Genomic DNA, 72,089 nt, shown 5'->3' on the forward strand with positions numbered 1-72,089 from the left:
ATGCTATAATAGAAGTTGTCCAGAGTAATATACCAGGCTAGATCCTATTTGAACTGGACTATAAGCACCCCATACAATTTTTGGACTATTTGAGACTCTTCTGTATGGCACAGTTTGTGTCCTGTGGCACTGTGAGCATGAGAATCACATCTGGGCATACCCATCTCACATAGGGCATGGTTCTCAGAAAGGAAAAAAAGCTGGTTGCTTGATTTCTTGAATTAATATCAGCCCCTGTTAATTATTCTGGGCCACAATTCAGTCCAATATTTTTGTCATTATGGTGGTCATTATGAACATGGCTGTAAACGCCGCCCCACCGGCGGTGGCGCTAACTACCGCAACAAGCTGGTGGTCCGGATCGCCAAATAATGAAGCACATGAGAAACAAGTAGCGGTCCATCCACACACCGCCATCATTGTAGTGCCGACGAGGACGGTTAGGCCGTCTACAGGCCGGCGAAAAGGAACTACCCGCTCACCAAATAATGAAGCACAAGCCCACCGTCAGTTGCGGGGCGGGAACCACCACCATGCAAAGCTTAGTGGAAATGAACAAAATAAAAGGAAAAACTCACCGTAGGCACACACAACACGCCGACGCAGACATGGAGAGAGCTGGAAATGATGCCAGTGCAGTTCCTTGCCATATACTCCATGACCATGACTGCCGACGAAGACGACAACGGTAAGTACCGCAACCTACTACACATGGGAAGAAAGGGCACAGCTAAGCACCCACCCCACCCACCCTGCAACGCACTCCCAACCCCTCCCACCATCCCACACCATATGCGCCAGAACAAGATGTACTTACCCGACACAAGGCAACAAAGACCTGCACCAAAGTACACACATGTGCACACCACCAGTGAAACGCTGAAACCACGTCACCATAATGTGCCAACAGCACTACTGGGCACTGCAATTTATTCAGAGTAAAACACGTACTGTCCAAATAAGGCCATTGGCCAGTCCATTAGAAAATCCCAGAAGGGCCAACATAGGCTGGACTTGACTCCCGCATGTGCACAGGGTACTCCACCTGAATGGGGCATCAATGGGGCAGCCAGGCACCTCAGGGAACGGGGAGGGGGTGGCGGGATAGGGACTTACATCTGGAAGAGGGGGCCTTGGGCTTAGGTTTGGGAGGTGGAGGGGGTTTGGGCTTGCCCTTGGAATGTGGGGGAGTGGGCTTGGACCGGGGGGGGCAGAGGGACCTGGGGCAACAACTGGGCTTCTTCCTCCCTGTGGAGGGAGCACAGGAATGAGAAGGACGGACTGTGGTGGACTTGGACATGGAAGAAGTGGACTGGACAAGGAGATGGGCATGTTTAGGGACGAGATGGGGTGGGCCAGTAGGTACAAACAGGGCAACACAGGAGAGGAAAAGCTTCTTAGGGGCAGCTGGGGGGGATTTGGAGGAAGGTCTGGGAGTGGAGGTGGAGGGAGTGCTTGTACCAGGTGTAGGTGTGCCAGACGTGGATGCAGGTGCCTGTAAAGTATGCCACTGCACCCTCGCCAGATGATGCGGATGTACACAAAGGACACAAGAGCACAGGGGTAGAGAGACAAAACATGGGAGAACTCTGTAAATACCGGAATGAATGTACATCCCTGGCTCACACACCCTCCCATCCAGGTCACACACCTACATGCAGCACCTACAACAATAGTCATGACTGTGCCCCTGATTAGTGGCCACCACCCCAGAATACACCCTATTACCCACAGGAACCACAGACCTGATAAACTGTGTGGACTACACACATGGGAGACCATGCCCAGGGAATGCACTCACCAGTCAATGAGCCCACAAGCCATCCAAGATTACAGAAAGGGGGCCCCCCCATGGGCCAATTGGGACCGCCCAAACATGCCCTCACACCATCCCCAGGTCTTTACCATACCACAGCACCCAAACACATCCATCAAAGAGTATTACAACAGTGTTGGTACTCAACCCCTTGTGGCTGCTGTGCTGCCTTCAAGTGCCCATCCAAATCTGGATAGGCCACCACCAGAATGCGGGCCATTAGAGGGGTCAGGGACCGACGGGCACCCCTTCCTCGTTGGGAAGCCTTCCCCAGCTGGGCCTCTCCGGTCTTCCTGGCCCAGCGCCTCAGGTCCTCCCACCCCTTCCTGCAGTGGGTGCTCCACCAGTTGTAGACCCCCAGGGTCCACACTTCCTTGGCAATGGTTTGCCAGAGTCCCCTCTTCTTATGAGCGCTGACCTGCATGGGACACACAAAGCAGAAAAACAGACGTCAGTATGTGTTCTCCTAATACAGATGACATGCCGTCCCCTAGGGAACGGACATTTTAGAAAGCCATGTTATCAACACACATGCAGTGCATACCAGACAGTCTGCAGCTGGGCAGTCACAAATCGGACACACATGCATACAGGCTTCCGCCACAATCACACACATCCAAGGATGACAGCCGACAACTCACCTGCTCCTCTGGTCGCCCATACAACTTGGCATACAGGGGTAGGACCCCATCCACCAGCTTCTCCAGTTCCTCCGTGGTGAAGGGCAGGGCCTGTTCCCCTGTGACTCGTGCCATCTCAGGGACCAGAGTCAGGTCACAGCCGCACACGCAGTAGAGTACTGCCCTGCACTGGAACCAGGAGTCAAGTGGCAAGGGTCTGACGACATGGTGTACGTTCCGCGGCAGTGTGCACCGTCACCGGCGGCGGCAATCATGATAGGCCCAGGTTCCCCATTGACAACCATGTGATCGAATGATTGGGTGCACAGCGGTGAACACCGCCTTCCAAAGTGATGACTACCGCCAGCGGAATCATGTCACTTGCACTCCCTCAGACCTGGATGGCAGGAGGCTGCCATCTTGTAACCACCACATTATTATAGCCTGGCCAAGGGCCCCATTCAGGGCTTCCCAGTGTTCGACCTTAGTCGCTTGCTGAGTTTCTGTTCTTCTTATGCGTCCATCTTTGGAAATATGTCCACACTGGTATGCCATTACAACAGAATTGACTCTGCACAAATTTGCCTGACTGTGTACTTAATACTTAAAGTATGTGTGTGTGTGTAACCTATGTGCCGCTCATTAATTGATACAGTAACATCATGTGTTGCAGGTGTATGTGTGCCCTTCATATGTGTTCTTTCCTCCCCCATAGGTACAGACCCATGTGTCGAGGGAGGGCCCCATCTCTGTACAGACCTCTGGTTGATTTGGAAACCATGGGTGAACATCACATCATTGTCACCTACAGACTCAATCGTGCTACAATCCATGACCACAGTGCTTTACTGGATCCTGTAGTGAGACCGGCTAATCGGAATCAGCATGCCATCCCTACTGAAGTGCAAGTGCTATTGGTACTCCATTTGTTGGCTACCGGCTCATTTCAGTGGGCATGGGTGCAGGGGTCTCACAGCCAATGTTTAGCCTCATCCTGTCAGAATTGCTGGATGCATTCGTCTAACACCTGCAGACATATGTCCAGTTCCCCCAAAAGCCTGAACTGCCTGCCATCAAGTCTGGATTTTATGCCTTTGCTAACATCCCACATGTGATAGGTGCCATTGATGGAACCCACATAGCTCTCATACCCCCAAGAGTGAATGAACAGGTGTACAAGAATCAAAAGAACTTCCACTCCATGAATATACAATTGGTGTGTACTGCTGACCAGTACATATCACATGTAAATGCCAGGTTTCCAGGCTCAGTCCATGATTCCTTTGTCCTGAGAAATGGCAGTGTACCATACTTGATGGGACAACTACACGGGGACAGAGGATGGCTCATAGGTGAGTGTGTATGACAATGGTTCTGTACATAGGTGACAGCCATCCAATATGTATGTGCAGTCAGTTCATTATGGTCCTGTTTACGTCCACTATTGCAGGGGATTCTGGCTACCCCAACTTGCAATGGCTCCTGACACCAGTGAGGAATCCCAGGACAGAAGCAGAGAAGAATTATAATGAGGTAACTGTGCACAGGGGGCATGATGGGGGCCTGTTTGTGGGATTGTGGACATGCAGGGTAACTGGATGTGGGTGTTGTGGCCTGGGTGGGGATGGGGTCCTGGTGGTAGTGAGAGGTATAATGCATGCATTATAGGTGGGATGACTGTTAAGGTATTGTAATGGACTTACCCGAGTCCAGTCCTCCTGACTCCAGTGAGGCCCTCCGGGTCCAGGACAGCAGGTACCTTCTCCTCTCAGTCGGTGTAGTCAGGGGTATAGGTGGGGGACCGCCACCATTCTTCTGTACTGCGATGTTGTGCCTGAATGCCATTGACCTCACCTTCCCGCGCAGATCGTTCCATCTCTTCCGGATGTCCTCCCTTGTGTGTGGATAGTTTCCCACTGTGTTTACCTTGTTGACAATCATCTGCCATAGCTCCATCTTCCTGGTGATGGGTGTCGGCTCTGCCTGTGCCCCGAATAGTTGTGGCTCGTCCTTGAGTATTTCATCCACCATGGTCCTTAGCTCCCCATCTGTGAAGCAGGGGTGCTTAGGGGGTGCCATGGTGTGTGTTGTGGTGGTGTGTTGTGGGTGTATTGGTGAGGGTGCTGTTGTGTGGTTATGTGTGTGGTCTATGAGGGTGTTTGGGGTTTGTGTGTGTTTTGGTGGTGTATTTGTGCATGTGAATTTTGTTATGTTGTGTTCAGTGTATGCGTTTTGTGTTGTCAGTCTCATTCATGCTATTGACGATGCAAATGATTGTGGGGTGTGTATCAGGTGTGTGGGTTTCAAAGTTGCCAATGTGTGCATTTGTTGTTGTTGGGTCCCGTTGCTGGCCGTGGCGGTCCGTACCATCAATGGTAGTTCCGAATCCACTATCTACCTCCCTGATTTGTGCATCATTACTTGGTGGATTTGACTGCATGGCAGTGGTGGGGTGTACTGCCTTTCCACCGTTGTAGGCTCTGACGGTGGGTGGAGGTTGCAGGATTTTTAGAGGTTTGTCTTTTTGGCATCATATTTCTGTGGTGTCCAGTCTTCCGCCACTGGCAGTCTTCTGTTAACCGTCGCCACGGCGGTCGGCGGTCATTGCCGCCAAGTTCATAATGAGGGCCTATGTCTCCTGAGACAAAAACCATCCATATGCAAACCAGCCTTCCTCCTCCTCCAAAATGAGTCAAGCACAAGCTGCTTAGTCTGGTCACCCCTGAATGGGAATGCAAGCAACCCCAGACCAGTTTCGACTTACTTGGGCCTTGGCATTACAGTGCAGCTTGAGTTATCCAGCACTGCGTGCACAGGATCTACTTTTTGGAAACCTGTTGCACACATGGCATTGAACTGAGGAAAACAAGAAGTGTTGGGAGGATTGCTTTAATTAATCTCAACCACTGATAATTAGTCTGGGGTGCAATCCACATAGTCATTCTTTGTCCCACTATGCAAGCTCATACAGCCATCCAGAAATCAACTTTGGTCATGCTCCAATAAAGTCCTGAGTAAAATGCCAGGCCAGATCCTCTTTGAACAGGACTACAAGCACCCCATACTATTTTTGGGCTATTCAAAACTTTTATGTAGGGCATATTTGCAGTGCTGCAGCACAGTGAGCATGAGACCCACACCTGGGCATACCCATGTCACAAAGGGCATTGTACTCTGAAAGGCAAAATAGGTGATGGCTGGATTTCTTGATATCAGCGACTGGCTATTACCCTGGGCCAAAATCCAGTCCATTGTATTTGCCACTATGCCATCTCAGACAAAAACCAGCCCCACAAAAAGTTCAGTACAAGCTGCTTGGTCAAGTCTCCTCTAAATGGGAATGCAAGATCAATTTCAAATTGCTTGGGTCTTGATATTAAGGTGCAGCTTGAATTCTCCTGAAGTGTGTGCCCAGGACCCTCAGGGCAACCGGTCGCACATATGGCATTGCACTAAGGAAAACAAAAAAAGTAGGGGTGGATTCCTTAAATTAATCCCAGCGTCTGATAATTACTCTGGGGCAAAATCCAGTCCATACTTGACACACTATGGGGGTCATTCTGACCCCCGCGGGCGGCAGAAGCCGCCCGCCTGGCGGGAACTGCCAGAAGACCGTACCGCGGTCAAAAGACCGCGGCGGTCATTCTGACTTTCCCGCTGGGCTGGCGGGCGACTGCCAAAAGGCCGCCCGCCCGCCCGCCCAGCGGGAAAGCCCCAGCAACGAGGAAGCCGGCTCCGAATGGAGCCGGCGGAGTTGCTGGTGTGCGACGGGTGCAGTTGCACCCGTCGCGATTTTCAGTGTCTGCGAAGCAGACACTGAAAATCTTAATGGGGCCCTGTTAGGGGGCCCCTGCAGTGCCCCTGCCAGTGGCATGGGCACTGCAGGGGCCCCCAGGGGCCCCACGACACCCGTTCCCGCCATCCTGTTTCTGGCGGAGAAAACCACCAGAAACAGGATGGCCGGGAAGGGGGTCGGAATCCGCATGGCGGCGCTGCTGGGGCAGCGGGAAACCAGCGGGAAACCGGCGGTTTCCCTTTTCTGACCGCAGCTTTACCGCCGCGGTCAGAATGGCCCCAGAAGTACCGCCAGCCTGTTGGCGGTTCTTCCGCGGTCGTTGGCCCTGGCGGTCCATGACCGCCAGGGTCAGAATGACCCCCTATGTCTCCACATCCTCTCCTGGGTCAGAGAAATGAAAAAACTGGAGGATTCTGAAAAGTGTGGCCTAATTACGACACCCAGCAGGCAGTGTCTTGATATTATTTTCCTGTGTATTTGTGTCTTGAGGTGGTTTTCACCAAATAAGTAATGATTGGGACTAGAGACGTTGATGAAATGGGGTAAAATGGGAGGAGATGAGTACCTCTGTCTACCCAGAGGGCTGGTAGGCTACCTACCAGCCTCTAAATTAGGTTACATGGATTTGAAAAATATGTTTTCACAGGGTACCCTTCACTTTTGGTGTTGGAGTGGGGGGTGAATTGAAAGGGGAGAGTACTGAAGAGGAAGGTGCAGTACTCATATCTACTGTTCAATATAATGGCTAACACGAAATTACTATCGTCATGTAGGAATGGGGTATATTTCCTTAGAATTCCTGTCTAATTGTTATAGAACTTGCTTGCCAATCTGTTTGACTACAGTAAATGATCCGTACACCATAATGCCATGCTTTCTTGACGAGTGCCTTTGGGTGCTGATATGTCCCAAAAGGTGAAGGGGCATAGCCCCTAGCACTGCCTTAATGCTGCCTTAGCAAAATTTATATGATGCTAAGTCAGGGTCAAGGTGGCCATTCCCCCGCCCCATATTTACAAAGTGGTGCATTGCATGCATTGCGCCACTTTGCAACCCCTTGCGCCACATTTTGCCTGTGTCAGGAATAAAGTATGCAAGGGGGGCATTCCCCCACAGGGAGACCCGAAAAATGTTGCAGTGAAATTTATACAATTTGGAGTGGGAGAATAGGGAATGGCCACCTTAACGCTGCCTTAGCGTCATAAAATTATGACTCTAAATTATAGGATGACTCAACAACCAGATCCCAGTTTTGGTAGAGTATCAAGCCCTCCTAATCAAATTATGGCATAAAGAATTGGGCCTACTCAGACTCCCATAATGCAGCCTCCACAGTTTGCTGCAATGCATCAGTCCCCTGAAATGAAGGGCTGGCCTTCGGGAAATTTAACAAGAGCTGGGTAAATACTTTAATTTGATGTTAATACTTTTCAAATACTTATCTGCTATTGTTTTTAGTCTGTCCCTCTTTTAATGTGTAACTTAGTTAACCATAAACCACGTAGTTTATAATGTTTCTCTTTTTGAGTGAATTGAGCTTGGAAATTTCACCACGCATAATGCGGTGAATTTCCCTTGCTGATTCTCCTTGCTCTATTTTTTTTGGTTTCATTGTTATTTTTCATTTGTAAAGAATGCATAATTCAAAAACAATACTTAATACAAATACAGGCCCTTGAGCTGACCTCCTTAAGCAGTTGCATGATGTAAGTGTCATTCAAGTGTTTATTAGTCAAAAGGACAGCATGCATAATAGACAATTGATCAGCTCCCTTCAGCTACTGCTTTTGTCTCAGTATCATTCTCGTTTTAGATAAGCTTATAAGACATTCATATTAGCATTTGCTGTATCTGAGTGCATATCCAGAAAACTGATATCCAAATGGATATGGATAATGGTCTCTTACGAAGATTGTTTTATCATGCATGTATGTGTTGACTACTTTGCAATCTTATCTGTGACTCCATGGCTCTATTGATCCGCTCTGTCAAGTGACTGGTCTTTAGCGAGGACTTAAGATTGGCAATCAAAAGCTTGTGAATTCCCCCACCTGCTGTTGTTGTAGGAGGGCTCCTGAGACCATTAGCACTTTCACCAGTATCACTATCCTAAGTAGGTGTCACACCTCCAGTGCACTTCACTTCTCATTTGTCTTCTTTACCTTATTTACATTCCAGTGGCTTTCTGATTCTTTAGAAGGGAGAACCACTGGATTATCTCCTTGATGCTGGTGTTTTTTGTATGATACCCTTGTAAAAGCCATTTGACATCAGGCTGTAACTACTTGATGACACCAAGAGGTCCCTGCCATTTCTGAGTATAAGAGCAATGTTAGGACCCAATAGTCACTCAAACGCTCCTGTGGGTACGTTTTTTCAGTCCCCCCAGATATCTTCAAGAGTTTCTGGAAAAGTGGTAAGCCTTCTGGTTGGGTTCTAAGATTCCATCTCTACCTCTAGGGATGATTCCACCTAAGTAGGGGTCACCAACTTACGTAAAGGTTTAGCCAACATCATTCAGTGATCTTCAACTATCCATGTGCATTTCCCTCATTCAACTTTCCTTGGCCAGCACCCATTCCTAAATACCCTCAACCACCCGTGAAGCAATGGTCGGGCTTCCATCAGCCTTCAAGTGGCTATACATTTTTTGCTAATAAAAATCCCATGGATACAAAATGTTAACTTATCTTTTTATTCTTGGAGCAGAGGAGGGGTCAAGCCCCAGACTATGAGACAGTGAACCTATGGACTATCACTGACACTGCTAATATATGTGATTTGGAAATAGAAGAATTGCAGAGAGTTGTTATAGTGCAAATTACCTGCATTGGGTGGTGTAGGAAAGTACCATCTTTCTTGGCATGTTACCCCCATTTTTACCTGTATGTCAGTATGTTTTTGCCTGTCTCACTGGGATCCTGCTGGTCAGGACCCCAGTGCTCATAGTTTGTGTCCTAATGTGTGTGGTGTGAATAGTGCTTAACTGTGTCACTGAGACTCTGCTAATCAGAACCTCAGTACTTATGCTCTCTCTGCTTTTAAATTTGTCACTAGAGGCTAGTGACTTATTTTACCAATTTCAATTGGCCCCTTATAAGTCCTTAGTATATCGTATCTAGGTACCCTGGGCATTGGGGTTCCAGGAGATCCTTATGGGCTGCAGCATTTCTTTTGCTACCCATAAGGAGCTCAGACAAACCCTTTCACAGGACTGCCACAGGACTGCAGCATGAGTGAAATAGTGCAGTGCCAGTGAAATAGTGCACACATTATTTCACAACCATCTTCACTGCACTTAAGTAACTTATAAGTCACCTATATGTCTAACATTCATTTACTGAAGGTTAGGTGCAAAGTTACTAAGTGTGAGGGCACCCTTGCACTAGCAAAGTTGCCCCCACACATTCCAGGGCCAATTCCCGGGACTTTGTGAGTGCGGGGACGCCATTACACATGTGCACTACATATAGGTCAATACCTGTCTGTTGCTTCACAATGGTAACTTCGAATATGGCCAAGTGCGGTGTCTAAGATCATGAAATTGTCCCCGCATTCCAAATCTGGCATTGGGGAGCCAATTCCATGCATCCTGGGGACTCCACCATGGACCCTCAGTACTGCCAAATCAGCTCTCTGAGGCTTGCACTGCAGCTACAGCTGCTGCCACCTCACAGACAGAGTCCTGCCCTCCTGGGGCCTGAGTAGCTCATTCCCAGGAAGGCAGAACAAAGCATTTCCTTTGGGAGGAGGGTGTTAAACCCTCTCCTTTTGGAAATAGGCGTAACAGGCTGAGGAGGGGTAGCCTCCCCCAGCCTCTGGAAATGCTTTGAAGGGCATAGATGGTGCCCTCCTTGCATAAGCCAGTCTACACCAGTTTAGGGACCCCCAGTTCCTGTTCTGACGCAAAACTGGACAAAGGAAAGGGGAGTGACCACTCCCCTGTCCATCACCACCTGAGGGGTGGTGACCAGAGCTCCTCCAGTGTGTCCAAGACATCAGCCTTCTTGTTTTCCAAGGTATGGGGACACTCTGGAGGCCTCTGAGTGGCCAGTGCCAGCAGGTGATGTCAGAGACCCCTCCTGATAGGTCCATACCTGATAAGGAAGCTAATCCCCCTCTCAGGGCTATTTAGCGTCTCTCCTGTGGGTTTCTCTTCAGATTCTACTTGCAAGTTTCCAACAGGAATCCTCTGCAACTACTACTTCAACCTCTGACCTCAGATCGACCGCAGACTGCTCCAGGAACTGCTGTAACAGCAATAAGGTATCCAGAAGGGCTACTTTTCCTCTGCAACTTCAGCTCCTGCCAGCAACTGCAACAGTTTCTACTGTGTGCATGCTCTGGGGACTCCCTGTCTTCACCCTGTAACAGAAGAACCAAAGAAATCTCCTATAGAGTGACGGAGTCACTTCCCTGCTCTTGGAGGCACCTTCTAAGTCGATGACCTGTTCTCTTGGACTCCTCTCTTGGCGACAAGCAGGCTCCTTGGAACGCAGGTGGTGGACCCCTTTGACATAGACTATCCTAAGGTCCTGCTGTCCCAATTTAGAGGAGGTAAGAACTTGCCTTCTCCATGTACAACAGAACCCCTGTGCACCCCGTCTTCTTCCCATCCTGAGGCCTCTGTGCACTATTTGCAAAATTCCTTCATGCACAGCCTGGCCCAGGTCCCCAGCACTCTATCCTGTGACGCTCAACTTGCTGAGTTGACCTCCGGCTGCGTGGGACCCTCCTTTGTAGTGCTGCACCAACTGCATTTTGCACCTTTTTTGTTCCTGTGTCCTGGGACTCCTGTGTGTGCTGTGTGTTCAACTGAGGGTGCTCTGAAGTGCTGAGAGCCCCCTCTTCCTCCTCACGCAGAGTTGAGGCCCCCAGGTCCCTCCTGGGTCCAGACAGCACCACTTTGATGCAAAACACAACTTTGCCGGAACCAAGGCTTGTTGGAGGAACCCAATGCCAAAACTCACCTGCATCCAACATCTCTTTGTGGGACATCCATTGCATCATGCAGGAACCTGCTGACATCTTCCTTGGGTGCAATTCTGCAGTCTTTGTCCAACCGGGGACTCTTCTTTTGCACCCTCTTCTAGGTTGGCAGTGGCTCCTGTCCTTCCTGGAATTTCTTTCGACTTCTGGACTTAGTCTCTTTCCTTTGCAGGTCTTCAGGTCCAGGAATACACCATTTGTTGGTTGCAGTCTTGCTTGGTTCTAGCAATAACTCTAGTCACGACTTGAAGTGTGTCCTAGGGAAACCTGCAGTTCTTTACTCCTACTTTCCTGGGCTCTGGAGTAAGGTAATTTACTTACCTTTGCTGTATTCTTACTCTCCCAGCTATTCTCTACACACTACACTTGTCTAGGAGGAAAGTCGTGATTCGCATTCCACTTTCTTAGTATATGGTTTGTGTTGCCCCTAGACCTATTTTCTCCCATTGCATTCTATAGTTTTTCCTAAAGTTTGTACTATCCTATATCATTTTGGTATCTAGTGTATATATTGTGTATAATACTTACCTCCAGAAGGAGTATTGCCTCTAAGATATTTTTAGCATTGTGTCACCCAAATAAACTAACTTTATTTTTGGTAACACTGAGTATTGTCTTTACTTGTGTAACTATAAGTGGTATTGCAGGAGCGTTGCATGTCTCCTAGTTCAGCCTAAGCTGCTCTGCTATAGCTACCTCTATCAGCCTAAGCTGCTAGAACACTACATTTCACTAATAAGGGATAACTAGACCTTGTATAAGGTGTACGTACCCAAGGTACCCACTACAAACCAGGCCAGCCTCCAACATTGGTGGTGCAGCGGTGGGATAAGAACTTGTAATTGCTTTACCACTGTGTTACTAGTGCTTTTCACAAGAAAAGCTTGCTCCAATACTTAGAGCTATACTTAATTGTACCTAGAAGTAGTTTCTAACTTTCTAAAAAGTTCTTTAAACTTTGCAAAGTTTTTGAAAAGTTTCTTCTTTTCTCTAAAACGTTACATCTGCTAGTCTACTAACTTTTTACTCACTTTCCTAATCTCTTTTTCTTTCAACATGTCTTCTGTAGAAGCTACCCCTAGAGTTGTGAAAACAACATATGAGAATCTTAACTTTAAATGTTTGAGGGGTCTCTCCATTGAAATGGGTTTAGGGATTGGGAATAACCCCAACAAGGAATTCCTTTTAAATCTTCTCCTGAAGGATGACCAGGGACTTAGCACTGGTCAAGATCAGCCAGTCCGGGAAGTTGAGGAAGATTCCAACCAGGCAGGCTCAGAGGAACACACTGATAATCCTCGGGAGAGTCCTTCCACTGATTTTTCTGTCAACAAACCCCCTAGTGTCACGTACTGCGCTGGACTTCTCACCTCTGGATTTCGGATTGGCGAATACACCAAGGTGCAAAACTGCACTAAGGCAGTTTTGCCCCAAAAAGTTTTGCACCGGCTTGCACCATTTTTTAGCACCAGCTGGGCACCGTATTTATGGAATGGTGCAAGCCGGTGCAAAGGGTAGGCTAGCTTAAAAAAAAATGACATTAGGCAGTTTTGAGTCAAAATAAATGATTCTGACCAGATTAGCCTCATTTTTTGACGCTAAGGGGCATATTTATACTCTGTTTGCACTGAATTAGCGTAATTTTTGTTTTACTCTAATTCAGTGCAAAACTTACTCCATATTTATACTTTGGTGCTAGACCCGTCTAGCACCAAATTTATGGAGTTAAAGTCATTTTTTGGAAGTGGAAACCTACCTTGCCTTAATGAGATGCAAGGTAGGCGTTCCCGTGCAAAAAAATGACTCTATGGCCTTAACACCATATTTATACTCTCATGTAAAAATGGTGCAAGGGAGGGAGGAGGGGTCAAAAAATGGGGCAAAGCTTGCTTTGCCCCATTTTTTAAGACCTGGGTCAGGGCAGGCGTTAGGGGACCTGTGGCCCCACCATGGAATAAGCTCAGAGGTGCCCTCCCTAGGCCCTAGGGGCACCCCAACCCACACTAGAGGGACTGCGAGGATGGGGAACCCCATCCCAGGTAAGTACAGGTAAGTGCATTTTATTTTTGAAAGTGCCATAGGGGGCCCTGAAATGGGCCCCCATACATGGCACAGGGTGCAATGGCCAGGGGACCCCTGTCCTCTGTGCTGGCCACTGGGGTGGTTGGCATGACTCCTGCCTTTTCTAAGGCAGGAGTCATGTGGCATGGTAGGTTTAGCACCATAAAATGACGCTAATCTGGTTAGAGTCATTTTTTTTACTTTAACCTGCCTAAGGCCGTTTTTTGGTGCTAAACCCTCTTCTTCTATACAGCCAGCCCCACCCGACTAAAGTCATTTTTTTAAACTCTAGCCTACCCTTTGCACCGGCTTGCACCATTCCATAAATATGGTGCCTGGCTGGTGCACAGAAATGGTGCAAGCCGGTGCTAAACTTTTTGGTGCAAAACTGAGTTAGTGCAGTTTTGCAGCAAAAAGTATAAATAAGGGCCAATATTTTGTAAGTTTGCGCCACTTTTGCATCATAAAATGGCGGTAATGCGGAGCAAAAAAAGTTTAAATCAGGGCCTTGGTGCTAGATGGGTCTAGCACCAAAGTATAAATATGGAGTTAGTTTTGCACCGAATTAGAGTAAAAAAAAATGACACTAATTCGGTGCAAACAGAGTATAAATATGCCGCAGAGTATAAATATGCCCCTAAATATGGCGTTAAGGCCATAGAGTCATTTTTTGCACTGGAACGCCTACCTTGCATCTCATTAAGGCAAAGTAGGTCTCCACTTTCAAAAAATGACTTTAACTCCATAAATTTGGTGCTAGAGGGGTCTAGCACCAAAGTATAAATATGGAGTTAGTTTTGCACCGAATTAGAGTTAAAAAAAATGACACTAATTCGGTGCAAACAGAGTATAAATATGCCCCCAAGTCTTCTACAGGTCCTGGATGTTCCCAGATAAGGACGACCCATTCTAGTAGCCACGGTGCCGCTTGACAGGCTACGCCAAAGCAGACCGTATCCTCCAGAAGGAGTCCCAGAGGGAAAAAACCCCAACACTGGGGAAAAAACCTCTAACAGGAACTCCTGAAGGAAAAAAAAAAAAACAGGACTTGACGACAGGAAACAAAAATAGGCAATATCCAGGGTACAAGGCAGGAAAAAAGGAACAGGCAAAAATATCCAAGGCAAAAGCAGGAACAAAGAACAGGCAAAAATCTCCCAAGGTAAAAGCAGGAACAAAGAACAGGAGCGAACAGCACAACCAGAAGGAAGTGTTTGCAACGCAAGTAGGAACAAGACTGACTGACCTATATACTGAAAAAAGGGAAGTGACATCACAGGAAAGGGAAGTAACACCATCTTGGATTGGGAAAAGCCCATAGACCAGTATAGGAAAAAGGAAGTAGTATAAAAGAAAAACAGAGCATGCTGGGACAAAAACACGAAGAAGACAAGATGGACACAACATGGATAGAGACAGGCAAAAGGCCCAACAAAAAACCCACCACCAACAATAAAAGAAGAAAAAAGGCTACAAGTAAGTGTAGCGCGACCAGGAGCTAAATATATGCTTCCCAGAAAGCATAGTCAAAAAACTCGGAGAACGGCGCTCCGAATATCGGTAGCGTGTTCCACCCGCGAGGACAGAAAGAGACGCCGCGTCAGAGCGCGGTGTTACACCTAGTGTAACTGGGAGTGGGAAGAGTTCACACACTAGTAGGGATCTCTTCACACCTAGAGGTCAGGTCACTATGTTGGCTCAAGTTAGGGAACGATCAGCCTCTGCAAATTCCAATGTTACTTCTGTTTCAGAAGCATCCCACACTTCTAACCCAGAGGAACAGTCCCTAGATAGGGAACTCAGAAAGCTGAGGTTAGAAGAGGCCAGACTGAGGCTACAGCAGCAACAGTTGGCCTTAGACAGGGAATCCCTGGCTGTGGAAAAGGAAAGGCAGGGGTTGGGGATAGTTCTCCATGGTGGCAGCAGCAGTTTCAGGAATTCTAATGTTAGGAAACCCTCATTTGATTCCAGAAATCTGCATAAAGTTGTCCCTCCTTACAAGGATGGAGATGACATATACAAGTGGTTTGCTGTACTTGAGAGGGCATGTAAAGTTCAGATGATCCCTCAAGCTCAGTGGGCTGCTATCCTGTGGCTATCTTTCACTGGCAAGGGGAGAGACAGACTCCTTATTGGCAAGGATGAGAATGCAGGTAACTACCATATTCTCAAAACTGCACTCTTAGATGGTCTGGGCTTAACTACTGATCAATACAGGATAAAATTCAGAGAGAGCAGAAAGGAGTCATCATAGGTTTGGACAGATTGTATAGACTGTTCAGTGAAGGCACTAGGAGGCTGGTTAAATGGCATTAAGGTGACCGACTATGAAAGCCTGTATAAGTTAATTCTGAGAGAGTATATCTTGAATAATTGTGTGTCTGATTTGTTGCATTAATATCTTGAGGACTCAGATCAGACCTCTCCCCAAGAATTAGGAAAGAAGCGTGACAAGTGGGTCAGAACAAGAGTCAGCAGAAAAGCTCATACAGGGGGTGACAAAGACAGCAAGAAGAAGGATGGTAAATCTCATGACAGGGTTGGGACAAAGATAAAAAATCTTCTGAGTCTTCATCAGGTCCACAAAAATCCTCTGGGGTGGTGGGCACAAATCCTCTTCTCACAATCAGAAAAAGCCACGGTGTTATTTTTGTAAAGCCAAAGATCATTGGGCAAGTGATCCCACTTGTCCAAAAAGAAACACCAATCCTCCCACCACCTCAACCTCCCTGCTTCCACTAGTGCCCCTAGTAATAGCAGTGGGGGTGGGAAGAGCACTACTAATAGCCAGTCAAAGGGTGTAGCTGGGCTCACCTTTGGTAATATAGTGGGGGTTGGTCTACTTTGGGAGACCACTGAGGCTGTTTTAGTCTCTGATGGTGGCATTGACCTTGCCACCTTAGTTGCTTGCCCCCTTAATATGGGTAAGTACAAGCAACTACCCCTAATAAATGGTGTTCAGGTTGAGGCCTACAGGGACACAGGTTCCAGTGTCACTATGGTGATGGAGAAACTGGTTGCCCCTGAGCAACACCTACTTGGTCCTCAGTACCAAGTGACAGACGCTCATAACAACACTGTTAGCCACCCCATGGCTGTTGTGAATCTCAAATAGGGGGTGTTATTGGTCCAAAGAAAGTTGTGGTTGCCCCTGAAACACCTGTAGAATGTCTTTTAGGAAATGATTTGGAGACTTCAGCTTGGACAGAGGTGGAGTTGGAGGCCCACGCAGCAATGCTGGGCATTCCTAAGCATATCTTTGCTCTTACTAGGGCTCAGGCCAAGAAGCAAAGAGGACAGCGAACTTGGATCCTGGAATAATGCACTGAGTGCTCCCAAAAACTAGGGGTAGAAAGGGCAAACCCTTGTCCATTATCCCTCCCTCTCCAGATGATTCCCCTTTTGATGAGGAGGAGTCTTCTCCCTGTGTAGAACCTACACCAGAGGAGCTTGAAGCTGATACAGCTGAGCTTTTGGGTGCAGGGGGGCCTGCCAGGGAGGAACTGATTGTGGCACAGCAGACCTGTCCCACACTAGAGGGTCTCAGACAGCAAGCTGCCAAACAGCAGAATGGGGATGTCAATGACAGCCACAGAGTTTACTAGGAGAATCATGTCCTCTATACTGAAGCAAGGGACCCTAAACCTGGTGCCACCAGGAGACTGGTCAACCCCCTCGAGTATAGGGAATTCCTCCTAACTCTAGCTCATGACATTCCCTTGGCTGGGCATTTAGGCCAGAGTAAAACATGGGATAGACTTGTTCCATATTTTCACTGGCCCCATATATCAGAAGACACAAAGGAGTTTTGTCGCTCTTGTGTCACCTGCCAAGCCAGTGGCAAGACTGATGGTACCCCAAAGGCCCCCTTAGTCCCACTGCCAGTGGTTGGGGTGCCCTTTGTTGATATTGTTAGCTCCCTTGACCCGCCCAATAGGTTCTGGCAATAGATTCATCCTTGTAGTAGTGGACCATGCCACAAGATATCCAGAAACTATCAGTTTAAGGACCACTTCAGCAGCTGCAGTGGCAAAGGCCCTCCTTGGAATCTTTTCCAGGGTGGGTTTACCTAAGGAAGTTGTATCAGACAGAGGTAGTAACTTCATGTCTGCATACCTCAAGGCAATGTGGAAGGAGTGTGGTGTTACCTACAAGTTCACCACCCCTTATCATCCACAAACAAATGGATTGGTTGAGAGGTTTAATAAAACTCTCAAATGCATGATCATGGGACTCTCTGAAAAACTCTGAAGGAGATGGGATGTCCTCTTGACATGCCTCCTTTTCACCTACAGGGAGGTCCCCCAAAAAGGAGCCACTTTGAGCTCTTCTTTGGTCACCCTGTTAGGGGTCCCCTTGCTCTTGATAAGTAGGGTTGGGAACAACCTTTAAAACCTCCAAAACAAGACATTGTGGACTATGTACTTGGCCTAAGATCTAGAATGGCTGAGTACATGAAAAAGGCCACAAAAAACCTTCAGGCCAGCCAAGAGCTCCAAGACCAGAGGGCTGTCCTGACAGAGTACCACTGAGGACAGAGGGTGTGGGCATTGGAGCCTGTGGCCCCAAGAGCACTCCAGGAAAAATGGAGTGGACGCCATCTCATTGTGGAAAAGAAAGGTGAGGTCTAGTGGACCTGGGCACTGCCAGAAGCCCCCTTAGGGTGCTTCATGTCAATCGCCTTAAACCTTACTATGACAGGGCTCACTTAACCCTGCTCATGGCCACAGATGAGGGGCAGGAGGAAGAGAGTGACCCTCTCCCTGACCTCTTCTCCAACACTGAAGCTGATGGCTTAGTGGAAGGAGTACTTCTTGCAGACTGCCTCACTGCTGAGCAGAGGGAGGACTGCAACAATCTCTTAGGACAGTTTTCTGACCTTTTCTCTCTCATACCTGGTACAACTACCTGGTGTGAACATTCTACTGATACTGGAGACAGTTTACATGTCAAAAGTGAAATATACAGGCAGCCTGACAATGTCAGAGAATGCATTAAAACAGAGGTACAGAAAATGTTGGATCTAGGAGTTATTGAGCCCTCTGATAGCCCCTGGGCCAGCCCAGTGGTGCTTGTCCCCAAACCGCATAGCAAAGAAGGAAAGAGAGAGAAATGAAGCTTTGTGTGGACTATAGAGGTCTTAATACTGTAACCAAAAATGTTCATCCTATACCCAGGGCAGATGAGCTAATAGATAAATTGGCTTCTGCCAAGTATAGAAGCACGTTTGATTTGACTGCAGAGTATTGGCAGATCAAACTGTCAGAGGATGCTAAAGCAAAAACTGCATTTTCTACCATAGGAGGGCATTATCATTTCACTACTATGCCCTTTGGTTTGAAAAATGCACCTGCCACTTTCCAGAGGCTGGTGAATACAGTCCTACAAGGTTTTGAAGCTTTCAGTGCAGCATACTTAGATGATATTGCTGTATTTAGTTCCAACTGGGATGACCACCTGGTTCACCTATGGAACGTTTTGGAGGCCTAACTATCAAGGCTTTAAAGTGCCAGATAGGGCTGGGGGAAGTGGTTTATCTGGGCCACCTGGTAGGTGGAGAACAGATTGAACCACTACAGGGGAAGATTCAGACCATTATGGACTGAGCTCTCCCTACTACACAGCACCAGGTCAGAGTCTTCTTAGGTCTCACTGGGTATTACAGGAGGTTCATTAAGAACTATGGCTCCATTGTTGCCCCTCCTAATGGCCTCACCTCTAAGAAAATGCCTAAAAAGGTATTGTGGACAGCTAGCTGTCAGAAAGATTTTGGGAAACTTAAGCAAGCTATGTGCTCTGCACTTATTTTGAAAAGCCAAAACTACTCCCAAAAATTAATTGTCCAAACAAATGCTTCTGAAAAATAGGGGTAGAGGTAGGGGCAGTACTATCACAACTTAACTCATAGGGCCAGGGTCAACCTTTTGCATTTATCAGCAGAAGTTTGACCCCTAGAGAAAAGCGTTGGTCTGCCATAGAGAGGGAGGCCTTTGCTGTGGTCTGGGCCCTGAAGAAGCTGAGACCCTACTTGTTTGGGATTCACTTCATTGTTGGCAGTGCTGGTGGTGGTGCCGGCAGTGGTGGGGGGAGGCTCCAGCCCATCCCCTGCAGCCTCAGACGGCTGAACCGCCATGGTTGGTGGTGGGGACTCAGAATCAGTCCCAGCACCAGGCCTCCTGTCCTTCCTGCCTCCTGGTGCAAGACCCTTGCCCTTCCCTTTGTCAGCTGGTGGTGCCTCCTTGCCCTTCCATTTGGCAGCTGGTGGTGCCTCCTTGCCCTTCCCTTTGGCAGCTGGTGATGAAAGGTCTTGATGTTATTAAAGAAAGAGAGGAGAACATTCTGCATTCTTTCCTTGCTTTAATTATAACAGAAGCCAAAATATTACAACAAAATACTACCCATGAACTCTTAAGAAGCACCTTCAGCGTCAAGTCACAATGATCATCAATCATTAAACATTCACCTAACTCATGCAGTATCTTGACTGGGAGCAACAAATCCTCTTTTCTTGTGGATGCTGTTTAAAAAATAATAGAATACAGGAACATTAACTCTGAGCTTGAACCACCATTGCATCATTTGTTTTGATGCTTTGACTGTCAGGGCGCGGCCACTTACCTGAAAACCAGGCTGTTTGTAGGGCCGATGACTGTTTGCCCAACATCCTGAGGCACCTCTCGGTGCTGCTGATTACACCTGGAGCCCCGTCAGGTGCCCCAAAAAGGAAGGGGATTTAGAAAAAGAGAAAAAGAAACACTGCACTCCTTTTGATCATGTCCTGCCGGGTGCGGCTCTTCGGGTTATGGAGGACTGTCAGTGGAGTCCCTGGAAGATGCCTTTCTGTGATGAGTTACAGTATTGGTGAAGCTATGTGCTATTAAGAGACTATTTCACAACATTCAATAATTCATGCATGGGTCTCTTTAAACACCATTCAAAAAGGCATGCACTGATCTCATTAAATTCATCTAATTTGGTTATCACTGCACATTCACCTGGTAATATCAGCAACTTGGCCCCTCTCTCTTCTCACGTAATAATATATACAAAAGGTGATGAAATCTGAATGTTTTTAAACAAATTAGGAAGTTCTGCAAGTCTCTTTCATGGATCTGCATTTTCACATTAGGTTTTCTATGGTAAAACTACAACATAAAATGAGTTGCAATACCAAAAGCAAAAAACTCACATATAGAGTATTCCTTGCACTGAATTGCATTATCAATATTAACATAAAACGAATTGCAATACCAAAAGCAAGTAAACTCACACATAAACTAATCTTATCACTGAATTGTGTAATCACTATTAGTACAAAAATAAACAAGTGGACGATAGTGAAGTTCTGTCTCAGTTCTCAGTTACAAAACGAAAGTTGTCAAGGCCCCCACGCTAAATCTGTTATTCAACCCTCATCAAGACCCCACTCATAAATCATGTTTGTCCCCTTATAAGAGGCCTTTCAAAGTCTCAAGAAGGCTAGAGCGCAATCAGTCTCAGTTATCAGCTTTCACCAAAAAACAAAGCAACCATAATAAAATTCTACACAGGTTCCAGACAGCATGACCTTTCTTCGCTAAGGCCCTCATTACAACCCTAGCGGTTGGTGATAAAGCGGTGGTAATACCGCCAACAGGCCGGTGATAACAAAAATGGAATTATGACCACGGCGGAAACCGCTCAGACAGATAGCCACTTTAACACACTGACCGCCATGACGGTATCAACAAGCACCATGGTGGTAACCCCCAACAGCCAGGCGGAAGACAATGTACCACCCACACTATTACGACAGGGCTATCTGCCACCTTATCTGGGGTGGTACCAACAACATCAAAAGCACGGCAGAAACAGAACACAGACGTCAAAGGACTCACCTCTGGAGACTCAGGGAACAACCATGACTCCATGGAGCCTGAGTTGCACATATTTCCCATGCTCGTCTACCTTTTCCTGCATTATGAACACCAATGCCGGCGAAGACGACCACGGTGAGTACTGCCACCTAGCACACAAGTGGGGGGGAAGGGAGTGACACACACATGCAACACCCCCACCCCCAACACCACACACACAACCAGATGCAGTAATATTACATATCCACCCCATACCCCTCAGGGATAATGCAAGGACAAAATGATTTGAAGAAAGTGAATGTAATACGATAAAATACCATGAATAAGTGCATCAAAATACAAATGTTTATACATATTTGCAAATGTAGGGATACTGCCCAGTCCTCAATGTCCATGGGCAACAGGGCCACATCACATAGGCCAAGGCCCTACCTCCCTCCTGCAACAACACAGAGAGAACACTGCAGGGGTATCAGGTCAAAAATACACAGGCACCTCAGGGGGAAGGGGAATGGGGGGCACCTCAGCCGGAAGATGGTACAACACCACTGTTCGTGGAGGGGCTACATGCCCTGTGCGCTGTCCTGAGGAGTGTAAGGCCACAGTCTCTCAAGTGGGTGGTTTGCCCACTGCTTGGTCCTTGGGAGTGCAAGGCCACAGTCTCTCAAGGGGGTGGTTTGCCCACTGCTTGGTCCTCGGGAGTGCAAGGCCACAGTCTCTCAAGTGGATGGCTTCTCCACTGGTTCTAGAGGGGGCCTTGTGCCTAGTGTGCTTCATCCTGGGAAGGATGGGGTGAGTGGATGGCTTCTTCCACTGCCCAGTGTGCTTCAGCCTGGGAAGGATGGGGTGAGTGGATGGCTTCTTCCACTGGTTCTGGAGGGGGCCTTGTGCCCAGTGTGCTTCATCCTGGGAAGGATGGGGTGAGTGGATGGCTTCTTCCACTGGTTCTGGAGGGGGCATTGTGCCCTGTGATGCAGATGAGTTTCTCACCTGGGTGTCAGACCCACAGTATTTGCAGTGGCCAGGATGCACAACAGCCCACGGATGCAGGACTACACACTGTCTGCCGGCGGTGACAGCTGCTCAGTGGTGGCAGTGGCAAAGCTGGTGTCGGTGCTAGCAGTGGTGGGGTGAGGCTCCAGCCCATCCCCTGCAGCCTCGCACAGCTGCCCACTGGGACTGCTGCTGCTGGCATCGGTGCCCGTGGCGATGCTGGTGGCGGTGATGGCAGTGGTGCTGGTGGCAGTGCTGGCAGTGGTGGAGGGAGGCTCCAACCCTTCCCCTGCAGCCTCAGATGGTTGCCTACTGGGGCTGCTGCTGCTGGCAGTGGTGCTGGTGGCGGTGCTGGCAGTGGTGAGGGGAGACTCCAGCCCTTCCCCTGCAGTCTCGGACGGCTGCCCAATGGGCAGCAGCTGGTGGTGCTTCCTTGCTCTTCACCGTAAAGGACTTGGGGGTAGGGGTAGGGAAGAGGTCAACGGTGGAGAGGAAAAGCTTCTTAGGGACATTGGGGCAGGGCAGAGGGTGAACGTTTGGGAGTGGAGGAAGAGGGAGTGGTTGTAGGAGGTGCCTGTCTACTGTGTTTGGGTGCAGGTGCATGGGCTGGATGCTGTTGTGAGGTGGATGGCTGTTGGGTGTCTGAGTGCTTGCGTTTGTGTACTTTGGGAGGAGGGGGCATAGACACAGTGGGAGAGGACACAGGGGATTTGTGCAAGGATGTGGGGGTGGTGTCTGCTAGTGAGGGGTGTGCAGTTATGGCGATGGAGGTAGTGGATGAGTATGTAGTGCATGCAGGTGTGCGTGGAGACGCTACTGGGAGGGAGGTGGATTACGAGGAGGAGGGGGACACAGTGGAGGCAGTGGATGTTGGTATATCTGCGTCTGGATGGTGTTTGTGTGAGTGCCTGTGGGATGATGTGTGGTGCTTGTGTTTGCCTGAGCCACACATGTGTGTTGTCCTGGGTGCATGCTGGTCTGCCTGTGGCTTGGGATTGGTTGGGGTTGAGGGGAATGGGACTGGGTAGAGGAAGTTGGAGGAGGTAGGCTAGAAACAGGGACAATGGCTGCCATCAGGGAGGAGGCCAGAGCCTGGATTGATCTCTGTTGGGCCGCCATGCCACAGTGAATGCCCTCCAGGAATGCATTTGTCTGTTGCAAATGGACTGCCACCGCCTGGATGGCATTCACAATGGTTGACTGCCCAACAGAGATGATCGCAGGAGGTCAATAGCATCCTCACTCAGGACAGCAGGGCTAACTGGGGCAGGGCCTGAGATGCCTGGGGCGGAGGAGATGCCCACCCTCCAGGGCGAGCAGGCACGGGAAACCTGCTGAGGGGCTGCTGGGAGGGCGGTGCTGGTACGGGGTGGCGCCTGTACCTGTAGTTGGGGTGGGCACAGAGGTGTCCTTCACCACTAGGGAGCTTCCATCGGAGGAGGTATCACTGTCAGAACTCTCCCCTCCTGTCTCTGTCGTGGTGCTTCCCTCGCCCTCCGTCCCACTTGTGCCCTCACCATCAGTGGGTTCGGCCTCCTGGGCCCTGTGGGATGCAGCTCTCCCCATCGCCGGTGCCTCTGCTCCTCCGCCGGATGATGCTAATGTACATAAGGACAGGGTGACAAAACAAAAAGGGGGGGAGAGACAAAGGATACCCTAGGTCAATGGCGGCAACAACACCACTGTTGGCGTACACAGCACACACACACACACACACACACACAGGGAACAGCCCTACGCACTAGGCAATGCACCAACAGTCACAATGCTAGTCACCAGCCCATGGACAGGGATACCTAATGCCTATTGCAGCATACCTGAAACCCACAGACACCTGCCCATTAGTGGAGTCTACTAGCTTGGTTGGAGGAGGTTGACATCAGAACCAGCCCAACATGGGCCCTACCCTGCAATGTCCGGCCTGGCCTAGGGGCACCCAAGGGCCCACATCCCCCACCCGGATGCCACCCCACCACGCGTAAGTAGTATATTGGGGCACTGTGCTCACCCCCTTGTGGTTGCTGTGGTGCCCCCAAGTGCCCATCCAGCTCCAGATAGGCCACCGCCAATATACAGACCATCAGGGGGGTCAGGGTTCGACGGGCAGCTGGGCCTCTACCGCCTTCCGTGCCCAGCATCTCAGGTCCTTGCACCATTTCTGACAGTGGGTGCTCAGCCTGCTGTAGATCCCCAGGGTCCACACGTACTTGGCGATGGCACGCCGTATACTCTTTTTTTGATGGGTGCCAACCTGCAGAGAAATACACAGAGGAAACGGTGTCAGTCAGACTGTCCTTCCTGTTACACTCATGGCCCACCATAGCCCTCAATCCCATTACGCACAGACATTGCCTACCATACATGCAGCACACTGCCCAGGGCCCTTCCACCAACCCCCCCACATGAGGCCCTCACACACAGCACTCCATTCATTCATGCCCCATGCATCGTGCTCACAGTGTACTCACCTTTTGGTCTGGAGGCCCATACAGCATTCGGTACTGGGGTAGGACCCCATCCACCAGTCTCTCCAACTCTGCAGCGGTGAAGGCAGGGGCCCTTTCCCCAGTGACATGATGCATGGTCGGTTCCAGACACAGGTCACAGCAGCACTTGCAGTGTAGGTCCTCTCCTGTTGAAGATCAGGTAGCAAGTGAGTGAACAAATAGAAAATGGTGGTCACGTCTGCGGCGATGCATACTGTCACTGCTGGCACACATCACTATTGGCCACTGTAACCCATAGGGCCCAATGGTATCCAATGAGGAGTTGCACGACGGTTCTTGACCGCCTCCTACAACGGCGCATAACATCAGCGGAATTACCTCATTTCCACATGTCCCTCCATACAGGACAGGCAGATGCCATTTCACGGGGCAGGCCATAGCACCTAACTGCGTCACAGTACACATAGGCACCACTTGGGCCTATCCAACAGCATACTGTTACAGTCACAACATGCAATGCAGTGTAGTGTTTGGAAATATGGAATACTGACCAGCTGCTCTCCGTTTGCCCCCTAGATTGCAACTGCTGCGGATGAATAGGAGATGGAGACATCCCCCTGTGTACATGCCCCTGGTGGACTTGGCAACAATGGAGTACAGGCACATCATCCTCACCTATAGACTGGACCGGGCCACAATCACAGAGCTGTGTGACTAATTGGAGCCTGACCAGACATCTGCTATCCGTCAGCCCACCGGGATCCCCCCTCTTGTGCAAGTGCTCTCAGTGCTCCATTTCCTGGCAAGTGGCTCCTTCCAAGTGACAGTGGGCTTGGCAGCAGGAATGTCTCAGCTAATTTTCTCAATAGTGCTGACCAGAGTGTTGTCTGCCCTGATTAAACACATGGGCAGCTATATCGTTTTCCCCCAAGTGGAGGATTTGGCCATAGTGAAAGCTGATTTCTATGCAATGGGACATATCCCCAACATTATTGGGGCAATAGATGGTACACATATTGCATTTGCCCCCCCCCCAGAAAAATGAACAGGTGTTCAGAAATCGAAAGAGTTTTCACTCCATGAATGTGCAGATAATGTGCCTGGCGGACCAGTACATCTCCCATGTCAATGCAAAGTATCCTGGGTCTGTGCATGATGTCTTTATACTGAGGAATAGCAGCATCCCATATGTGATGGCTCAGCTCCAGATGACCGGGTATGACTAATAGGTGAACCTTGGTTCCCACCCAGTAGGTGTTTGGTGTTGGCCCTAAGGGTTAGTGTGTGTCTAACAGTTGTCGACATTTGCAGGTGACTCTGGTTACCCCAACCTCTCATGGCTACTCACCCCTGTGAGGAATCCCAGGACAAGGGCAGAGGAACGTTACAATGAGGCACAGGGGCGAACAAGAAGAATAATAGAAACAACATTCGGCCTCCTGGAGGCCAGGTTTCGTTGCCTCCATCCAACAGATGGATCCCTGTACTACTCACAGAAGAAGGTGTGCCAGATCATCGTGTCATGCTGTATGTTGCACAACCTTGCCTTATGTCGCCAGGTGCCTTTTCTGCAGGAGGATGAGGCAGGAGATGGGCGTGTGACAGCAGTGGACCCTGTGGACAGTGAAGATGAGGAGGCAGAGGATGAGGATGGGGACCACAGAAGTGCAAGATTCTGACAATACTTCCAATGACACTCAGGTAAGACACTGTAATTTCACTTTACATTGACAGTTTTGTGTTTGACATTGTCACTGGCAGGCTGATTTTCCCACTTCTATGGCCACTTACTGTACCCTTTGACAGCTCTATTTTCAGATGTTTGTGCCTCACTATCACTCCTGGTGTGTTGACTGCAGCCAACTACAGGTCATTCCTATGTATACAGTACTGTACAGTTGTATTGCAGTGTTTAAAGCGTGTTAAACAAATACATAGTTCAATCATTTGACAGACTCCATACTTATTCAAATGGTGTTTAGTAAGTGCTAATAAGTAGAGGGGGATGTGCAATGGGCTAGGGTGATGGTGGAGGAATGTCCAGGATAGAGTCCAGTCTATTTGTATCACAGATGCATTGTCCAAGGGGGCATAGGAAGTGGAGCAATGGCAGTTCAAGGTGGACAGGGTGACAGAATGGGACACAAGGATGACAATCAGGAGAGTCTTATTTCCTGGTGGGGTCATGGCAATAGTCTCTGGCTTCTGCCTGGATCTCAGGGACTGTTTGTGGGGTGGTTCTCCTTCTGCAGGGGATGAGGTGCTGGTGGCCTGGTGTTCCTATTGCAGGGCCTTCTGTCCACTAGCGGCAGCGGAGGTGGAAGGCTGTTCATCGGTTTGGCTAGTGTCAGGGGCCCGGTGGTGTGCCATGGCCTCCCTCATGGTGTTGGCCATGTCTGCCAGCACCCCTGCAATGGTGACCAGGGTGGTGTTGATGTCCTTCAAGTACTCCCTGATCCCTAGGTACTGTCCCTCCTGCAGCTGCTGGGTCTCCAGTATCTGGCTCATTGTCTCCTGGGAATGGTGGTATGCTCCCAGGATGTTGGTGAGTGCCTCCTGGAGGGTCGGTTACCTGGGCCTGTCCTCCCCCTGTCGCACAGCAGTCCTCCCAGCTTCCCTGTTGTCCTGTGCCTCTGTCCCCTGAACTGTGTGCCCACTGACTCCAGGTCCCTGATCGTCCTGTGTTTGTGGGGTGGCCTGGGCTTCCTGTAGTGGTGGACACATTGCAGATTGACGTGTCCTGGGGACAGAGGTATGGGCCTGCTGGGTGGGTCCTGTGCTGGTGTTTCCTGGGGGGGGAGATTCTGTGGTGGCATGGGACTGTGCCAGGGTTACTGACTGTCCGGAGATCCCTGATGGGTCAGGTTGGTCATCCAGATCCAGGCGTCCAGAGCTGCTGTCATCAATGTGGGCCTCTTCTGGGGGTGGACTTGATGTTGCTGGCACCTCCTCTCCGGTGACGTTGGGTGGGGGACCTGTGGGGCTGTAAATGCAGTGTTATTGTTTCTGTGTGTGTCATCTTGTACCTGGGTGTGTTGTCCTGTATATTTGTTATTGCCCTGTCAGCTTTGCCTTGTGTGAGTAGTTATTTTGTGGGCTAGGTGATTCTATCTAGTGTGCATGCTTTAGTGATGGGTGTCCATGCAGGTCTGTGATGGGGGTCCGTGCATTGGTGTTGCATGAAGGGCTTTGTATTGGGAGGGGTGGGTTGTGATGGTGGGGTATGTGTGAGGTGGTGAAGTGATGGGAGTGAGGGTGAGGGTAGCGGTTTGGGATGGCATGCAGGTAGGGGGGATGATAGTAATAGAGATTTGACTTACCAGAGTCCAGTCCTCCTCCTACTCCTGCCAGGCCCTCAGGATGCATGATTGCCAAGACTTGCTCCTCCCATGTTGTTAGTTGTGGGGGAGGAGGTGGGGGTCCACCGCCAGTCCACTGTACAGCTATTTGGTATCTTGCTGCTGTGGAACACACCCTTGTTCTGGGGTGTTGTCCCACAACGTTGACCCTGTCCGTGATTCTCCGTCGTAGCTCCATCTTCCTAGCAATGGATGTCTGCTGCACCTGTGACTCGGATAGCTGTGGCTCTACCTGGATGATTTCCTCCACCATGACCCTTAGTTCCTCCTCTGAGAACCTGGGGTGTTGTTGTGGTGCCATGGGTGTAGTGTGAGTGGTGTGGGTGAGGGTGTGTGGGGTGCTGTGTTGGGGTGTGTGATGTAAGGTGCATGTATGGTGTATGGGTGATGGTGGTGTGTGGCTGTGGTTTTGTCTGTGGTATTGCTATCTCTCTTGTGGCAATTGTTTGTATTGGTAAAGGGATGTGTGTAATGTGGGTGTGTGCTTTATAGTGGTGTGGGTGTGTGGGTGTGGTGTGTATATGTGTGTCAGGTGTGTGTTATTCAAATTGTCCAATGTGGTGTTGTTTTGTTAGGTTGTGTGCATTTTGAGCGCGGCGGTATGTACCGCCAATGGTTTAGGGCCACTGAATGTCTGCCACGGTGATTCGTGGGTCATAATGCTGTGGGCGTAGTTCTGTTAGTGTACTGGTGTGGGTTTTGCTACCGCCAGTCTATCACTGACCTTTGGGCTGGCGGACTTGTGTGTGTGGCTGTATAGTAACAGATTGCTATGTGTTGGTCATAATATGGATAGCGGTAATCCGCTGCGGCAGCGGTATGTTGATGGCAGTGGGCACGGCAGTAAGAGGTACTTACCCCCAGTGTCATAATGAGAGCCTAAATGTAGAAAAAATTACATTAATAGACAGAGGACTTTGTCCTTGCTCACTGTGTGTTAGTCTGGCCTTTAGGACCCACGTCAGGAATGAGCAGGCAAGAGATGGAGCATTGTCCACATTCTGGGTGGCTGGAGACAAATCTCCCAGAACTGATGCCCCAGACTCCTCACTCATCTCATATGGGAGTAGTCAAGATTCAGAGTTGATGTTGCAGATGAAATGTAGAGAAGGGAGTGTCACTCTAGATGAGGTTGCATAGTATCAAGGTCAACTCAAGAATCTGTGGGTATTCAGGATCCCCCATTACAGGGCCCCTAGGTAGGATCCAGGATGACTAATCCTGTTTTTGCCTAGGTCTATCAGCCTGATGATAATTACATAAAATTGCTCCTTATATCAATAACTGCGAAGTCCTCATATAAGTTAGCTCTGAACCATTTTTCAGAGATGTGTTACCTTCTTCTGCAGTGCATCTGCACCTTATTTCAAGCTTGGTCTTTGGACTTCTGTGAGTAAATCCGCCATACTACAGTACAGTACAAAAGAAAACAGGGCTAGTTATGGTTTGAGTGTGTATTTAGTATTTGTAATGAAGAAAAGATGTAAACATAGATCATTAATGCGTCTGGTGACAATGAAACCAAATAGTAGAAAAGAAACTGCTGATCAAGTTCTTGCACAAAAATAGCAGTGTAAGCTTATTACACAGATAAAGTCAATTTACCTATAGACACACAAGTTTTAAACTTGTATGCGAAATTTGTTCAAATTTTGTTTTCTTTACATCAATATTTTATTTTGCAATGGATAGCACAATTGCAAATGTCTATATAGCTTCTGCTCACTATTCTGAGAAATGTGGTGGGGTTGCATTGTTCCAAGCCCTGCCTATAAGTATTCTGTAGTTCCAATAAAGACTGATACTTCAATTTGCAATTTCTTGTCCCTTGTTGTGGTTGAGTCCGCTGTTCCAAATAATGAGACACACAGTGATTTTATTAAATAATTCTGTATTATATTCCTGCAGAAAGTAAAACGTTTCTAGAGGTGGTCAAGGGTAACGGGCAAGAGGAAAAAACAAGGCAGCAGTCATTTTCCATCTATGAACCCAGGATTAGGAAAAACATCCCCGTATCCATCAGGACTGCCTCAGTGATAATCTAATTGAGAAAATAGTGTTTTTTGGAATTTAGGAAGAGGCACCTCTTTAAAGAACACCATATCACAGAGCATTAACCATCCATAAACCAGCTACTTCTCCAATTATTTATTAACTTTGTAGTTGATTTTGACCCTGTGCAACATATCACTAACTTTTGGATAGATCAGAGTTATAGAAACACCACATACATATATACATACATAGATACATACATACATACAAATGTGCACTCAAATACTGGAAGTAGGAACAATTGCATCTTTTACTAGATCAGATTAATATTTTGAATTGAAACTTTCAAAATTCATATCTTCGTTCCTACTTATTGGACTTTTGTCACTTGGGTGGCATTTTATTTATTGCAATTTTCTAAATCGGTTTGGGATGTTTCTTGTTGTTGTTTTTTTCACTTTATTACGCATAAATACGTTCTACATTGCCTCTAGGTTTAGCCTGACTGCTTTGTGCCAAGCTACCAGATGGTTAAGCACAGGTTTATTTAGTGAAGTTTGAGGACCACCCTAACAAGGATTGTAATTATTATTTGAGGTTGGTTCTCACACCCCTCAACTAATACTCCAATTTCTAAATATTAATATATTCTATTCTGTTCTATTCAATTCTATTTTATTACAGAACTTAGCCTATTTTATTTCGTTGAAACATTTTCACAGTGGTAAATCGGTTAAGTCTTAGGCCCTCATTCCAACCCTGGCGGTCTCTGACCGCCAGGGTGGAGGGCAGCGGAAGCACGGCCAACAGGCTGGCGGTGCTTCCTGGGCTATTCTGACCGTGGCGGTAAAGCCGCGGTCAGAAAAGGGGAACCAGCGGTTTCCCGACGGTTTTCCCCTGTCCCAGGGAATCCTCCATGGCGGCGCTGCTTGCAGCGCCGCCATGGGGATTCCGACCCCCTTCCTGCCAGCCTGTTTCTGGCGGTTTTCACCGCCAGAACCAGGATGGCGGGAACGGGTTTCGTGGGGCCCCTGGGGGCCCCTGCACTGCCCTGCCAATGGCATGGGCAGTGCAGGGGCCCCCTAACAGGGCCCCATACAGATTTTCACTGTCTGCTTTGCAGACAGTGAAAATCGCGACGGGTGCCACTGCACCCGTCGCACCCCTGCAACTCCGCCGGCTCCATTCGGAGCCGGCTTCCTCGTTGCAGGGGCTTTCCCGCTGGGCCGGCGGGCGACCTTTTGGCGGTCGCCCGCCGGCCCAGCGGGAAAGTTGGAATGGCCGTCGCGGTCTTTTGACCGCGGGGCGGTCATTCGGCGGGACCGCATGGCGGGCGGCGACCGCCGTCCGCTGCGGTCAGAATGACCGCCTTAGTCTCTGAATCGGACAGAAAGAATTACCAGACAATGTGGTGTTGTATTTCTCAGACTCTTCATACAAAGTTAAATAATATTTCCTAACACTTCTTGAAACTCTGGTGGCATAGTAAAGGTTGTTTGGTATTGTTTGATACATTTGATACTCTTTATAACGTTTTTCACCCGTTTTTTCAAGCTAACACTTTCAGTCTTCACTAAATTCATGGTTTTGGTCTTATTGTGAGAATATTTCTGGCAATGCTCTTTATTATGATCACGTGGTGAAGGCTGATTGAACAGTTTTCATTGTTTACACTCATCTTTTGTATTGCTCAGGGTTCTTTTCTCTTTTCAACAGAGTTTACATAGTCATTGATGAGATAATGGATCTCTTTGTGGACTTCTGCGAGTCTACTGGATCACCTGCACAGTCCAACATAATATTGCGATTCAGAATTATCTATAGCCACCATACTACAGTACACTCCAAAAGAAAACAGGGCCAGTTATGGTTTCAGTGCGTATTTAGTATTTCCTATTCCTAGGAAATAAATGTCTAACATTTCTGCTTTGGTATGTTTGAATGCATCCCAGACTGTAAAGATATGCATCCCAGGTTCTTGGACACTTTATTCATCATTGTTTTATTTTAGGATGCAAATTCTGGATTTTGGAGTAAGAAACAGTTTAGTTACTGGATCCTATTTGTTTTTGATAAAGCACATTTGGTATTTGCAGGTGTTAACACTGGGTAGTAAGACTAATGTCTAGTGACGTCTGAACGTTGCTGTTGAGTAAGCTTTTGGGTACTAATATATAATAAGGTCAGGGAGATGATTTAAATTTGGCATAATTTGGCATAATAAAATGAATGACCAGGTACTGGTGTTTTTCCCTAAAACTATCTACTCATTGAAGATTTGCAATTACATTTTATAGAGTTGTTTGGAGTTTGTTTCAGGAGCCACATCTTCATTTGGGTGTCCTATTTACTGGGGCAAAAATGGAATTTCACTCTATACAGATTGATCTAATTTATAACTTTATGTCTATTTTATCCTGTTTCAACTCTTTCTTTCAGCAATTTGCCATAAAAGCACATAAAAGAATACAATACAACAATATAATAAAACCATTAAAAAATCTCAATAAAATCAAAATGGTACAGTTATAGCAGCATCGGTGTTAAAGTGCATGCATAGTCCATAATGCAACCAAGTGCATTAAACACATTAAAAGGTACACACTCAGCAAATTTAAAAAACAAGCATGAAATGGATATGTGGTTGTCTCAATCAGCCAATCATCACCACTTCAAAAAATAAACATAAACTGCAGAAAGTGCTATCTCAGTGTTCAGGCATCACTGTATCAAGGAAATGCCATTTTGCCTGCATCCCCACATACAAAACAGAAATCAAGAGATGGCAAAAACAATTGACTGTGCTGTGTTGATTCTTAACATACTAGAGGTTAACCTGAAATCCCTAGCCACCATGTTGTGGCATAGTTGTAAAATCCACTTCCTCCTGTGGGTGTGATAATAAGGGAAAAAAAGAAAAAGTGATCAATGCAATTTTTTGGCCTGGACAGAAGGGGCAAAGGACATTTCTTGATCTGCAGGAGAATGTTTCCATTTGGCAGTAGCCATGCGGCATCTGGAATTTAACATACAGGGTTTTTGCAAGCGGGAGCTCAATCACGTCCATATGTTCTTCCAAAGAGTAGACATCTTTAAACTCCATAAAAGTACAGGTCAGAGAGTCCACCTTCCCTGCTCTGTTTAGCCCACTATCCATGTGTCTTCAATAGATCCCTTTAAGTAGAGAATTTGGAGCTCTACATGCAGTTTCCGGATTAGTCCAGAGATTCTCGCACCCTTACTTCAACAGGTAGAATTTATTTTTTCCAAACCATGGGATCCCCATGAAGCTTTAGGAATTCCTCAAGCCCAATCCTTTAGGGTGCTAAACCTGCAGAAGCCCAGATCCTCATCAGGAATATAAGTCCTAGCCTACGGGGGAGGGGTCCAACCTGGGGGGATAAGTGGGGTACTAGCGGAGAGATTAGTGAGGAGTCATAGAACAATTCTCCCCCAGCTCCATAGCACTAACATTCTTGTGTGCCCAGAGTTACCCACCATATGAATCACCCTGAGTGCTTGTAGATTATACATTCGGTGGGGCGGGGATAGCGGACAAAAGCTAGAGCACCACAAGGCCCTCAGGATGCCTCCTGTATAGTACTTTAGCTTAAATGTGCACTTTTGGAACTGGGCTGTCTAGTCAAAGTGCTCTGTGAGAGTGTAATCTAGATATTTAGTTGTTTGAACTCTCTCCAGAGGGACTCCATTGAGAGCTGGCTGTGGATGGGTTGAATGGCAGGGATTCAAGACCATATACTTTGTTTTGTTCAATCTGAACTCCAGCCTTCTCTGCATGCAGAAGTCACCAAACTGATCTAACAGATTTGGGGATCAGTAAGGTGTCATCCACAAACAGGAGTACTGGGACCTTTCTTTTGGCCAAACACAGTGCATTGTGCTTGCACAGATCAAGATGAGCCAACAGATCATTGATATAAAGTAGGAACAGGGTCGGGCTAATACGTACCCTGGCCTTACTCCCAAAGTGACTGGATTGGAATCAGTCTATTCCCCAAGGAAGTCACAATTGACCTCGGTGTAGTTCTTCAGATGAAGCCTAATGGTGGCATCTACAAGATGTTTAGGGCTCCCAGGTCAGTCAAGACCTTGCTCAGTGCCTCCCTATGGACAAAATAGAAGGCCGAACAAAGGTTGACAAAAACTACAAAAAGCCAACCACCCCTATAGTAACCTATTTCTAACAGATTAGTTACAATCAGAAAACTTGGTCAGTGGGACTAATCCCTGCCCTGAACCCAGCATGTAGAGGGGTCAGCAGATATGCGTCCTCAATCCAGTCATACATACTGCTCAAGAGAATCCAGCTAAAGAGCTTCTTCAAGCTGTCAATGAGGCTGATTGGCCAGTTGTTAGATGGACCTTGAGCCTTTCTTAAAAATCGGAATGATCTCAACCCCGGCAATGTAGGTGGCATTGGTAACCCATCCAAAATACTATTAAAGTAGAGGGCAAAATACAGGCTCCAGATAACCTTGTTGGCTTTAAACAGGTCACTTGGTACCTTGTCCAGCACTGGCACTTTCCCTGGAGTAATCCAATCTATTGCATCATCAACTTTAATGACGGTAATATGGCAAGTTACAATGTCAGCCTATTTTGGTGAGAGCCTCCCTGCAAAATGCTGTTCACCCAGCTATTCTCTTTTGTTCTGATGGGGCAACCAGATCACATTTGGAACAAGGCTCTACTCCAGCCACAAAGTGCCCACTAGATGCACATACAACAACTTCTAAGGCTTATGATCATTCTGATTTGCATATCTGATGACCCCTCCCTCCCAGTCGCACGCAAAATGCCCTTAGAATTGATTAACCCAGGCAGCAGTATTAATGTTGCAAGCCAATGGAGCTGCAGGTTCCAGACCCTTGCCAGCCAGGATTTGCCAAAAGAAATGATGGTCCTTCTCACCCACATTTAATAATAGGGTTTCTCATTTGGCCATTTCATACTCTCACTTAGGGCCTAGACCCATCTTTAAGAGCAGCCACCAGGGCATGCCTTGTCATCCTACATACCTTAGTAGAATATATGACGAAACAACGACTGCAAAAACAACTACTGCCTTAACAACGAGGTCGGAACACCGACCTCGTTGCTACTACTAATGATTTTACCACGAATGCCTTAACAACGATATTTCGTTGTAAAGGCATTCCTGATAAAATCATTAGCAATAGGCACCATTCACCCTACATCCCTCACCCCACCCCCCCAACCCCACCCTAAAAACCCCTGACCCCCCACCCACTCCCCAAAACCAAAAACGCCCCACCCCCCAAACCCACCCCAAAACCGAAAACCCCGTGACCCCCCACCCACTCCCCAAAACCAAAAACGCCCCACCCCCCAACCCCACCCTAAAACCTAAAACCCCCTGACCCCCCGCCCACTCCCCAAAACCAAAAACACCCCACCCCCCCAACCCCACACCAAAACCTAAAACCCCCTGACCCCCCACCCACTCCCCAAAACCAAAAACGCCCCACCCCCCCAACCCCACCCCAAAACCTAAAACCCCCTGACCCCCCACCCACTCCCCAAAACCAAAAACGCCCCACCCCCCCAACCCCACCCCAAAACCTAAAACCCCCTGACCCCCACCCACTCCCCAAAACCAAAAACGCCCCACCCCCCAACCCCACCCTAAAACCTAGAACCCCCTGACCCCCCACCCACTCCCCAAAACCAAAAATGCCCCACCCCCCCAACCCCACCCCAAAACCTAAAACCCCCTGACCCCCCACCCCCTCCCCAAAACCTAAACCCACCACTTACCTTCGCCAAGTCCCTTCTTTGTACCTTAACCATGCATGTTCGTTGTTCAGAACATACGTAGTTAAGGCACAAAAAACCGAAGTCGTGGTTAAAAAAAGCATTGTTGCGCTTTCGTTAACCACGACCTTCGTAAAAAAAAAGTCGTAAAAAAGGATGTTTCCCACCTTAGTATACCATGATGGACTACTTTGGCCCTTTTAGGGAGAGACCTGGACTCCACCAAAAACATATTTTTTAATGAACAGAACAAACAATTGTGAATGAAGTTGCAATCCGTCCTTGAGCTGACTGGAAGTGAATTCCTTCCCAAAGCCAGCACGATGTCCAGGGAAGTGGCAAGTTCCTCATCTATCTGCTTCTGGATGGTCGGGGTGCCAACTATCATGCTCCATTTCAGCCTACGGCACTTAGTAGAAGTTAAATGCCTTCTATTGAATAGTTCATTGTTATCTTGTGAAAGATTGGTACCCATTGAACTCAGAGTGAAGTCCAGGGCATTATGATCGCTGTCCTGCAGCAAGATCACCTACATATCTGCAACTTGGGGCCACAGCCTGATATCGATCAATACATAATTAATTTGACTAGAACTTCCCTGCCAAATAAAACTATCCCTCCCCTCCCTGTCCGATGGTGTTCTCCCATTGCAGACCCTCAATCCATTGTTGGGTACAAGCATTTATTTGCAGAGCAGCAGTGAACCATTTTCTGATTAGTGGGAATGAGAGTGCAGGAGCTGCCAACACCTTGTCCTCTTTTCCACTAAGAATGCCAGTGTCGATACCAAGTGGTTCATAATTACAGTTAAAATCAAATGCCATGATTTTGAGGGAACCCGCAGGAAGAGATGGTAAATGGGCATTAATTAAATTGACAACAGCTAAATTGGCCTTATAGCCATAATGTCTGCAGTACACTTTATACAGATATAATGAAACCCCAGAAAAAAATTGCACAATGACACACAATAGGTCAGAAGAGTTATTTATTTATTAAGTTCATTCGGACTAGAAATCTAGTCCATTTAAGATAGTAATAACAATCATACTTGAAAAAAGAATGTGATAAAAACATAATAACAATATAAAACCAATAGACGTCAAAACATTGTAACAATAAGAACAACAGGACAAAGCATTTCATCATATATATAAATACAATAAAATAAAACATAAATAGATATAATAAGAAAAGGGGACAGAGCTAAAAACTAAAATGTAGAACTTTTTGTCTGGAGGACCAGTGTGCACAGCCAGAAGACAAAAAAGACAGAAAATAGTCTAATTGGACTAAAAGGAAACATTATCAGAGTACCAATCAAAAAAAAACAACAGAAAAACTATATGGGAAGGCTATATAAGCTTGTGCAGTCTTGGTAGTCATCAAAAAGGCAACAAATTCGTAATGGAAATTTCCTACTAAAAGCAATACAAAAAGGATAAAAAGAGAAGATTAAAATCCTTCTAGAGACTAGTATAGAAATGACTCAGGAGCCTTTGGGTGCAATGAACTTGCGACGGATGTACCAGGCCTCCGATAAGTATTTGGTAACTGGAATGGCAACCCTGGGAGAAAAATCATGTGTACAGATTCTAATGGCAGTTACTCTATCCTGAAATAACATGTTTTTACAGAGGGGGGTAATCCACCTCTTTCTTGGTGTCTTGTACAAAGGGCAGAAGAATAATACATGCTCTGATGTTTCTTTACAATGTTGACAGAAAATACACCTATCATTTGTAGCGATGTTAGAAGACCAATGGGCCGTGAAACCATTGGTAGGCAATGTACCATATCTTAACTGCAGGTATAGAGTGCGTGCATACGGGGGGATATGGAGGTTCAGGAAATTCTCAGCCCAGGGTTCATGCTTAATTTGAAGAAAATCCATTGTTAACCTACCCGCCCTCTTTTGGTGCAGGGAATCTTCGTTAACTTTCTCCCAATATCTGCTCGTAACAAATCTCCTAGCCTTATCAGGGATTTGATCCGGGTGGTTCCAATAATGGGAAAGACCCATTTTTTCCCAGGCAGTTTTCATCTCTTTCAGCCAAGGGATTCTCTCCAATGCCTTGGGAGCGGCTATCAACTCTCTTATAGCCAGCCTATATGGTTCTAGTTCAGCAGATTTCCATAGACGAATCCAGTAGGTAAGGGGTCTTAAGGCCGCTATGGTTTTAATGCCATTTAAGCCAAGGTCAAGCCTTAAAGGGGTCATTGGAGTGCCCGTACCTAGCCTGGACACCTGCCTAAGGAAAATATTTTCCTTAGTTTGCAGAATGTCCAGGTTTTTATGGGACCCCCAAAGTTCCGCTCCATATAGGGCTGCTGCTCTAATTTGAACATTATAAATCTTCGCAAGAATGTTCAGAGGGGGGCTCGGAGCCTTTCTAGATCTGCGGACTAAGGCCCCACCTCTTTGGCTTATGATCAGAGCCCCTTTGTCAATTGCTGCCTTCCATTTGCCTGATGTAGATAATCTGAAACCCAAATAATCAAACTCTTCAACTTTCTCCAATGGGGACGAATTCATCTTAATATTAGTACGCAATCGTTTTTTAGAGGTAGTGAATATCATAAATTTAGTTTTCTTAATGTTTACATCTAAACCATAATCACTACAATAAGCACAGAACTGGTTAATCAGGTGTTGAATTCCCATTGGCGATTTTGATAGTAGGATCGTATCATCTGCATATAGCAGGCAGGGGATTTTTTCCCCACCAGAAGAGTTAAGATCAGCTACTTTGGAAGTACAAGCCAGTGTTGTTTCTAATCCAAGTGACAGGCCGCCCGGGCCGACCTTTCCCAGATGAAAGCACTGGAAGGTCAAAACTAGCAAACTTAGGGGCTGACTTGAGAGTCATTTTTTCAATGCTAAGGTGGCACTAAAGTGGGTTTTTGCATGCTCCATATTTACAAAGTGGCGCAGTGAATGCATTGCACCACTTTGTAAACCCTTATGCCATATTATGCCTGCTCCAGGCATAATGTATGCAAAGGTGGCGTTCCCACATCAGAGGGCCTGAAAAAATGGTGCAAGGAAATCTAAGACATTTCCTTGCACCATTTTTTTCTGCATGTTTAACGTCTGCTCAGTGAAGGCATTAAAGGGGGGCATGCCATTGAATACAATGGACCACTATGTACTCTGCAGTAGTGCCAACATTTTGGCGCTACTCCTGCAGAGTTCATCAAAAGCTTCAGGAATTCTGATGCTATTGCCACCTACCCTGCGCCATGGTGCACCGTATTTTAAATACGTTGCACACATGGTGGCAGTAGTGGGGTGCTAAGGGGTACGTGGAAAGTCGCACTGCACTGGGTGCAGCGCCATTTTTCTTAAAGCAGCCTCTTAGTTTGAAATTGTGAAGCAACACCCAAGGTCTCCTGAAAAATACAAATTATGAATTGGTCCGCAAAGTAACCGCAGTCCAGGCAAGCAAATTTATTTGAAATACCATAAAAACAAGCATAGTGTGAGCTATGGCAATGGGCAAGTGATTACCACTATCAGACAAGCTGGGAACATTGTTAGCAGGTAGATCAAGGCCAACAGCAGTTAAGGGCTGCACCACATTGCCATCATTGGAAAAACTATGAACATCGGCAATTGCACATCGGGGAATGATTCCTATTTCCAGAACATCAACCAACCCATTCCATTCAGCCTAGGTGAATCCAAAGCAGGTGGGAGTCAATTATTAGCATCCAAGTCTGACAATGGTGAGTACTTATTACTGGTGGGTACCGATGGGACCCCTGGGGCATTCATTCGAAAGCCTTGGCACCTTCTCCCCATCAACGGTCTAAAAGGGCTGGGACTATAGACATAACTGAGAGGAACAATACTAACAGCTGCTCCTTGATCACCAAGCATGTGATCTGGTCAAATAAGACAAAGAGACATGCTCAGGTGCCTACAGTTGATTACCACACAATTCCCTTTGATGTTTTTTGCTGTTTGACCATTCGACCCAATTCTCCTAAACCATAAAAAATCATTGTACTAAAAAAAATGAGAAATCAGAATTCCATGAGAGCCTGTGGCAAACATTGTTTTTGAGGTCCCGGTCCATATTAGGAGGGAGTTGCATTACTCCATCCAGGGCTGCCTCATACGGACAGCAGTCAGATGGCACATTCAGACATAACTGAGGTTGTGGGGTACAATGCTTGAGTTTTGACTTCACTTGGACATCACTTGAGAGCAAAGGCCCTCCCCCTAGAACTATAGAGGGCACAGAAACAATAGTAGCAGGTTTTCCAGCAGGCAATAATGACTGTTGTCCATCACTTCTATTAATGTTGTTGCAGCTGGTGTCATTGTTCAAGGAGACTTGGACAAATGACTGCACAGGAGCCAATGAAGCCAGTGAATTTAGCTTGAAGGATAGTTCACAAATAACCCCTTCCAGAGCACACATTCTATTCACGAGGAGAGTGACTGAGAATGTCACAATGGCTTTGACTTGGTCCAAGGTGCTTTCTCAATCAAGTTTTTATACCCCACCTCTTCTGCTGTCACTAGAAGTTGATGACGACTCTGCCTGCAAAGGACCCAGGCCTGGTAGATTAAATGCACTGATTGGTGGATAGGTGACAATTCCCTGCTTCATGGTAGGGCCTGGAACAGGCCCTTGCTTTGTTTTCCTTTTTTTCCTTGCTGCTGGTTCACAAGGGCTAGTGCTCACAGTCATATCCGTGGGGGACACTCTGGCCTTTTCCGTTGACAGTGCTTTGAGAGCTGCCTCAGATGTTGGTGGGTTGGATCGACCAGCAGGGCCCACCTAAGGGGAAACTGGCTGGGAAAATACCCCACTCAATGGAAGAGAACATGGTCCCCCTCTCAAGTCCATAGACAAGTCCTTCTCCATAAAGTTTATTTCCTTGGCAAGTATAATTACTGCTCGTGCCAGGAATGAGTCCAGTGTTGAACCACTTTGATGGTTAACAGTGACATTGACATTGTCCTTCCCCTCAACCAACTTGCGCTTGCTCATGGGCCTTGACTATTTATTAACAATAGAGACAGTTCCAGCAAACAAAGTAGAGACGATGAAAGGAACTCACCAAAAATGTTGGAAGGCAGTGACCAAAGTGACCAAAAGCTAAAAGGGGAGGCCCAGTCTCTTTGAGGGGATGACAGGCAAAGATGGGCCTGGTCTTAGCACGGGTGCATGCCCAGGCATGTCCCATGCTGTGGGGAGTGGGTCGTGCTTATGTGAGCATTGGGATGTCCCCCACCCCTCTTCGGCGCGATGTGAATGGTGGATATAGTCACACCCCAACAGGTTTGTAAAGGCTTGTACAGTTACAAAACGAAGGCAGAAAGAGCTACGAAGACCACTGTGCTGCAAGCACCAGGTCGTGCTTATATACATGTTGGGATATGCCCCGCCCCTCCTGGGTGCGATGTGGCTGAGGGATATAGTCCCACTTTAGCAGGATTTATTTACACATCACAAAGATTAAAAGATTGTCCACATTAGCCCCAGGTATAGTAGCCACTATGAAAGTCTATTTTCTGACTTTTACTGTTGCTCCCACCCATCAGTCCCTTCTCAATCATGTATCTTCCATTGCTATTTTTTTGTGCCATGATACTTGTGTCTCTTGCAGTCGAGTTTAGTCTAGATATTGCTGCTAATTCTGATAATTTGTGATGAAGAAGTTCACTGTGACTTGCTGGAATATATGTCTCATGTGTAGATGATAACACATGCACCTTAGGTCTGCTAAATTTGATTAATGTATGTTCATATTAATTTGTTAGAAAGTAAAGTATTCATGTTCCATGAAAATGTGCTTGTATATCAATTACTCATTTAGGTAAAATTTGGTATAGCTGTTATTATTAATTGCTTCTGTTTCTATTGATCTTTTTCTAGGCTTTCATCTTTACACATTCTAGTGAAAAAATAGGAAGCACCCAAATTGTATATCTCCCCATTACTCTTGTCCTGCTTTTCCAGTCAACGCCAGTTTGTTCACATGGGCACCTCCCGGTCCCATGAGGTTCCTATCACCTGCAGATAACCCACTGGTTCCATAAAGCCTACTGTCATCTTCAATCTCTACATAGAGCCCCTGGTGGGTATACTCACAGGTAACAAAAACAAGATTCACCAATACGTGGACGATACACATTTCTACCAGAAAGTCTCCTCCACTCCAGATGTCCAATGCATCAAAAGCTGTCTGCACCTAATCCAGACTTGGATGTCCAGTGTCTAGCCAAAGCTCAACCCAACCAAGACAATATTCCTATTATTTGCCAAGAACTACAAGCATAAAATAGTACAAATCTGCTTCGAACCCCAATTTCCACCAATGGCCATTCACTTGGGTTCACCTTGGAAACCAACCTTACCCTCATTCAACACATTGCCAAGAAAAGACAATGACAAAGAAAACATGGTACCGGCTCTCTCTTCTAATGAAAGTGAAACCATTCCGTCCAGAAAGTGACTTTGGAACTGCTTGTAAGGCCTTCTTACTCTCCTGTCCGGCTGGTGGTAACTCCCTGCTCCATGTCCTCCCACACTACACATTGGCATTCCTTAAGTACATCCTGTATGTCACAGCACATCACATCCTGGTCCAGAAGGAACATTATCATATCACCCGCATCCTGATGAAATGCCATTGCATCCGTTTCCAATCCCACACCATCTTTAAAACCAGCTGCATTGTGTACAAAGCAATCAAGACCAGACCTACTGCTTAAAACATGGCTTTTTGAGCAGTAACCAGCAAACCTCCCCCCCCCACAGCGCCTTGAGATGCTAACGGGTGAGTAGTGCGCTTAAGAACTTATTTGATTGATTGATTGCTTATTTTGTTGCCAAACTCACCAACTTTGGTGGTTCTCCGTTCACCTGCAGCCAGGTCACTATTAGATAGGAGACTAAGAAGACTAATAAACTAAAAACAAGGCAGCAATTTGTTAGAAATGGGGCCTCTGGTTGGCGGTCAGTTTGCACTCTGTCCAAGCAGGGACCCTCACTCTAGCCAGTGTAAAGGAGATGCACACTTGGATAGCCCCTGCTCACCTCATTGGTAGCTTGGCACAAGCAGTCAGGCTTATCCCAAATGCAATGTGTAAAGTATTTGTACCAACACACACAGTAATACAGTGAAAACACTGCAAAGTGGACACCACACCAGTTTAGAAAAATAGACAATATCTATCTAAATCAAACAAGACCAAACTGACAAAAATACAACATACACAAGTAAAGTTAGGAACTTTTAAAATAATAGAATCTTACTCCAAAGAAAACAATGGAAACTTTGTTTTACACAAAGTACCTGGTTTGTGTCCATAAAAAGCCGCACGGGAGAGCATGTGTCGGAAAAGTGAGCAATGTGTTGATTTCCTACTCACAAGTGAGGTGTGTGTCATTTCTTCTCCAGTAGGGTAGGCAATGCTTCATTGTTCTATCACTGCAAGAGAGCAATGCATCGATTTCCGGACAGGGTACCTTGGATCCAAGCAGGTTCACATTGATTTTGACACGCAATGAGGATGCATGTGAAATCTGGCCGCATGGTGATGTAAAACTGTGCTGCACGGGGTTTGCATCATTTTCAGCAGCCACATGCAGGTATTGCGTTGTTTTTCCAGCCACGATGCAATTGATGCGTCCATTTCCCAGCTGCGATGCAGGTAGTGTGTTGATGTTTCAGCCATGATGCAGGTCGTGCGTAAAAATTTTCCCCGCACAGCTCATGTGTGTGCATTTCAGTCTGTTCCACCAGCTTCACCTTTCAGGGGCCCAGGGACTGGCGTGGGCACCACTTGGGATGGTAGGAGTCATCATCTGTGATGGCTCTGAGACTTCAAAACAGGAGACAAGCTCAGTCCAAGCCCTTGGAGATACTTCACAAGTAGGATAAGTCCAGTCTTTGTCCTCTTTCAGGCAAAAGCAGCAACTGCATCCCAACCCAGCAAAGCGCATTCACAGGCAAAGGGACAGTACTCCTCCTCCAGCTCTTCAGCTCTTCTCCTTGGCAGAGGTTCCTCCTGGATCCAGAAGTAATAAAAAAATATTGGCTTTTGGGTCACTACTTATATCCCTTTCTGCCTTTGAAGTAGACACACTTCAAAGGAAAGTCTCTGTTGTTCACAAGTTCATGCCTTGCCCAGGCCTTGCTCCAGAGTCTCACCAGGGGATTGGAGACTGCATTGTGTGAGGGCAGGCACCAGATTCACATCTCTATCTGCTCCCAAAAGGAAACTACACTTAAAAGTTATTTAAAGGCCGCCCCCCATTTTAACCTATGTGAGAAATAGGCCTTGCAACAGTGAAAGCGGAATTTGGCAGTATTTCACTGTTAGGACATGTAAAAACATACCAGCACACTACATGTCCTACCTTTAACACACACTGAACCCTGTCCATGGGGCTACCTAGGGCCTACCATAGGGGTGCCTTACATGTATAAAAAGGGAAAGTTGTGGCTTGGCAAGTGCGTACACTTGCCAGGTCGAATTGGCAGTTTAAAACTGCACACACAGACACTGCAGTGGCAGTTCTGAGCCATATTTACAGGGCTACTCATGTGGGTGGCACAATCAGTGCTGCAGGCCCACTAGTAGCATTTGATTTACTAGGGATTTACTAGCAAATCATATATGCCAATCATGGAAAAGCCAAATACTCATACAATTTACAGAGGAAGCACTTTCACTTTAGCACTTGTCAGCAGTGGTAAAGTGCCCAGAGTATTAATACCATCAAAAACAGAGTCCAGCACACACTTGAAATATGGGAAGCAGAGGCAAAAAAGACAGGGGAGACCATACCAGGGATGCCAGGTGTAAAACATTTTTTTCTATCTTGCATCAGGATTGGGGACAATATTGTCATATGTATAAGGACCTCCTCTAATTGCTCCACTTCATCAAAGAGTTAAACACACCCCTTTAAGGAACAGTAGATGACAATGTAGTAACACTCCAATAACCAGCTACCCCTCCTATCATCATTGGCAGAATGCTTTGCTACAGTGCTCGCCTGCCTTTTTTGCTAGGTTTATGTTGAACAAATAATGACTGGTGTCTGCCTTATCCACGGTAGTCTGGATACTGTTAAAAATGTGTTCAATTTGAGTTAGAGTAAGCCCCTCCTTCTAGTCTCTTACAAGCTTTTTCTGTAATTGAATGTTGTTCTTTTCCTAGTTGGTTTTCCCTGGTCTTCATTGTCACTTAAGACACTAGCATGTGCGCGTTGTCCTTGTGTAGTTGTACCTACAGGCTGAAACGTTGCACTAAAGGACATATGTGAATGTTCTGTGTATTTCTCACATTCAGTTATGCCTCTTATGAAGAAAGTTGGTTTTATGGAGTATTTCAGGTCAGGCCTCAAGACGTTTCCTAGGTCTATAAGGAGAGTTTGTGTGTGACCATGGCGTTTATTTTATTTTCTTCGTGTGCTCTGTTGACTCAAGCTCATTATTGTTCATGTCTTCACTGGAGTTGTGTGGTTGTGGTATATCCAGTGCTTAATTTGTGCTTGTTGTTTCTGGTGCTGAGCACCGGCACTTATTTGTGAGGGCCGGGGCTTATTCTTATGCCTCAAGCATTTCCTGTTAGCAAAAGACACATATGGGAAAGACGGAAGAAGGAAAAACTAAAAAGCGTCATAAAGAGAGAAAGTAGAAAGTTGCAGGGTGAGCTGAAGGGGTAGCGGTGGCCGTAAATGGATTGAAGAGGCCCGAGATGGCTTCAGGATTACGCAGCCTCAGTATTCACTGCTGGCAGATTTAATTATAGCAGCCTCCAGTTTAAGAGAAGGGCTTTGAACACCTGCACCTCTTTATTTACAAATTAAGCACTGGGTATATCAATTGTTAGTTCTGTGCTAAAAGAGACAGAGGTTTGACTGCCATTAAGGTGAAGTATGTCTGTTCTTAAAAGTGAAGTATTCAATGGCATTTTCTCCACTCGTTTTAATATTTGAGCTGTAATGTCAAATATCTTGTCTGGACTGTGTGTAGTTTTCAACAAAGCTCCTATTAATCAAGATTGCAGAAGATATGGATGTACAGTAGTTGGTGGGCATAATTTTAGGGAGAAAGTATGTGATGGGGCATTGTCTGCTATCATGATTTTTTTTTAATTGAGCAAAAATGAGCAGATATAATACACATTATTATACCATATCGACAAATTGACTCTCCCTCCAAAACTCATCAACATTATCCTTACAGTTGTTAGTCAAAAAGAATAAAAATAGACACAATACATAATTCCTGAATTGAAATACTCCTATACATATGGATCTTAGGCTGAGCTCTGAATCAGAATATTATCCAAAGGCTAGAAAATGTTCATATGCTAAAGTGCTGCTAGTTCTACCTAAACTATACAAACTTGCTAATATGATATTACTAAGACTGCGTACATTGGTTAAAAGTCAACATGTGCTAAAGTGCAAGATAACACCAAGTGGCTTGATTCGAAAAATGCAATAGACACTAACATTTACTTAAAAAAGCTTACTACACAATACGAATCAGACTAAAATGTATCCTGTACTAAAGCGCTTAGAAAGATTTTTGGAAAAAAACATAGCTGAGATCCCAAAATTTTATTAAAAATGAATATGTGCTAAAGCACTAATTGATACAGAGTAGCCTGGTTGACAAAGTACTACGGGCCAGATGTAGGTAAGTATAAAATTGTGACTTGTAATTTGTGAGTCCGTGCGACTCGCAAATTGCAAGTCGCAATTTGCTATGCAGAAAGGTGTCTCAGACACCTTCTGCAACTCGCAATGGGGTCGCAAACACCCTCCTCATTAATATTAATGAGGTGGGTGGCAGTTTGCAACCCCATTGCGAGTATGGGCACTCACGGGGATGGTGGCCTGCTGGAGACAGCAGACCACCATGTCCGTGACTGCTTTTTAATAAAGCAGTTTTTTTTTCCATTGGACCACTGCCTGCTCTGAAAAAATATTTTTGTTTCCATTCACAAAGGGGAAGGGGTCCCATGGGGACCCCTTCCCGTTTGCGACTGGGTTACCATCCACTTCAAGTGGATGGTAACTGCGATTTCATTTGCGACCGCTTTCGCGGTCGCAAATGAAATCGCATAGCATTGCGAGTCGCATATAGGAAGGGAACACCCCTTCCTATTTGCGAGTCGGAAATGCATTTTGCGAGTCGGATCCGACTTGCAAAATGCATTTCTGCATAGCGGAGAGGCTTTTGCGCCTCGCAAATGGCGTTTTTCGCCGTTTGCGAGGCGCAAAACCCTTGCTACATTTGGCCCTACGAGCGTAGACATCGACTTGAAGAAGGTTGCTACTAGAATAGATTAAACTAAAAGTGATCCTGCGCTTCAAGGGGGGTATTACAACTCCTTTAATAAATGTATTTTCTGGTAAATAGTTGGCTACCGGTGCTTTTAGTCGGGTCTGGGGAGGTTTCTGTTGGATATCACCAGGAATGTTTAGATACACACAGGCAAAAAAGCACACACACTCTCTCCCTCTCTATTTTGAAAGTCCTCAAAAGTTTTATATTTTACAAAAAATAGGGCCTGATTTAGGTCTTGGTGGAGGTATATACTTCATCACAAATGTGACGGATATCCTGTCCACCATTATCTCCTATCGGATCGTAATAAAGCAGACGGAATATCCATCAATTTGTGATGGAATATTCCCTCCGTCAAGACCTATATCAGACCCCGAGGGCAAGATTATGAGTTTGGCAATTTCATTGCCATTCTGCTGCAGTGGCAGTCCTAAGTACTCTATGGACTCTGCGGTCTTTCATCCGCTGTATTTAGATGTCACCCTGGCCCAGCGACGGTAAGCATTTTAAGGCATATTTTTTATATGTTTTGATGCAGGTGTGTACATTTTGATGAAATAAGTCTAAAATGTACATGTAGGAAGTTGGCTCTGTATGCACTATTTCAAAGTAAGGAATAGTATGCACAGAGTCCAAGGGTTCCCCTTAGAGGTAAGATAGTGGCAAAAAGAGATAATACTAATGCTCTATTTTGTGGTAGTGTGGTCGAGCAGTAGGCTTATCAAAGGAGTAGTGTTAAGCATTTGTTGTACATACACACAGGCAATAAATGAGGAACACACACTGAGAGACAATTCCAGGCCAATAGGTTTTTGTATAGAAAAATATATTTTCTTAATTTATTTTAAGAACCACAGGTTCAAATTCTACATGTAATACTTTGCATGAAAGGTATTGCAGGTAAGTACTTTAGGAACTTTGAATAATCACAATAGCATATATACTTTTCAAATAAAACACATATAGCTATTTTAAAACTAGATAGTGCAATTTTCACAGTTCCTAGGGGAGGTAAGTAATTGTTAGTTCTTGCAGGTAAGTAAACCACCTACGGTGTTCAAGTTTGGGTCCAAGGTAGCCCACCGTTGGGGGTTCAGAGCAACCCCAAAGTTACCACACCAGCAGCTCAGGGCCGGTCAGGTGCAGAGTTCAAAGTGGTGCCCAAAACACATAGGCTTCAATGGAGAAGGGGGTGCCCCGGTTCCAGTCTGCCAGCAGGTAAGTACCCGCGTCTTCGGAGGGCAGACCAGGGGAGTTTTGTAGGGCACCGGGGGGGACACAAGTTAGCACAGAAAGTACACCCTCAGCAGCAAGGGGGCGGCCGGGTGCAGTGTGCAAACACACATCGGGTTTTCGATTGGAATCAATGGGAGACCAAGGGGTCTCTTCAGCGATGCAGGCAGGCAAGGGGGGGGGCTCCTCGGGGTAGCCACAACCTGGGCAAGGGAGAGGGCCTCCTGGGGGTCACTCCTGCACTGGGGTTCCAATTCTTCAGGTCATGGGGGCTGCGGGTGCAGGGTCTTTTCCAGATGTCGGGATCTGAGAGTCAGGCAGTCGCGGTCAGGGGCAGCCTCGGGATTCCCTCTGCAGGCGTCGCTGTGGGGGCTCAGGGGGGGCAACTCTGGCTACTCACGGTCTCGTAGTCGCCGGGGAGTCCTCCCTGAAGTGTTGTTTCTCCACAAGTCGAGCCGGGGGCGTCGGGTGCAGAGTTGCAAGTCTCACGCTTCTGGTGGGAAACGCAGTTGTCTTTAAGTTGCTCCTTTGGAAACAAAATTGCAGTCTTTGGTGAACAGGGCCGCTGTTCTCGGGAGTTTCTTGGTCCTTTTAGAGCAGGGCAGTTCTCTGAGGATTCAGAGGTCGCTGGTCCCTGGGGAAAGCGTCGCTCGAGCAGTGTCTTTAGAAGGGGGAGATAGGCCGGTAGAGCTGGGGCCAAAGCAGTTGGTGTCTCCGTCTTCTCTGCAGGGTTTTTCAGCTTAGCAGTCCTCTTCTTCTTAGGTTGCAGGAATCTGAGTTCCTTGGTTCTGGGGAGCTCTTAAATACTAAATTTAAGGGAGTGTTTAGGTCTGGGGGGCTAGTAGCCAATGGCTACTAGCCCTGAGAGTGGGTACACCCTCTTTGTGCCTCCTCCCTGAGGGGAGGGGGGCACATCCCTAATCCTATTGGGGGAATCCTCCATCTGCAAGATGGAGGATTTCTAAAAGTCAGAGTCACCTCAGCTCAGGACACCTTAGGGGCTGTCCTGACTGGCCAATGACTCCTCCTTGTTTTTCTCATTATCTCTCCTGGACTTGCAGCCAAAAGTGGGGGCTGGGTCCAGGGGGCGGGCATCTCCACTAGCTGGAGTGCCCTGGGGCATTGTAACACGAAGCTTGAGCCTTTGAAGCTCACTGCTAGGTGTTGCAGTTCCTGCAGGGGGGAGGTGTGAAGCACCTCCACCCAGAGCAGGCTTTGTTTCTGTCCTCAGAGAGCACAAAGGCTCTCACCTAATGGGGTCAGAAACTCGTCTCTCAGCAGCAGGCTGGCACAGACCAGTCAGTCCTGCACTGAACAATTGGGTAAAATACAGGGGGCAGCTCTAAGATGCCCTCTGTATGTATTTTTTAATAAATCCAACACTGGCATCAGTGTGGGTTTATTATTCTGAGAAGTTTGGTACCAAACTTCCCAGTATTCAGTGTAGCCATTATGGAGCTGTGGAGTTCGTTTTTGACAGACTCCCAGACCATATATTCTTATGGCTACTCTGCACTTACAATGTCTAAGATTTTGCTTAGACACTGTAGGGGCATAGTGCTCATGCACCTATGCCCTCACCTGTGGTATAGTGCACCCTGCCTTAGGGCTGTAAGGCCTGCTAGAGGGGTGACTTACCTATGCTACAGGCAGTGTGAGGTTGGCATGGCACCCTGAGGGGAGTGCCATGTAGACTTAGTCATTTTCTCCCCACCAGCACACACAAGCGGTCAATCAGTGTGTCTGTGCTGAGTGAGGGGTCCCTAGGGTGGCATAAGACATGCTGCAGCCCTTAGAGACCTTCCCTGGCATCAGGGCCCTTGGTACCAGGGGTGCCAGTTACAAGGGACTTACCTGGGTGCCAGGGTTGTGCCAATTGTGGAAACAACGGTACATTTTAGGTGAAAGAACACTGGTGCTGGGGCCTGGTTAGCAGGGTCCCAGCACACTTCTCAGTCAAGTCAGCATCAGTATCAGGCAAAAAGTGGGGGGTAACTGCAACAGGGAGCCATTTCTTTACAGTACACATATGCATGACATGTGAAAAAATACCTTGTACAAGTACGTTTCCATTGCTGGAGTCTGGACCCTATGTGGACAGTCCAGGCAATGGGAGAAAAGTGTGAAACGTACTTACCTGAATTTCGTCCCTCATGGGATCATTTTCTTCTGGGTCAAGTCACCGCTGTGAAGTGGGGGCCTTGGATGAAGGGGGTCCACGTCGGAGACTGAAGGGAAAATAAGGAAAAGGGTGAGCCTCACCCCATTTCCTTCAACTCTGCCACCTCGAAGCAGGTGGTTCCCCCGTCACAGTCAGCTCAACAGAAATGCACTTTGTAATGTGAATGGAGGGACCTGGTCTATACTGTTCTCTGACAGCTGCTTTTGCCCAGCAGCCATTGAGGCCGTTGGTGTACAGCTGGTGGAGTAGGTAGGACTCTGGCAGTCTCTTGTTCAGCATCCAGCCAACATCGTATTTCCGCAGGCAGACCGCCAACTTGGCGGGAGGGGAACCCAATGCCATTTCGAAGGCAGTACCCTTTCCACAAAACTTGTAATCATGCCCATAGTCTTTTGTCTCACTTAGTACGCCTACCAATCTGCATTCCTCTTCCTTTCTACTGCCCCTTTGGCCCCTCTCATGCACCTTGCTTGCTGTATAATTTATTTTAACGTGACATGTCTACGTGATTGTTGAAAAATCAGAAGCTCACCCTGCCACCAATCTTACCCAATTTAACTGATTAACCTACGCCCCTGCTCGGCCTCTCTGGGTCACATAATCATGGGGCATCAGAAAACATTACAACCAGGCAGGAAGAATCTGGACCCGGCCTTAGATCCGGCGCCTCCTGCTGTTTTCTGTCAGTGAGCCACAGTGATTGGCCCAGGAGGCAGAACTTTATTTCTCATGCTGCAGTACCAGGCTAGAAAAGGTGGCATTTCATGACCCTCACAAAGTGTGATGGACGCAGTGGCAGGCAGCAGGTGAAGAACAGGATGTTTTTGCCACCTTCAGGTGCTACCACACTGGTTCTCCTCTTTCCTGCCGGCCTGCATGCCCCACAACCAGAATTGGCCCAGGCCAGATTTAATGGAGAAAGATTGCAAGCCTCACTGCACACTCCTCCTCCACCTTCCCAGCTACTTTCTTTTTCATGCCTATGTGCCCCTCACCCTACCAATGTGCCATTTTTCTATGAAGTCATGATATACCCTCCTGTGTATGGCAAGGCGGGTCTATAGTGTGGTTCGGCAGGTGGTGGCAAGAGCAGCACACACTCTAAAACTACCTGAAAATTTCCACTAATCTACACTTAACTGCCACTACTGGGGGTCCTTCCGACGAAGCAGACATTACCCGGAGATAAAGAGAGCCTACCAGCAAAGCGACAATGCCAGAGTAGCTGCCACAGACTTACTGTGCAGCAGCTGCCTTCACTGCAGTCAGCAAAACAGACAGCAAAACAATCATCATCACCATCCTCTAAGGCCAAGAGGCTCGCCTGTTGCTGCTGCGGATGCATGGGGTGTGAGTGAGGGAGAGGAATGTAGAGCGCAAAAGTCTGGGGATCTGTGGAAACTCAGGCAGTGGTTGATGTACACTGATCCTTGGTTGTAAAGGGCTTTGAAGGTGTGTGCCAGAATTTTGAATTGGCATCTCTTGTGTATGGGGAGTCAGTGGAGTTTCTTCAGGTGGGGGCTAATATGGGTCCATCTGGGGAGGTCGAGGAAGAGTCTGGCCGCTGAGTCCTGGATAATCTGAAGTCTCTCCAAGAGGTGTGATGTGATTCCAGCCATGGATGTAAATTCACCAAAATGCCAGCGGTAGTGGAAGTGACATCACACACCATTTCATCTTTACTTTCACTCATACATACATCCTTAAACATACACACACATTCACTACCACCACTCATTCACACACTCTTTTACATAAGGACACTATCGCCCACAAGCATAAAAACAACATATATTTAAAAGTGTTTTTTACTTATCTGAGCTACCAAGGAGGGTCACAGTCCAGGTAACTGTGCTCCATTTTCTATTACACTGATAGTAAATGATGTAATATTATTTACTATTAGTGTAATAAAAGAACTGATTTAAAACAAGGAAGTGGAGCCCTAAGCAACGTCCATTAGACTGAGCTGCCCCTGTGTTCCTGGCTCTGATTTTGCCACTTCTGGGGCCAGGGGTTGCAAAAGCAGTGCCAGGGGTCGCAAATGGCAAGCCGGGGGTCACAGCTATGACCCCTGGCGACCCCTAAATGATGTCCCTGATTCCAGTGTAAAATGTGTTGCCGTGGTCCAGGCCGCTGGTGACGAGTGCTTGAGTGATGGTTCAACTTGTGGAGACAGGGAGTCACTTGAAGATCTTATGAAACATGGAGGGTGAGGAAGCACGCAGAGGAGACTATGTTGATCTGGCTCCTCATGGTAAGCTTGCTGTCCAGGATGATGTTGTGGTTCCAGGCTTTGTCCCTAGGAGTGGGGGGCCCAGGTTGTCAGGCCACTAGGAATCATCCCACAGTGAGGCGGTGTTCCTGAAGATCAGAACTTCATTCTTGTCTGTATTGAGTCTGAGGCAGTTGTTTTGCATCCAGTTGGCAATGCTGGTAATGCAGGGGTGTGAGTTGGCCTTCGTGTTGGAAGGGTCTTTTGAAAGCGAGAGGATGAACTGGGTGTCATCCATCTGTGGTTTCTAACGACGTTGGCCAAGGACTCAACTAGGAGTTGCAAAGGGTGGGGTTGAGGGATGGGCCTAGAGGGATGCCGCATATGATGTGGTTGGCCTCCGAGGTGAAGGGAGGGAGGTGGACACTCTAAGTTCGACCAGAGAGAAAGGATGTGATCCATTTGAGGGTGTTGTATTCGATACCTCCAGAAGGTCGCTGTCCTTTAAGTATTCTGTGAGTTGTTGGCTGATGGCCAGTTGTCCAGGAAGGTGTCTGAGGTGATAGATGTATTGAAGATGTCTGTGTTATGGTGAGCTGGTTCCAGGTGGTGATTTTTTTTCCCACTGGGCCTCTGTGGGGTCTAGGAGGCTGATTGTGTCTGCAACAGTGGGTTGGGGTTCATAGTTTCTGTAGATGCTTGATATCTTGTCATAGAAGACGTCAGCTAGGGTGTCACATTGGGTGATGATGTTTTTCAGTCTTTGAGTGGTTGGAGAACTCCTAGACGATGCTGAAAAGTTATTTGCTGTGGTTGGAACTGGTTTGGATGTGGTGGCTAAGGCTTTTCTTCTGATGTCTCTCAGGAGCCAGTGGTATAGGCTGAGCAGACCTGACGGGCAGAACATAGAGGAAGCCTCCTGTCTTACCTGTCAGAACCTACAGAGATTAGCTGCAGAGTTCCACAGGGCTCCTCCCTGAGCCCCACACTCTTCAACATTTACATGGCCATGCACGCATCCATCGTCAGAAGCCACAGACTGAACATCGTCTCCTATGCCGACAACACCCAGCTGATCATCCCACCAACAGACTCAAATTTAGCAATGCCCTCTATGCCGGCACCACCCAGAATAACCTAAAGAAACTACAGCACATACAAAACTCCTCCTTCAGACTCTTCCTGGACGTCACGTGAACACATCACCAGACACCTAAGGGACCTCCACTGGCTCCCTGTCGAGAAGAGGATCAACTTCAAAATCATCGCCTACGCATAGAAAGCATTCTGTGACCTAGGACCCACCTAACTCAACCACCTCATCATCTTCTACTCCCCCGCCAGACCTCTCCGCTCTGCTCAACAGGAACTAGCCACCGTACCCCGCATATGGAAGACCTTGGCTGGAGGAAGATCCTTAGACTACCTCACGGCAAAGACCTGGAACACCTTGCCTCTTTACCTCAGGCAGTCACCATCGTTGGCTCAATTGAGGAAGGAGCTTAAGATCTGGCTCTTCGACTGAAACATAGAGTACCGACCCCCTCAGCGCCTTGAGACCCATACGTGTGAGTAGTTGTGCTCTATCAATATGATTGATTGTTTGATTGATTGAGAGAAATCTTAAATGTGGTCCAGTCAGTGGGCTCCTTGGTGGTGCGCCATCCCCATTCCATTTGTTTCAAGTTGCATTTGGATGATCTCAGTTCCAGGGAATACCAGCTGGCTTGTCTGGAGGGTCTGTAGGGCTTGAAGGGTTTGCAGGGGGTGACGTTGCCAGCGCTGGTGGAGATCCAGGTGGTAACGTTTTTCACAAGTTGATTAATGTTCCAGGAGGTGTCAAGTTTAGGGCGTCAGTCCATTGGTTCTCAGATACTCTGTTCCACCTGTGTGAAAGGTGCTGATTGGTCTTGTGGAGTGGCTATAGTGTAGACAAAGTGGATGATTGCATGATCTGTCCAGGTGAACTCCGCAATGTGGCAGAATTTGACTTTGTTGCTGGCGGTGAAGGTAGGATCTAGCGTGTATACCGTGACGTGTTTGGGGTTGGTGACTATCTGAGTTAGGCCAATGTTGTTCATGCTGTTAATAAGGTTTACGGTGTTGGAGTCATTGAGGGCATCGAGTTGGAAAGTGAGGTGTCCGAGGAAAATGTAATGCTTGTGTCGATGGCTTGGCAATGAACTCAGGAATGGTGTCACAGAAGCCAGAGCGAGATCCTGGGAGTCTGTAGGCAAGAGTGCCTTTGATGGTGATTTTGTCATATATTCTGATCTGAAAGCTGAGGTGTTCCATGACCGGGGTGTAGTCATCCACATCAGTGGCAGAGTGGATTGATTCCTTGTGGATGATGGTGATTCCACTTCCGTGTTTGTTGATGCATTTGCGGTGAACAATCTTGTAGCTGAGGGGTATGGCATGGGGATGTCGGGTGCAGAATCAGAGTTGAGCCAGGACTCAGTGAGGAAGGCGATATCGGGGATGAGGGTGGTGATTGTGTCCCATATCTTGTAGAGGGATAGGGCGTTGAGCAGGATGCAGGGGAGTTGTCAGGGCACAGTCACTGTTGGTGGGGTGGTGGCAATAGGGTGCGCTGGTGGGCCAGTGTAGGAGAAACGGCAGCTGAGAGAGGTGAATGGTCCTGCTGCACAGCGAGGAGAGATTTGGCAACAGTTCTTATTGCGGGGTCTGGAGTTTAGGGCAGTGAGTCTGGCTCCAGAATAGTAGCGGACGGTGGAGATCGATGGTTCCTGGTGATGGACATTGTCAAGGCACAGAGGAGTTTGCCTTTGGTGTGCCTTCAGAATGCTGGCAGCGCACCTGCTGCACATGTCCTCTGCATGGTTGCATTGCAGCCTCCATTAAGTAGGTCCTGGGAGCGGCAGTTAGTGCAAAGCAGGTCGTGGGAAAGCAGGAACAATATCTGCCGGGCAAGCCTGGCTCATGGACCAGAGAAAGAAAAACAAGCCCAAAAAGCTGCTAACGCTAAAACTAGCACTACAATAAAAGCAGTAAGCAACCAAAACTAAAACTAGTTCTACGATTAAGGCAATACGAGTAACTTAATGCGAGCAAGGTGACTGGGACTTACCCAAGCAGGCAAGAGCAGTCCTCACAGCAGTGACAGGGTGGGAGACAGAAAGGAGGCACAGCAAGTGGCAAGGGGTAGCTGATGAGGATGTAAGTATCCTTCTGACATTTTTAAAGAGAATATTTCCCATGGACATCTATTCAGAAAACTCCATAGTGCTGTTAATGAGTCATTACTTAATATTTAACTATAGAACAGATCCTTCAGGAAACAAATAACACACAATAACCCCTCAACCACTTCTTGGGAAACATATAAACATAAATACAACAAATGCAAAACTATTCTGCAATTACTACTCACCAATATGTATGTTAGTCTTCATTGTAGAGCCTATCTGAAAATGTAAATTGATTGAAGTCTAAAATGTAGCTACTTGCAGAAATGTATCAAAAATATGATTATGAATACTTTGCCAGCATGCAATTTCATGTACCCCTGTTCATTGTAATATGTATGGTAAGCATGAACCAGCTGAAAATTTATACAGCACTCTAATTTGTTATTTCTTAAGGAATGGTTCATTGTTAAAAGGGAGTGGGCCTCTGTTCTCTACATAGAAAAGACTCTAAAATGTTTACAGAGGTCATGAGCCAAACCAAAATTCTACTCCTTTGCTTTAAGCAAGAGCTGTGCATGCGCCTTGTGCCACTTTCTGGACACATGTTCCCACTGGTCCCATTGCCATGTGAATGTCGATCTGTGCCAAGAATGCACATAACAATTCATTACCACCTGGCTCTTCTTAATTTCAGGTGCCTAAACACAGTGCCCTTCTCTGCTTCTGCTAAGGCAAGCCACAGCCTGGATGTTTCATGACCTTAAAAGTCAAAGAATGTGGCATGACTTGCTGGCAGTGAAAAAGGTGAGTGGTGAGGCTGAATGTTATTTAGGTCTGGCTTGAGAGCACAGAAGTAGCCAGATCTTAAGCGATTAATCTAAAAGCGAAGTACCACAGAGAGCGGTTTTGGTTCCGCCCACATGTTTGTAGACAGGAGTACATGTTTTGATTATGTAGAAGTTGTGTGCTTCCTCAAAAAAGTACTTCCTTTCCACACATATGTGTTTATTTTGTTTGTTTACCCATCTGTATGAGCAGTCTAGATGCCTAGAGAAGGTGCACTAACATGTATAATGTACCAGGCTTACAATGGGACATAGCTTCATCTTTCAGGAGCAAGCACATAGGACCTCATTACAACATTAGCGGTAAATGCTGCCTACCGCCGTGCTGACGGCCGCCAACATACCGTGACCGCAGCGGTATACGGCTACGGGTATTATGACCCACACAGAGAAATCCGCCACTATACAGACACCCACACCAGTCCGCCAGCCCAAAGGTCAGTGATAAACTGGCGGTACCAAAACGTACACTATTACGCCAACAGAAATACGCCCACAGTATCAGGACCCACGAATCACTGCAGTGGTCTTTCAACCACGGTAAACCATTGGTGGTACACACCCCTGCACTCAAAATACACACACACTAACAAAACTACACCACATTTGATAATTCAAAATACACACACCTGACACACATACATACACCACACCCACACACCCAATCCAGTATAAAACACACAGCCACATTACCCACAACCCTTTCAACGAACAAAAAGATTGCTGAGAGAGAGACAAGCCAAGAGCGCCCACTAAATCTGAGCCACAGAACACCATCACCCATACACCATCCACGCACCTCACAGCACACACACCAACACATCACCCCACACACCCTGACACATACCACTCACACCACATCCTTGGCACCCCAAAGACACCTCAAGTTTTCAGAGGAGGAGTTAAACGTCATGGTGGGGGAAATCATCCGGGTAGAACCACAGCTATTCCGATCACAGGTGCAGCAGACGTCCATTGCAAGGAAGATGGAGCTATGGCGGAGAGTCGTGGACAGGGTCTAAGCCATGGGACAGCACCCAAGAACAAGGGATGACATCAGGAAGAGGTAGAATGACCTACGGGGGAAGGTGCGTTAGGTGGTTGCAAGACACTAGGTAGCCGTACAGAGGACTGGCGGTGGACCCCCACCTCCTCCCCAACAAATAACAACATGGGAGGAACAAGTCTTGGCAATAATGCATGCTGAGGGCCTCGCAGGAGTAGCAGGATGACTGGACTCTGGTAAGTCAAATCTTTACTATTATATCCCCCACCCTACCTGCATGCCATCACAAACTCCTACTCCTACCCTCACCCCATAACTCCACCACCTCACATATACCCCATTATCACAACCCACCCATCCCAAAACCAAGCCCTGTATGCCACACCAATGCATGGACACCCATCACAGACCTGCATGGACACCCATCACTAAAGCATTCACATTAGAGAGAATCGCCTAGCCCACAAAATCACCACTCACACAAGGCAAAGCTGACAGGGCAATCACAACCATACAGGGAAACACACCCATGCACAAGATGGCACACGCAGATACAATAACACTGCATTTACATCCCCACAGGACCCCCACTCAATGTCACCCGAGAGGAGGTTCCAGCCACATCCAGTCCCCATCCTGAAGAGGCCCAAAGTGATGACAGCAGCTCTGCACGCCTGGATCAGGATGAGCAACCTGGCCCATCAGGGACCTCTGGACAGTCGGTCACCCTACCACAGTCCCATACCACCACAGAGCCTCCCCTCTCAGGAAACACCAGCACAGCACCCACCCAGCGGGCCCATACCTCTGTCCCCAGGACACTTAAATCAGCAGTGTGTCCACCACTACAGGGACCCCAGGCAACCCCACAAACACAGGACGATCAGGGACCTGGGGTCGGTGGCAGTGGCCCGACGGTTCAGGGGACAGAGGCACAGGACAACAGAGACACTGGGAGGACTGCTGTGCGACAGGTGGAGGACAGGCCCAGGGAAGCCACTCTCCACAAGGCACTTGTAGGGATCCTGGGAGCATACCAACAGTCCCAGGAGACCTTGGGCCAGAAACTGTACAAGTTGCAGGAGACCCAGCGGATGCAGGAGGGACAGAACCTGGGGATCAGGGAGGACCTCAAACACATCCACACCATCCTGGTCACCGTTGCAGGGGTGCTGACTGACATGGCCAACACCATGAGGGAGGCAGTGGCACACCAACGGGTCCCTCCTGACAGTAGCACACCGATGAACAGCCCTCCACCTCAGCCGGCGCTAGTGGACAGGAGGCCTCTCCACTGGACCAACAGGCTACCAGCACCCCACCCCCTGCAGAAGGAAAAACAACCCGCAAATGGTCCCTGCGATCCAGGCCTAAGCCAGAGAACATTGACAAGACCCCCACCAGGAAATAAGACTCTCCTGATTGTCACCCTTCTATCCCACTCTGTCACCCTGTCCACCTTGAACTGCTATTGCTCACCTTCCTATGCCCCATTGGACAATGCACCTGTAATACCAATAGACTGGACTCTACCCTGGACTTTCCTCCATCATCAACCCAGCCCATTGCAATACCCCCTCCACTTATTAGCACCTGAATAAACACCCTTTGAACACATTCAAGTATGGAGTCTGTGGATTATATGACAAATGTATTAGTTTCACAAACTGTAAACATTTCATTACTAATCAACTGTAATATTAACATAGGTATAACCTGTAGTGGGCAGCAGTAAACACACCAGGAGCCAGAGTGGGGCACAGAGATCTGAAAATAGAGATGCCAAAGGGTACAGTAAGTGGCCATAGAAATAGGGAAATCAGGCTGCCATGTTCAACAATGGAAAGTGAAGATACAGTGTCTCTGCCTCCTCTTCCTCACTGTTCACAGGCTCCACCACTGCCACAAGACCATCTCCAACCCATCTTCTTGCAGAAAAGGCACCTGGCATCTCAAGGCCAGGTTGTGCAACATGCAACATGCAACGATGATCTTGCACACCTTCCTGGATAAGTAGTACAGGGATCCACCTGTCAGATGGAGGCAGCGGAACCTGGCCTTCAGGAGGCCAAAAATTATTTCAATTATCCTCCTTGTTCGCCCATGTGCCTCATTGTAACATTCCTTTGCACTTGTCCTGGGATTCCTCACTGGGGTCAGTAGCCATGAGAGGTTGGGGTAACCAGTCACCTGCAAACATTCGAGGGATACCTGTTAGACATACACTCACTCTTAGGGACAACCCCACACCCATATACCAACATCAACTAGATGGGGACCATGGGCACACCTATTAGCCACACCCTGTGCCTCTGGAGTTGAGACATCACATATGGAATGCTGATATTCCTCAAAATGAAGGCATCATGCACAGAGCCAGGATACTTGGCATTCACATTGGATATGTACTGGTCCGCCAAACACACCACCTGCACATTCAGAGAGTGATAGCTTTTCCTACTCCTGAACAGTTGTTCATTCCTCCGGTGGGGGGGGACAAATGCTACATGTGTACCATCAATGGCACCAATGATGTTGGGTATATGTCCCAGGGAATAGAAGTCAGCTTTCACTGTTGCCAAATCCTCTACCTGTGGGAATACGATGTAGCTGCGCATGTGTTTCAGCAGGGCAGACAACACTCTGGTCAACACGTTGGAGAACATAGGCTGTGACATCCCTGATCTCATGGCCACTGTCGCTTGGAAAGAACCACTTGCCAGGAAATGGAGCACTGGCAGGACCTGCATTAGAGGGGGGATACCTGTGGGGTGGCGGATAGCTGAAATCAGGTCTGGCTCCAATTGGGCACACAGTTCTTGGATTGTGGTCCTATCAAGTCTGTAGGTTAGGATAATGTGTCTGTCCTCCATTGTCGCCAGGTCCACCATGGGTCTGTACACTGGAGGATGTCTCCATCTCATATTCATTCTCAGCAGTTGAAGTACAGGGAGGAAAACGGTGAGCAGAGGGTCATATTCACACATCTATTGAAATAATTATGCATCTTTTCCTTTACAGAACCAGTATGTGAATCCGCGAGTCAGCTGATGTTCCAATGTCTGCTGTGACGCAGTTAGGTGCCATGGCCTGTGCCCCCCTGAAATGGTGGGTGCCTGACCTGTGAGGAGAGGCAAGTGGAAATGAGGTCATTCCGCTGGCATTGTGCGCCGTTGCGGTCGGTGGTCAATGACCGACGCGCAACTTTGCATTGGTTAACATTATGCCCTATGGGTTCCAGGAGCCAATGGCGATGTACACCGGCGATGACGGTACGCACCGCCGTGGACATGACCGCCATTTTCTATCTATTCACTCACTTGCTACCTGACCTTCCACAGGAGAGGACCTACTCTGCAAGTGCTGTTTTGACCTGTGGCTGGAAGCAACAATGGCTCATGTGTCTGGGGAAAGGGCCCCTGCCTTCACTTTGGAGGAGTTGGAGAGACTGGTGGATGGGGTCCTACCCCAGTACACTTTACTCTATGGTCCTCCAGACAAACAGGTGAGTACACTGTAAGCATGATGTGTGGGCTATGAATGTATGGAGTGCTGTGTGTGTAAGCCACATGTAGGGGGGGCTGAGGTGGCCTGGGCAGAGTGCTGCATGTATGGTGGTCAATGTCTGTGCATAAGGGAATGGGAGGGATATGGTGGGCCATGAGTATGACAGTCCAGACGGTATGACTAATCCCTTTTCTGCTGTCTTTTTCCTGCAGCTCAGCGCCCATCAGAAAAAGGTATTTGGTGTGCCATCGCCAAGGAGGTGCGGACCCTGGGGGTCTTTGACAGGAGGAGCACCCACTGCCGTAAACGATTTGAGGACCTGCGCCACTGGGCAAGGAAGATGGCGGAGGCCCAGCTGGGGCTGGACTCCCAACAAGGAGGGGGTGCCTATAGTAACCTGACCCCCCTGATGTTCCGCATCCTGCGGTGGCTTATCCGGAGTTGGATGGGCGATTGAAGGCATCACATCAGCCACAAGGGGGTGAGTACAGATTCAGAATCATGACGTCTGCGCGTGTTAAGGTTTTACCTGGGTGGGGATGTGGACTCTGGGTGCCCCTAGGCCAGGGCAAACATGGCAGGGTAGGTGACTTGTTGGGCAGGCTTTGAAGCACTCCAACCCCAATAGTGTTAGTGGGCATCTACTACTGGTCAGGGCCCTGTTTGTTTCAGGTGTGCAGCTGATGGCGTTATGCTATGTACCCCATGGGCCGGTGACTATCTTTGTAACTGGTAGTGCATGGCCTAGTGCATAGGGCTGCTCCCTGTGTGTTGTGCACGCCAACGGTAGTGTTGTTGCTGGCATTGACCAAGTGTATCCTCTGTCTCTCCCCCCACTTTTTGTTTTGTCACCCTTTCCTTGTGTGCATTAGCATCATCTGGCGGAGGAGCAGAGGCACCGGCGACGGAGGGAGCTGCATCCCACATGGGCCTGGAGGCCGAATCCACCAACGGTGAGGGCACCAGTCGATGGAGGGCAAGGGGAGTACCACAACGGAGACAGGAGAGGGACACTACAGACAGCGACTCCTCCTCCGATGGAAGCTCCGTGGTGGTGGCGGACATCTCTGTGCCCACCCGAACAACAGGTACAGCTGCCACCCCCCCCCCCCACCAGCGACACCCTCCCAGCAGCCCCTCAGCGTGTTTCCCGTGCCCACTCATCCAGGAGGGTGGGCATCTCCTTAGCCCCAGGCACCTAAGGCCCTGCCCCAGTCAGCCCTGCTGCCCTCAGTGAGGAGTCTATTGACCTTCAGAGATCCCTCACTGTTAGGCAGTCAAGCATTCTGAATGCCATCCAGGGTGCCGAGAGGCATTTGCAACAAAAAAATGCATACCTGCAGGGCATTCACTCTGGCATGGCAGCCCAACAGTGATCATTTCAGGTTCTGGGTTCCACACTGATGGCAGCCATTGTCCCTGTCTCCAGCCTCCCCCCTCCAACTTCCTCTACCCAGTCCCAATTCCCTCAACCCCAACCTATCCCAAGCACACCTTCAGACCAGTATTCACCCAAATCAACACACAGAAGGGGCTCAGGCAAACACAAGCACCACACTCCATCTCACAGGCACTCAAACAAGCACCATCCCCATTCAGACACATTAACATGCACTGCCTCCACTGTGTCTCCCTCCTCCTCCTCATCCACCTCCCTCCCAGTAGTGTCTCCACTCACACCTGCATGCACTACATCCTCATCTACTACCTCCATCACCAGCATGCCCATCACTACACACCCCTCACTGGCAGTCACCAACCCCACATCCATGCACATGTCCCCTGTGTCCTCTCCCACTGTGTCTGTGACCCCTCCTCCCAAAGTACACAAACGAAAGCACACACCCACCCAACAGCCATCCACCTCAAACAGCATCCAACTCATTCACCTGCACCAAAACACAGCAGACTGACACCTCCTACAAGCACTCCCTCTTTCTCCACTCCCAAACCTTCACCCTCTTCCCGCCCCAATGTCCCTAAGAAGCTTTTCCTAGCACCCATGACCTCTTCCCTACCCCGTCCTTCACCTCGGGCCAGGTTGGCCAGAACCCAGCCCAGCACCTCAGCCACCAAGTCCATTGCAGCTGTCAGAGGCTCTAAGGGGGCACCCGTCAGCCCAGCCAGTGTGCCACAAACCCCTGCCAAGGCCAAGAAGATTCCACCACCTGGCAAGGTCAGGAAGGGGACAGCATCCAGCAAGGAGAAGGATCCACAACCACCCAGCAAGACCATGTCAAAGTCTCCAGCTGCCAGCCTAAAGGTGACACCACCATCTGCCATGGGCAGGAAGGGGCACAAAACACCAGCCAAGACACTTCATCCGTCCGAGCCTGCAGGTGAAGGCCTGGTGGCTACCAGCACAACTGCCAGCACCGCTACCTGCACCGCGGCCAGCACCGCCACCTGCACCACCTCAAGCATCACCACCTGCACCGCCACATGCACCGCCGCAAGCACCACTACTGTCAGCAGCAGCAGCCCCAGTGGGCAGGCGTCCGAGGCTGCAGGAGAAGGCCTGGAACCTCCCCCCACCTCTGGCAACATTGGCATCTGCACCGCAGCCAGCACCGCCACTTGCAATGCTGCAAGCCCCGCCACAAGCACCACCACCTGCACCGCTGACAGTAGCACTACTGTCAGCAGCAGCCCCAGTGGGCAGCCGTCCGAGGCTGCAGGAGTAGGGCTGGAGCCTCCCCCCACCACTGGCAGCACCCCCACCAGCACCGGCACTACCATCACTGTGCAGCGGTAGCCGCCGGCGGATGGACTGTAGCCCTGCCTCCATGGACTATCATGCATCCTGGCCACTGCAAATCTCGAGGCTCTGACACCCAGGTGAGGGACCGTGACCTGGCACCCCCCAAGTGCTACATCACTGGGCACAAAGCCCCTTCCAGAACCAGTGGATTAAGGCATCCACTCACCCTATCCTTGGCAGGATGAAGCACACTGGGCACAAGGCCCCCTCCAGAACCAGTGGATTAAGGAATCCACTCACCCTATCCTTGGCAGGATGAAGCACACTGGGCACAAAGCCCCCTCCAGAACCAGTGGAAGAAGTCACCCACTTGAGAGACTATGGCCTTGCACTCCCCAGGACCAAGCAGTGGGCAAAGCACCCACTTGAGAGACTGTGGCTTTGCACCCCCCCGGACTAAGCAGTGGGCAAAGCACCCACTTGAGAGACTGTGGCTTTGCACTCCCCAGGACCAAGCAGTGGGCAAACCACCCACTTGAGAGACTGTGGCTTTGCACTCCTCCGGACCAAGCAGTGGGCAGACCACCCACTTGAGAGACTGTGGCCTCGCACTCCCCAGGATCAAGCAGTGGGCAACATACTCACTTGAGAGACTGTGGCTTTGCACTCCTCAGGATGAAGCAGTGGGCAAACCACCCACTTGAGAGACTGTGGCTTTGCACTCCCCAGGACCAAGCAGTGGGCAAAGCACCCACTTTAGAGACTGTGGCTTTCCACTCCCCAGGACCAAGCAGTGGGCATGGAGCCCCCTCCAGGAGGAGTGGCGTAGTACCATCTTCTGGCTGATGTGCCCCCCCTTCTCTGTCCCCATGAGGTGCCTGTGTGTTTTTGACCTGATGCCCTTCAGTGTGCTCTCCGTTTTGAGGCAGGAGTCAAGTGTGGGCTTGGCCTATGTTTTATGGCTCAGTGGGCCACGGACTATTTTTGTGTGGACATTGTCCCTCATTTTGTACTTATTGCATATATTGTACATACTGTTTATTTATTTATGAATGTATTTCTCGAAATTTCTAACATTACACTAATTTGACTCCATTCCTTTTGACTTGCGCTATTCCAGAGGGTTACCGGGTGTATATATAATGTTATTGCACGTGTTTGTGTTGTGTATGGTGTTGGGGTGAGGGTGGGGGTGGGGGTGTTGCGTGTTGCGTGTGTGTGTCACTCTCTTTTTCCTCCCCACCCTCCTGTGTGCTAGGTGCAGTACTCACCGTGGTCGTCGTCGCCTGCATTGGTACTCCGGGTTTTTAGCAGATACACCAGCATGGGAAGGAAGTGCAGCTCGGGTTCCATGGCGTCCTGGTTCTTCCTGAAGTGTTGAGAGGTGAGTCGTTTCCCTTCTGTGTACTGTTTCCAACGTGCTTTTGATGGCGTTGGTCCCACCCCAGAAAAGGTGGCAGATAGGCCTCTTGTAATACAGTGGACGGAACCTTGTCTTCTGCCTGACTGTTGGCGGTTACCGCCGCAGTGTTTGTTGCTACCGCCGTGGCGGTCAGAGTGTTAAAGTGGCTGTCTGTGTTGGCGGTTTCTGCCGTGGTCACGATTCCATTTGTTTACCACCGGCCTGTTGGCGGTATTACAGCCACTTTACCACCAACTGCCAGGGTTGTATTGAGGGCCATAGTACTGTTAAAGTGTCTTAGATAAGTTTACTGTGTTTTTCTCTGTCTGTGACATTATCCTCTTTCCTTTCCATCATCAACTTTAAACATCAGAGTGCAGTTGAGTGTTTGAAGGCAGTATAGGATAACCAGGGCTACAGTAATGGAAATGCATCTTTATGTCTGCCTTGACAGCACAGCTGTTGCTGCTCTTTATGTGATTAACCAAAAAGAGCTTTCATAGTACTACTGAAAGAGGGGCCAAGGCTCCACCCACATGCCCAGCTCCCACTTACCTTGGACTGGTCCTCCAGCCAGTCTAAAGCCCTTTCGGACCCACTGTCTACCATGAGGACCCACCTTGGCCACTGCTCTGTCTCCCTCTTCTGTTTCCTTCTGATTTCTGCTTCTATTGCCACTATGCTCTCACTCACTCCTCCGGACTCTCGTTTTGCACTCTGCCTTCTTTGTTTTTTGTGTTTGATTTTGTGCCTGTTTTTTGTTTTTGTGTCCATTCGCTTTCTTTGGCTCCTGTGTTCTTGGCGCTCTTCTGCCTTCCCACTTAGAGCCAGTTTGTCTTTTGTGCTCACTTGTCTTCTATGCCTGGTTTGGCTCTTGTGCTCTTTTCTGCTCTATTGCTTTTTGCTCATTATTTGTGCCAATTTGTCTTGTATGTCTGTTTCTCTTTTGTGCCCATGTCTGTGTCCTTTTCTAGTGCTTTCCTGCTTTAGCCCCCTTGTCTTCCCTGCCTCTCTCCTGTGCTTTTCCCACCTTTCTCCTCCTCCTCTCTTTATCTGCCTTCCTGAATGCCTTCTCCTGCTAAGGGTTCTTGCCCTGGCTAGTCCCGCCCCACTGCACTAATTTCCCTCCTAAAACCTATTTAATCTCAGCCACTGCGCGACCATGCCGAATGTGTGCCAAAGGCAAATCCATCTGCACCCATCCACACTTGGAGGAGGCCTCACAATCATCCACAAAGACACCATCACCTGCACTACCTCTACAGACGAACTACCCATACTCATGGAACACTTGTACTTTCAACTGTAGCTCAATTACTCTATGACCATCCCAGGCACCCTCACTTACCGACCTCCAGGACTCTGCACCACCTTCAGCAACCTTCTCCCCAACTTCATCACTCACTTTGTCATTAGATCCAACCACCTTCTCCTGCCCGACGACTTCAACTTTCATCTTTTGAACCATGTGTACTGCAATGCCACTGAGCCTCTAGAAATCCTCAACAGCATTGGACTCAAGAAGCTTTGCGCAAGGTCCAACTCATACCACCAGACACGCACTTGACCCAATCTTCACGGCCAGAAGCAAGATTACCTACAGCCACATCTCTCCACTCACTCCATTGCACACTTCTACGCTGATGCGCCCCACTCCAACAAACCCAACTAACCACCAACCTCAGCTGAAGCTTGATTAACATAACAGAAGCAGAATGAACCCATGTCCTCAGATCCAAACAGCCTATCCTCACAGGCGATCTACAGAGCAACCTATCCACCTTCAACAATTGGATCTTAGACTGTACCAACACCTTGGCCCCCATGAAAAACATCACGAGAACTAGCACTCAAGCATTGTGATACACTGAAGACCTAAGAGACTCCAAGTGCTATTGCAAATGACCAAAAAGAAGATGGAGGACCAGTCGAGAGAACCCCACCAGAGCCATCTACAAATCGTCACTCAGCAGATATCACACACAGATCAAAGAAGCCCGAAAAGTGGCCCTTGTGGTCAGACTTGAAATCTGCTCCAACTCCATCAAACAACTAATTATCAAGGACTTCACCAACCTAGCACCAGCCAGCAATACCATCATCCCCTCACAGATCCTCTACAATTATCTTTTTGACTTCTTCTTTGACAACAAAATTCTCAAGATCTACTCTAACTTTACACCCAACCCACCATGGAGTACATCATCACGCAACCCCTCACCCACCAACAGGAGCACCCACCTCCTAACAAATTGGAGCCCCCCTCACTACAGATGACACTGCCAGAAATCATGCAGACCATCCACTCATGGTCCTCCTGAGAACCCTGCCCTCACCACATGTGCAAACTGGGAGACACACTGATCAGTGCCATCCTCACCACAATCATCAACTTTTCCATGCTTAGCAAAAATTTCCTGGAAGCTGGAAACACACTGAGGTTACTGTCCTACTGAATAAACCCTTGATCAACTGAAAATCTCAGCAACCTCAGGCCCATCTCACTCCTACCTTTCCTGGCTAAAGTTGTGGAGAAATAGATGAAAACACACCTCTCCACCCATCTTGAACAGCACCACCTCCTGGCCTCCACCCAGTCAGGATTCTGTAGTAACCACAGCATACAAACCATCTTCCTGCAGCAAAAGATGATATTGCGTCAATCATGGACAGAGAGAAACTTCCTCTTTCATCCTGTTTGACCTCTCGGTGGCGTTCAACACCATCTCCCTCAACACCCTCATAGCCAGACTTCAGCAATTCAAGGGCCCACCCTTAGTGGGATTGCCTCCTTCCTCTTCAACAGGACACAATGAGTCAGCCTCTTCACTTTCACCTCAAACACAAGAAGCTCATCCCCCACATCTCCCCCTTCAGTTCATCCTGTTCAACATCCACATGGAATCTCCCGCTTGAATCATCAGAACTCACAACATCAACATTGTCTCCTAGGCCGATGACGGCTCATCCTCTCCCTCACTGACACCAACAACACCACCAGAACCAACTTCACTGCCTGCATGCCCAGCATGCCAAACTGAATGCGAGAGAACTGCCTCAAAGTCAGCGTTGGCAAAACAGAGGTCCTGACCTTTGGAAGTAAGAGCTCCTGCTGGGACTCAACCTGCTGGCCACCTGACCTGAGTCCCACCCCTAACCCCACAGAGCACACCAGAAACCTCAGCAGCATCCATGATGGCAAATTCTCGTTGAACAAGCAGGTCAATGCAGTGATCGCATCCTGCTTCCACATCTTCAGAATGCTTGCAAAGTGGCTCCCCATGCACAAGAGATGCACATCACTCAGGCCCTCATCAGCAGCAGACTTGATTACTGCTACTCACTCTGCCAGCATCTCTAACCAACTCATGCAAACACTACAAATCATCCAAATCAATGCCGTGAGACTCATCTTATATATTCCTAGAAACACCCACATCACTCCCTTCCTCACACAATTACATTGGCTACCCATTCAGAAATGTTGTAATTTCAAGCTGCTGATTCATGAATGTAAAGCCCTCCACAACACAGGACAACCTACGTCAATGACGGACTCCAACTTCACTAGCCTTCCAGACAGCTACTCTCCACCTCTCTCCCTTGCACAAATCCCTGCAACCCCAGAAGCAAGACAGGAGGGTCTACTTTCTCCTGCATCACCGTCAAACACTGGAATGAATTTCCTCTACGTATCAGGACTGCCACTCCACTCCTCACCTTCCGCAAGTAACTCAATATCTGGCTGTTCAACTAGGACCACCGCTGGTCCTTTACTACTGCTCCAGCATAACATAACATAAGATAGCATAACATAACATAACATAACATAACATAACATAATATAATATAACATAACATAACATAACACATGATAACATAACATATTAATTTCCTTGAGTAAAGGATTTGATTGGGCCAAAGTTCTGTGTGTTGACTAAAAAGAGAGCTTTCATTACACATTGCACTTTTTGGGTTTTGTCAAAGCTAATGAACAGCATAGCATGGGCGTCGTTTAAGAGTCACCAGGTGTAACAGCTGCAACCAATGGCTTGTCCCTTGCAACCCCTGACACTGACTTTCTGATCCCTGGCTTCAGAGGTGGCAAAATCAATGCCAAAAACAGAGGGTCAGCTCTGCATTCCTTATTTTCTGCTTGTTTTTTTATACTAATAGTGAACAATATTCTATTATTCACTATTACACAGTTGGAAAGAGACCTTTGGTGGCACCTGTGGTAAGTAAAAATGATTTTGAATGTATGTGTGTGTGTGTGTGTGTGTGTATGTGCTTGGTAGTGACAGTGTGTTTATTTGAGAGAGAGCATGTGTAGGTGTGTGCATGTGTCTTTATATGTAAAATGTATGTGAAAGTGAAAGTGAGATTCACTGACAGGTAGTGAGTGAGAATGTGTGAGGTTGAGGCCCAGATATACTATTATTAGATACAAGGCAACTGCTAGACGTGGCCCTTTCTGCAGGGTCATCGTCAGACTTTTTTTTAACTCAACCCTCCTGCTTTCTGAACCTATTTGTCTTCGTTTTTAGGCTCTTTTCACTTTACCAATGTTAACCAGTGCCTGTATTTTCTCCTTAAAATATGGTAACATTGGCCTATCCACATCTGGCATATTTAATATACTTATGCATCCCTAGTAAAATGGTACTATGTGTACCCAGGGCCTGTAAATTAAATGCTCCCAGTAGGCCTGGAGTACTGGTTGTGCCACCCTCTTAACTAGCCTTGCAAACCTCTCTCAGGTCTGTCATTCCAGCCTGTGTGTACAGTGTTAAGCTGCCATTTCACCTGTTAAATAAACCCTTTGCCCTGTCCATACCTTCCTTTTTAATAAATATATGTCACCCTTCAGATTGGCCCAGGACAGCCAAAAGTAGGACATACTTTTAAGCTTAACATGTTTTAGAAGGGGAAAACTTTTGAATTTCTTTTTCACTATTGCAGGGCATACACCTCCTATAAGATAAGATTAGAGTCAGCTTATTTTGCTGTGTGAATCTTTTCTGGATTCACATGTTGTGTATTATTCCGCCATCTAGTGGTTGGGTCTGGAATTCTCCACTTTTTCACTATTTATTAGTGATTCCACTCTTTTTTTTTGTGTTTGGAGTTATCTTATTTCATTTAATAGGCTGTAATTTCCAAATGGGAGCAGGTGACCAGTTCATGGTTGGTGTTTTTGGAATTGGAATTAAAAATCCTCTCTCATGGTAAAGTCAGATTTTAAAATACAATTTTGAAAATGTCACTTTTAGAAAGATGGCATCATCCTATCTAAGGCATTTAGGGGCATATTTATACTCCGTTTGCGCCGATTGTGCGTCAAAAAATTTGATGCACAATCAGCGCAAACGTTGCCCCATATTTAAACTCTGACGCCCGAGCCCGCGGACGACAAAATTCCACTGTGTGCGTCATTTCTTGGATGCAGCAACCCGCCCTGTGTTAATGATATGCAGGGTAGGCGTTCCCGTCCAAAAAACGACGCAAACGGCCGTGCGTCGTATTTATGCTTCGGGGCAAAAATGTCTCTCGGCGGGAAGGCGGAGCAAAAAAATGACGCACAGCCCGATGTGCGTCAAAATTTAACGCCTGGGTCAGGGCAGGCGTTAAAATGGGGCAAACACACCTGTATTTAATCAGAACACACAGAACAAACAGCAGAGCAGCAGAGCAGCAGAGCAGCAGAGCAGCAACAGGGAGACATGGAGGTGATTTTTATCCAGCGTGCACGTAGACGCAGAGCCCAGCAGCAACAACAGCAGCTACAACAACACTAGCAGGGACCCCAAAGGCAGCGCAGAAGGCAGGAGAGGATATTCCGCCCAAGAACAACCCTGCATGGCCTCAGGGAACACAACATCATACAGAGGTACCGGTTGAACTGGCAGGACATTCAGCAGCTGCTGCGCAACATTGAACCGCAGTTGGCCCTCACTTTAGTGACACCCCGCACCATCCCAACAGAAACAAAGCTGCTTGCCGTACTTCACCTGCTGGCAAGTGGCTCATTTCAAACAACTGGTGCCCTGGTTGGCGGAATATCACAACCATCATTCTCCGCATTTCTGCCAAAAGTACTGGATGCCATCATTCGCCTGACACCCCTCCACATCTGCTTCCCTAACACACTGCAGAAGCAGCAGGAAACTAAACAGGGGTTCTACGCAATCAGTGGCTTCCCACACGTCCTTGGTGCAATCGACTGCACACACGTACACCTTGTGCCACCTGCTGCAACAGAACACCTCTACCGCAACAGGAAGCACACACATTCAATCAACGTGCAGGCCATAGTCGATCACCAGGGATTGATCACCAACATCGTGGCAAAATATCCTGGGAGTGTCCATGACTCATTCATCTTCCGTCACAGCACCATCAACCAACACTTCTAGGATGGACGGTATGGCAATGGACTACTTGTTGGTAAGTACATAAACCTACTTATATACACACTGCACAGCAACCCTCTAGGACACACAACACATACACCACAACAGCAACATCTAGACAGGAACACACTGAGGTCCTGACATCACTAGCCATGTTTCTTAACTCACCATTGAACCTGTCACACATTGGAATTTACTGTACAGCCTAATGTGAAGACATCAATGAGTGTGGTTGCCAAAATGTCACCTTGCAAATGTTAAGTGTCACAATGACCTTTACATTAATACATTGCATAAGTTTCAAGGTATGGGATGTAGAGGGTACTTTGATATGAACGTGTTAACAACACTTCCAAATTTAAATGTGCATG

The sequence above is a fragment of the Pleurodeles waltl genome, chromosome 6 (genome assembly GCF_031143425.1).
Source record: "Pleurodeles waltl isolate 20211129_DDA chromosome 6, aPleWal1.hap1.20221129, whole genome shotgun sequence".
NCBI classification, from domain to species: Eukaryota; Metazoa; Chordata; class Amphibia; order Caudata; family Salamandridae; genus Pleurodeles; species Pleurodeles waltl.